The sequence below is a fragment of the Gastrolobium bilobum genome, unplaced genomic scaffold (genome assembly GCF_033153095.1).
Source record: "Gastrolobium bilobum isolate Gb01-03AN ecotype WA unplaced genomic scaffold, APGP_CSIRO_Gbil_v1 utg5821, whole genome shotgun sequence".
NCBI lineage: Eukaryota > Viridiplantae > Streptophyta > Magnoliopsida > Fabales > Fabaceae > Gastrolobium > Gastrolobium bilobum.
Genome location: NW_026898670.1, coordinates 363,620 through 435,708, shown reverse-complemented (window position 1 = coordinate 435,708; position 72,089 = coordinate 363,620). Strand labels below are relative to the sequence as shown.

The 72,089-nt window shown below is 35.0% G+C and overlaps 3 protein-coding genes across 7 annotated transcripts; 2 read left to right on the top strand and 1 right to left on the bottom strand.

Moving 5' to 3' along the window:
- Nucleotides 1–5,720: 5,720 nt before the first annotated feature.
- On the top strand, nt 5,721–24,263 carry LOC133318161 (probable manganese-transporting ATPase PDR2). The gene is made up of 22 exons (XM_061520138.1): nt 5,721–5,856; nt 5,946–6,211; nt 6,312–6,404; nt 9,155–9,357; nt 10,136–10,208; nt 10,296–10,468; nt 10,556–10,727; nt 12,362–12,466; nt 12,558–12,668; nt 12,769–12,855; nt 12,948–13,130; nt 13,247–13,297; nt 13,379–13,504; nt 14,306–14,385; nt 14,773–14,881; nt 16,106–16,234; nt 16,671–16,736; nt 16,828–16,899; nt 21,399–21,550; nt 21,813–21,924; nt 22,009–22,125; nt 22,573–24,263. The coding sequence occupies exons 2-22, from the start codon at nt 5,963–5,965 to the stop codon at nt 23,683–23,685; spliced, it is 3,576 nt and encodes a 1,191-aa protein (XP_061376122.1). The 5' UTR covers nt 5,721–5,856; nt 5,946–5,962; the 3' UTR covers nt 23,686–24,263.
- A 17,834-nt stretch (nt 24,264–42,097) lies between these two features.
- On the top strand, nt 42,098–45,733 carry LOC133318157 (protein DYAD). Of its 4 annotated transcripts, none has more exons than XM_061520132.1 (8): nt 42,098–42,243; nt 43,200–43,572; nt 43,655–44,038; nt 44,120–44,174; nt 44,259–44,342; nt 44,486–44,781; nt 44,927–45,029; nt 45,139–45,733. In XM_061520132.1, exons 2-8 carry the CDS (start codon nt 43,295–43,297, stop codon nt 45,232–45,234), a joined length of 1,296 nt encoding a protein of 431 aa, XP_061376116.1. In that variant the 5' UTR covers nt 42,098–42,243; nt 43,200–43,294; the 3' UTR covers nt 45,235–45,733. The 4 variants fall into 4 exon arrangements, with proteins under 4 accessions (XP_061376116.1, XP_061376114.1, XP_061376117.1 ...); XM_061520130.1 differs by having other exon boundaries at nt 44,927–45,041; nt 45,139–45,732; XM_061520133.1 differs by having other exon boundaries at nt 44,120–44,180; nt 44,262–44,342; nt 44,927–45,041; nt 45,139–45,732.
- Nucleotides 45,734–48,531: 2,798 nt separating this feature from the next.
- On the bottom strand, nt 48,532–70,418 carry LOC133318158 (uncharacterized). 2 transcript variants are annotated; one of them, XM_061520135.1, is made up of 21 exons: nt 69,959–70,418; nt 69,727–69,865; nt 69,339–69,646; nt 60,141–60,222; nt 59,741–60,068; nt 58,546–58,604; nt 58,281–58,370; nt 57,654–57,745; nt 57,373–57,471; nt 57,204–57,281; nt 56,557–56,641; nt 56,388–56,446; nt 56,175–56,244; nt 55,594–55,685; nt 54,655–54,717; nt 54,427–54,493; nt 52,507–52,779; nt 52,126–52,248; nt 49,243–49,395; nt 48,981–49,089; nt 48,532–48,896 (listed from the first exon to the last, which is right to left on the bottom strand). In XM_061520135.1, the coding sequence occupies exons 1-20, from the start codon at nt 70,351–70,353 to the stop codon at nt 49,012–49,014; spliced, it is 2,733 nt and encodes a 910-aa protein (XP_061376119.1). In that variant the 5' UTR covers nt 70,354–70,418; the 3' UTR covers nt 48,532–48,896; nt 48,981–49,011. The 2 variants fall into 2 exon arrangements, with proteins under 2 accessions (XP_061376119.1, XP_061376118.1); XM_061520134.1 differs by having other exon boundaries at nt 48,532–49,089.
- Nucleotides 70,419–72,089: the final 1,671 nt, after the last annotated feature.

Genomic DNA, 72,089 nt, shown 5'->3' with positions numbered 1-72,089 from the left:
AGGCTTACAACCAAATCACACCTGTAAAAAAAACACAAAAAAGAATGGTATTAGTCTTCCCTTCACTTGTGTAAAACAGTCTCATTACTTTCAAGAATAAAATATAGTAATATTTGAAAAGTTTCACCTATTGGTATGCAAGAAAGTAGCCCGCAACCAAAACTGTTGTCATAAACCTGTTATCTTGATTTTCAATGTGCTACAAATACTTAGTTACTTCTTATTTACCTACTTTTTTTGTGAGATGTTTTACAGCTGACCTTGAAGTCTCAAGTTGAATTGTATTGTGTAGGCCCTAGTTTCCCTTTAAAAAGAAAGACTTAGCAATAAAGTTGATCGTTTGCACAAACACTAAATCAGTCGAAATCAATTCAAAGTAAATCCCGATGAACAATTTAATGCCAACAAAAAAGGACAGCAATGCTAAGATGTATGATCATCCATTAGAGGGAGGTAAACCTAAAAGGTTTGGGATAAGGGAGGGAGAACAAAAAGTACAATCTGAAAACAGTGAAGTGAGGGAATTCATAAACCATTAGCTTAGAAAAATAATGTGACACGGTTACTTACCATTACATGTATTATGAAGAATAATGCAGATGAGAATAGAAGTGAATTATGATGATTCAAGTAAAGTAAGAGCAGGAAATATTTTTCAATATAGTCAAGCAAAATCCAAGAGAATCAGTGGTGGCAAATTGTCTAAAACTCAAATAAAATAAAATAAAAATAAAATAAAATAGTATTATTTGGTTTCTTCTATTTTATGCTTGAACACATTTATTTTCTTCTTCTGGGACGTTTAGGCTCTCCTTTGGTGGAAAAGTTCAGGGTGCTATGCTTTGGATCACTTTCAAGCGATTCATCTCCTTTGGCCAAACTATTCATGTAATGCACATAGCTAGAAATTAATATTTGGTTCGAGTTGACATATGGTAGTAGAACTTCAACAGTCATTTCCCATAAACAAGGTGATTCCATTATGAATAAGACAGTCAACTGAAACAGAAAGTCAACATTGATTGTCATCAAGGTCTAGTATGTACCATTCATAACAAAAATAAATATCAATTAACTTATAATTTTGTTTCCCCTGTAAGGTTTTCCAAGTTAGTTACAAGAATGTGATAATAGAACCTGGGATCAGGATTCGTAGCCAAGAATTTATCCAGAAAGTCAACAACTTCCAAGCTGGTGATATGAAACAACTGAAATGAAACAAAAATCTCTTTTATCCTCCCTTCCAATATTGTTAGGAGTATAATTGTATTAAAGAAATCAAACTACATCAAACTGGAAAAAAGAAAAATATCCAAATTATCAATCTCTGACTACAAGGCCAGCAATTACCATGCAAGGATACTCAATTTAAAATGGCAATACAGTAAAGGCAGACTAATCGGAAATAATAGTAGACATGATCACATAGACTGATAGACCACAAACAAAATGTAAGAGAGTAGTTTTCCGACTGAGCAGATGAAAGAAAGAGAAGTTGACCCGTGAAGATTTGGATGTTATTTGTATCTCACTTTAATAATTAGATAAAATAAAAAAGTGAAAAAGGAGGATTTTAATAGAATAATGTGGGGAAGGTTTGGGCAGGGATTTTGATTAGACACTAATTCTTTTAAGTTAAACCTTGTGGCTTTGAATTGAGTTTGAGGTGTGATTTTATTTTTTTACCTTGAACTAAGCATAACAGAGACCATTAATACCATATTAATGACTCATTACACTGTCCGTTGGCTATATATTTGGGGCAATCCGACAATCATTTATTTATTTATTTAAGGTGTGCATGATAATTAGTATCAATTGTACACCACCAACCATACTAGTAAACATAGAAACAATAGGGGTGAAAACTATCAAACTATCAATGGGTGAAAACTCCTGCACACAAATTAATGGCATCTCAAATTAGAGAAATTGAAATGATGGTTAGGTACCAGTATCATAGCCGAGGAGAAGACCACCAATGCCGGCGGCAAAAGTGATTCCGACGATGTAAGAGTTCTGGATTGAAAGACATCACAGAAAATTGAATCTTTAATTCAGTTTTCATCATAAACTACTTGCTGTAATAGAAAGTATAGAAGCTATTTCAAGCCAAAGTTTAAAATATTTACTTCTCGATAATTTTCAAAACCAACTATTAAGACATCAAGCACATAATAAAACAGTTCAAAGTTTATACCTTTGTCTCTCCAACAACCTTAGAGACTTCAGCTTCATGCTTCTCATTCTCTGATATCTTCATACCAGTCTACTTCTCAAGCTTCTTCAATTCCTCATTATTGGGGTCCAACTGAAGACCCTTTCGGCAATGGTCTTGTGCTTCAGCCAGCAAATTTAGTGCAAGAGATGCTTTGGCAGCTCTATAAATTGCCTAATCATAGTTGCCATACTTTCATACACCAAACCAATGAATTGCAAGAAGCAAACAAAAAACCCCAACACACATAAAGTAAGCACCTTTATATTAGAGGGGCACAACTTGAGTGCCTCCAGAGAATCAGTGATGATTTCTTATCCTATAGGGAGAGCTGAGTTAGGATTCAACAGGATAGGATACCAATATTGGATACCCAATATATGCTGACGCTATCCAATATATTCCCACGCTACCCAATATATTCTCACGCTACCCAATATATTTGTATTTATTGCATTATATTTTGTTTTTTCTTTCTCCTTTCTCCTTCTACATAATCTTATTAGATTGTTAATCAGGTGCTCATCAAACATAAGATATGATATAGGCTTATCAGCTTTATATCATATCCTACCCTTATCAACCCCATATCATATCCTACCCTTATCCTATCCTGTGCACCAAACGAGCTCTAAGAACTCTACCCCTAATGCTGAAAGCAGATTCTGAAGAAACTGTAGATACTGGCATAGCCAATACATCTTTAGCTACTAGACCAAGAGTAGGATATTTGCTAGAATTCACCTTCCACCAATTCAAGATATCAAATTTTTTAGTTCCTTTCTCTAGTGGTTCCATGAGATACAGGTCCACCTCATTTTTATTCAAGCTCTCACTCACAGTTATGTCCCTCTCAAATTCACTAGCAAATGAAGAGTTATCAAATGCTGCCAAATCAGAGTCTTCTACCTCATGATGATCTTTGGTGGACAATCGAGAAAGATTATTTCCATGAAAATCTTTATAACTGTGAAACATCTTGTTTAAAGTCTCCTTAACTCTTAACACTTAAAAATTATGCATCCTCCCTTTCATAAAGCTTCTCAAAACTCCATTCCACAAATCGTAATTTATATGGGGGATCAAGTATCACATCAATAAAAATCATCATGTTGATATTTCTAATGTTTCCCCAATATTTGTCATGCTTAGCTTTCATTTTTTTAGCCATGGGCCCAAGTAATAGATCCATACTCCTACTCCATGTCTTTAAGTTATTCAATATCATGTAAAACTCATGAAAATATTAAGAAGTCACATATAAAGAACCAAACACTTTTTCAGTGACATCGTGAAAATTTTTCAAAAATCTCACAAACACTCGTGCATTATCCCAATTCTCAATATTTGGAATTCCACCTTGCATCATTGCATATTCAGCAACACACTCTCCTAACCTTTTAAATGCCTTTTGAAACTTTAATGCACTTTCAAGCATAATATAAGTAGAGTTTCATCTAGTAAGAACATTTAATTGCACTATGCCACCCTCTTGTATCCTACAATCTTTTATACAAGTCTTGAATCTATCCATATGACTAGGGGAAGCACGCACACATCTAACAACATTTCTTATTTTAGTAATTGAAGCATGCAACTCTTTCAATCCATCATTGACAACAAGATTTAAAATATGAGCACAACATCTGACATGCAAATATTCACCTTTCAACGAATGTGCATTCCAATCCTCCATTCTAGCTTTCAAGTAAGCAATAATAAGATCATTTGAGCTCACTTTGTCAACAGTAATATTGAAAACTTTTGAAATTCCCCAACCTAGAAGACATTTCTCAATTTTTCTTCCAATAGTCTCACCCTTATGATTCTTGATCAAACAAAAATTCAATATTCTTTTATGCAATTTCCAATCATTATCAATGAAATGAGCAGTAAGACACAAATAATTGAGATTTTGCACAGAACTCCAGCAATCAGTTGTAAGACACACACTTTGACTCGGAACACTAAAAATAGATTACAATTTTTTCTTCTCGTTTAAATAGAGATTCCAACAATCTCTAGCAACAGTAATCCTTCCAAGAATATCCAACTTAGGTTGCACAACACTTACAAAATGTCGGAATCCCTCCCCCTCTACAAACTTAAATGACAACTCATCAACAATAATCATTCTAGCAAGAGCTTGCCTACAATCTTCAACACCAAAGGATACACCAACAAAAGCTTTACCAATTCATTTCCCATCTTCTTTTTTAAATTGTTGGAGACTATGAATTGATTGACTAGAATCGTTTGAATCTCTTGGAAACTTTTTACATTGAGCCAACAAATGATGTTTCAAATTAGTTGCGCCATTTTTATGTGTATCACATGCATAAGTAGCCCTACACCATTTATATTTATTTAAAATCCTGATTGAATACCACCGGATTTGAAGGACTTTAAAATAATCTTTTAAATTCTTAATCAAATACCATGTGATTTTTTTTTTCAATACTTAAAAATCCTAATTGAATAACAATGAATTTGAATTTTTTTGATAAAAAACAATCTATTAAAATTTCAATCCAATATGTCCCCCAAGTTAAATAACTTGGGTGAACTTTCATGGTTGTATAATTATGGGACATATAATGTTTTGAGGGGCTGAAATGGGTAATAAAATGTATAAAAAAATCTCTTTGAGAATTAGTATAAGAGAAAAATATTGATCCTTTTAAATGATATAACTTTGTGTCATTTTAGATCCTAACCGATGATTTCCGTCAATCAAATGTTAGGATTTATTGGATTTTATTGCGAATTACTAATTAATTAATAAGTTTGACCCAATAAATCCTACTTGTTGATTGACGGAAATCAACGATTAAAATCTAAAATGACACAAAATTATATCCTTTAAAAGGATAAATAATTTTTCTTTTAGTATAATTATGGAAAATATAACATAAGTGTACCTGAATAACACAATAGGTTTTATAAGAGTTATGTTGTAGGAAAAGTGATTGTGTAATGTTATAGAGATTCGTTTTGCGTGCCGTAATTTTCTTTCTTTTTCTTCAAAAAGTGTGGCCCCACAAAATGTTGTGTGTGCAGAAAAGTTTGTTGTGTCATGTTAAATGACAAATGCAAACCCCTAACACAATAGATTTTGCTTCTTCTTTTTTATTATTATAAAAGAGTTCAAAACCAAATCAATCTAATTAAAATTAAAAAAAGGAAAAATATTGTCATTTTAAATGACATAAAGTTATATCATTTTAAGAGAGATAGACACAAAATAATATATTTTTATTTAAAATTTAAATTAAAAAAACCACCCACTTTCACCCTCATGATTTCTATTTCTTGTGTCTATCTCTTTTTAAGATAACATAACTTATGTCATTTAAAATGACAAACATCAAATCCAATTAAAAAAAAATAAAACAAAAACATAAAAGAAGTCGAATAAATAAAAAAATAAATTGAATATTTGATCCAAACTATTTTTATACTTAAGGGGATGATAAAGATTATTTTAAAGCTAAATGGGGAAGTAATTAGGAGGGTAAAGAGTAGAGAGTGTGCAAAATTGCAGCAATCAACAAGTTGGGAATCGTCGCAGACGAAAGACACCGAATCGTTGCGAGTGGCGAGGTGTTCAACTCAGCCGCTCTCATCAACATCTAAAGGTAACAAACATTTTCATCAGATCTCAGATCCAAAACCCTAATTCTTATGCTTCCGTTCTCTTATTGATCAACGATTTCACTATTATCAGCCGAAGCCAAAGCCGAAATGTCAAGTTTTCACGTTGGTGGGAAGGTGGTGGACAGAGTTGATTTGCTGAGGAAGAAGCAATTGCCGTGGCGCGTGGACGTTTGGCCTTTCGCTATTATATACGGCGCGTGGGTATCGGTGATTCTTCCCAGCTTGGACTTCGTTGATGCTGCAATTGTTTTGGGTGCGCTCGTTGCTCTTCACATCCTCGTTTGGCTCTTCACGGGTTGGTCCATTGATTTCAAGTGTTTTGCACATTATAGCAAGGTATTTATTTATTTAATTAATTTTATCTGCATTTTATGGCGGTTGCTTGGTAGTTTGAGTGGAATTTTTAGAAGCTTTGATTTGGTGGGTTTGCGTGCAGGCTAAGAATATTCAGCAAGCCGATTCTTGCAAGATAACTCCGGCTAAGTTTTCAGGTTCTAAAGAAGTCGTGCCGCTTCGTTTTCGGAAAATAGTAAGTATATGACAGGATTTCAGAGGAGAAAACTGTATTGAATTTTCAGTGATGTTCAATTTATGCATGAAAAGAACTAGATAAAACTATTAGATGTTTACAGCTCAATAGAATGAAAATTGGAAGGAAGTGTAAAAGTGTTTTTGGGTTACTAATCCTTCCTTTTACATGGACGTATGTATCTTGAATCTTGATGATATATGACACAAGTTTGAAGAGAGTGAATTTAAAAGAAAGTGTGAATGTTCTAAATTGACAATTTATGAACCTTTTATGAACGCAAGCGCATTGTGTAATTCAAAAGATGTTGTTAAATTGTGACCTTTAAATTCATGGGGTTTATTTCTTTTGTTGGAGTGGAGTGTCTATTTTTGTTCCTCTTAATTCATCTTGATTTTTTTTATGGTTACTTTATTTGGGGATATGTATCAATGGCTACAAAATAATGGACTTCGGAATTTGGATAGTAGTGTGTGTGTATGTATCATACTTGTGAATAGCCCCGCTTTAGCGCGCTATAGCGGAGTTGTGTTGCGGTGCAGTGACCGGCTGCCACATATCGCGCCGCGACGGTCAGGCGAAGTGTAGAGGATGTAGCGGTCGCTATTGCGGCTGAATCATGGCACAAGTTTCTGCAAAAGTGTTCTTGTCGTAGAAGGAAGAGATTTACAACTTAGATACAAGTGAAAGTGAAGATGAAGATTTGGATGTTCATGATGTCAAATATGATTAGTTCCTTAAGTTCTTTGATTTTGACATTTCACTTAAGTGGCAGTTTGAATTTTGACTATTTTTGCCATTTTATTTTGTTGTTTTACATTATTTGGGACTTTAATTCCTTCAATTTGCTTATGATTTGAATTTTAATGTTTGAAATCATTTATGTTTGAGTTTGAGTTTGAGATCCTTCAAATTTGTTTTTATGTCACATTTTCATATTTTAAGTTTTATATTTGTGGAGTACAATTTAATGTATCACCTAGGTACACTTTGCACAGTAGCGTTGTAGCGCTACCCGCTATAGCGCTATAGCAGTTTGGAGGGTCAGGCGCTACGCGCCGCTATCTGACATTAATAAGAGCCTGTTTGGATCCTCTTATTTTTAAGCTAGAAGCTACTTATAAACTACAGCTAAAAAAAGAACTTAAAAAAAGAAGCTAAAGCTGTTTGGTAATTACATAAAAAATTTAGCTTGAAAATTACTTAAAAGCACATGTTTCAAGAAATTACCTCTCTCTATCTTTATACCTCTTCGTTTTAAAAAAAAGCACACAATTCAAGAAAAACGTATAAGAGCTTAAAAAAAGCTCCTCCTAGGAGATTTTAGTTTTCAGCTTTTTTTTTCATTATAAAAAAAAGAGCTTTTCATTATAAGAGCTTTTCCCAAAACCTGTTTGGCCTAGTTTATACTTATAAGTAGCTTCTAGCTTAAAAAAGAGAGGATCCAAACAGGCACTAAGTATGGTATGTATATATATATGCAGATTGAATTATTTCCTTGGTTTTATCAGTCATACAATATTATTTTGTAGAAAATGCTAGTGAGGTGTCTCACCTAGCTCCTTGGTTATCTGTTTTTCTCTGATTTGGAGGGGGAATGAGTGGTGGAGTTTTTGTGCGCGACAATTTGTATTTGTCCAGAGATATTGGAGCACTCTTCATCTGACATTTTCGAGGTTTTGAGAGGATTAAATAAGACAAGGTTCTTTGGCAGTATGCAATGTATTATGTATGCATAGACTGGGTGCTCATGGTTTGAAGAGGAAAGCCAGAATTTTCAAGGATATTTTTTTTTTGTTGCTACCTTTTTTATTGGATTAAGTGATATTCTTAGATTCTTTATGATTCTAAGATAGCAGCTATTTTAGAAGAGTTTCTTTATTGAATTTGGTATATGGGAAGATTGGCAGCTTCACTAACTTCATGTGTTTGTTCTTGTTTATTCTGGTTTTTGCATTTTCGTGGTTTTTTAGGAGGATAGCTTTTCAGGCTGGGAAAGAAAAGCAGACATGTCTTATATGAATAATCTTTGCTTAGTTTTATGTTTGAAATGTACGTTTTTGTTAGGGATGAGACTCAGTATTGGGGGAAGAGATTGGAGTGTATACTAGAGAGAATTAAGAGAAGCTCAGGTTATTTAGGGAAGTCAGGATGACAGGTTTGGAAGTTACGGAGGCAGTTAGTAATTAGGATGAGAAGTAGGTTGTTAGGTGGATATATAGCATAAATAGTATCGAAGATAGGCATTCGAGAATTTAGATGTGAGAATTGTGAAAGAGGAAACTCTTTGTGAAGGGCAAATCCTTGGGGGTAGAATTGTCTCCTTATGTGTTTGTGTTGCAGTCATCAATAAGAATTGTTTCTTTTTTCTTTCTATCTTCCATACATTTCCTCCACTCGTATTTCTGGGTTCATAACAGTTTAGATCTCATATTCTTATTCATTAATACTTATTTTGCTCAACTCTAATGCATTACTCCGATATTTTCAAAATAGATGTAAAGTAAAGTGCACTGTGAATATGTAATGTTCATTGTATCTTTTTGCTTGATACTGTTCACCTGCTTGCTGCATGGTAGCTCTGCTTACTAATTTTGAACCGTGCATTTTTTGAATCCAGCTACCTCTTTGTTTACATTGTTGATTCCTGGTTTTACAGTTTATGTTTTGTTGAGCAAATTTCTTTCTCTTTCTTCCTCTTTTGAAAGCTATTGCACGGTTGTTTACCATGTTTGTGTACTTGTGTGCAGTCTGCAAGTTCTTCATCAGCGGCGGATTTGGAAGAGATTTACTTTGATTTTAGAAAACAATGTTTTGTCTATTCAAAGGAGAAGGGGACTTTTTGCAAACTTTCATACCCTACAAAGGAAACATTTGGATATTATCTCAAGAGTAGTGGACATGGCTCTGAAGCCAAAGTTTTTGCTGCTACTGAGAAATGGGGGCGGAATGTGTGGGTTTCCTATTTCTTTGACCTTTTTATATTTTATATTTTTTATATGCATCTACTGCCGTTCAGAGCACAAGTTTTTGTATTGCCAGTATAGATATGTTTTTGTGGTTGGAATTGTATGCTTATGCATTGTTAGAGAAATATAATATAAAATATAAAACCATTAATGTGTCTTCACCTAATAGTTTAAACTTTTGGGTTGAATTGACACTTAATATGGTATCAAAGCATTTGTGACCATGTGGTTTTGAGTTTGATCCTCTCCTCAGTCCCTTGTAAACCAAAAAATGAGTGTGTTAAAGACATAATATATAAAACCATTAATGTGCTTAAACTTTGAATTGAATTGGTTCTTTACAAGATATTAGAGTCTATGATCAAGTGGTCTAGATTTCGATCCTCATTGCCCCTTATTCTATTAATAAATAATTAAATATTGTGGATTTTCTTAGCACATGTAAATGGATCTTGTATTGTCCATTCTTCAAGTCCAATGAGCTCTTCTGTGAGGGGGCGTGTTAGAGAAATACAATATAAAATATAAAACCATTAATGTGCATTAACCTAACAGTTTAAGCTTTTGGGTTGAATTTGTTGTTTACATACATCAATATTTATGAATTAGACACATCTTATATGCAGTTTACCTACTTTGGTATTATTGGTGATTGTTGATTCCTTCCCTTGTTGTCAAGGAGTTATGTGTCTTCTCATTTGATCTCTGAGCATTATGCTGTATTAGTTTTCTCTCTAATGTTTCTGCTGGTTGATCTTCTAGATTTGATTATCCTCAGCCAACATTTCAGAAATTGATGAAAGAGCACTGTATGGAGCCATTTTTTGTATTTCAGGTATTATTTCTTTAATGTTCTTTTCCTCTTTTTTGTCTTCAATCTTCTTGCTAACTATTACCTGGTTCTTGCTTATATTATGATCAGGTTTTCTGTGTGGGTCTCTGGTGTTTGGATGAATACTGGTATTATAGCTTGTTCACTCTATTTATGCTGTTCATGTTTGAGTCAACCATGGCAAAAAGTCGGTTGAAGACTCTAACTGAGTTAAGACGTGTTAGAGTGGATAGCCAGATCCTAATGGTACATCGCTGTGGCAAGTATGTTATCTCAATTGTTAATAAGATCATATTTGGGTTTATTGGAGTAAAATGTTGATGCTTGCTTGTATATTATGTGGATTATAGGTGGGTAAAACTCTCTGGTACAGACCTTTTGCCTGGGGATGTTGTCTCTATTGGTCGCTCTTCTGGTCAGAATGGAGAGGAGAAGTCTGTACCTGCAGACATGCTTATATTGGCTGGAAGTGTGATTGTGAATGAAGCTATTCTCACAGGCGAGTCTACTCCTCAATGGAAGGTGTTTCTCTTTTCCGAAATACTCCCTAATGTACTTGTCTAATCACTAATAGATATATGATACTTAAAAGGTAAAATTACTTCTGTCAGGGAGCAGATTATATTTTTCTTAACTTTGAATAGATGATTCCTTGTCTGATTGCCAAACTTACGCCACTATTTGTTTGCTGGTTTGAGCATTGTTGGTAGTAGTTGCTTGTTGAGTTTTTGGCTATCACTTCTATGCTGGTTACATGTCTTGAATGTCTAAATCTAAGGGGGTGTTTGGTATGAGTATTTGGTATAGAATGATGGTAAAGCGGGGTGGAGAATATTTATTTACCATGTTTGGTATGAGTATTGTGAACAAAATGCCAGCAAATTTTTTTACCCAGTATTTTCCTTTTGAACTACACAAAGGAGGATTTTTTTCCCACTTACCTTTGGTATTTTTTTTTCCTTGGTCTTGGATTCTCAAAAAGTAACATTTGATTCACTTTTCCCCAAAAAAAGCAACATTTGATGATGACTCACTTGGCATATTCAAAAAATTAAGGGTATTTTGATAATTTCATTCACATTCCCATCAATATTTTACCATCAATCAAACATAGCATCAGTAAAATTAACCCAACTTTCCCTGCAAAATTTTGGCTAACCAAACACTTTTTTGTAACTTACCCGGGATAAAAAAATTCTTACCAAGTGCCTGTTTGGATCCTCTTTTTTTTAAGCTAGAAGCTACTTATAAGCATAAGTTAGGCCAAACAGGTTTTGGGAAAAGCTCTTATAATGAAAAGCTCTTTTTTCTATAATGAAGAAAAAAGCTGAAAATTTAAAGCTCCTTGGAGGAGCTTTTTTTTAAGCTCTTATCTGTTTTTCTTGAATTGTGTGCTTTTTTTTAAATGAAAAGTGATAAAGATAGAGAGAGAGATAATTTTCTTGAAATATGTGCTTTTAAGTAAATTTTAAGCTAAAATTTTCATGTAATTTCCAAACAGCTTTTAGCTTCTTTTTTTAAGCTCTTTTTTTTAGCTTTCGCTTATAAGTAGCTTCTAGCTTAAAAATAAGAGGATCCAAACAGGCTCCAAATCCCTAACAATCTTTTTTTCTCAGTAAAAAAAATATCTCTCATACCAAACGCCCCCTAAGGATATTGTTTTTTACCCAGGAAAGCTGGGCAACTTTTTTAGACAGATATTACTGATATGATGTAACATTTTGCTTAATATTTGGTTTGTCCTTTTCCCATCGCTGAGATATAATTGTGTTACACTTTGTTTTGCCTCCTGTCTGTCTTTATTTTACCATATGCCCCTATTGTAATGATGATTCTATTTACTTTATGATTTACATAAAACATTTAATATTGATGTCAGTTTGTTCTTTCCAAAAAATTTAAATTGCTGTGCATGTCCATGTTTACTTGTCATGTTTACTTGTGTATGTAATTATGTATCGGATCGTGTGAGTTCATTATTGTCCTTGGCCCCCCTTTCCCATGAAAAATAAACAAGGTTTGAATAGGACATCTTTTACCTTTCTCACGGTTGGCTGCTACATCTAAATGCATATCATAAGCCTATGGGTGCAAGAGCTTTTTTATGTCATGATGTTCTCTTAATGATTCTCATTTAGATTTGACCATCATTTTAGGTTTCAATTGCGGGTAGGGGGGTTGAGGAGAAGTTGTCTGCCAGGCGAGACAAAAGCCATGTTTTATTTGGTGGAACTAAAATATTGCAGCACACTCCAGACAAGGTTATTTCAGGCTGAGAAATTATGTATTTTCATTAAATGTTGAGCTGTTGTTCATGGTTCTCATCCCTTTTAACAATCTTGTTGGAGCCAGACCTTTCCTCTGAAAACACCTGATGGTGGCTGCTTGGCTGTTGTCCTGAGAACGGGGTTTGAGACAAGTCAAGGGAAGTTGATGCGGACAATCTTATTCTCTACAGAAAGGGTAAATTGATATAAACCTCGTTAAGCCCTAGTATGCAATTTCATTGTCATTTTGATGAAATTGTTTTTCTATTTCTGCTTTCTAAATTGACATATTATAGGTGACTGCTAATAGCTGGGAAAGTGGATTGTTCATTTTATTCTTGGTTGTATTTGCTCTGATTGCTGCTGGTTATGTGCTCATTAAGGTAATGCTTCCCTACAGATGAATAGTAAATATTGATATGGCTTGGTCTTAATGGTAAGTTGTGATATGACTTGGTAAATTGTAATGCCGCAGGGGCTAGAAGATCCCTTGAGGAGCAAGTATAAACTTATACTAAGTTGTTCACTTATTGTTACCTCTGTGATACCTCCCGAGTTACCAATGGAATTATCGATAGCTGTTAATACTTCTCTGATTGCACTGGCACGACGTGGAATTTTTTGCACAGAACCTTTTCGAATACCATTTGCTGGGAAGGTACCTGGAGGCCTACTACTATGTTTCTGCTCTTGTGCGTCCTTTACTTTGTTAGATATAGATCATATATTGACATTGGTGTTTATTGAACTTCCTGTACATTCCTTGCCCTATAGGTTGATATATGTTGTTTTGACAAGACTGGGACACTTACATCTGATGACATGGTATGCCCATATCAGATCACAATATTTATTTATCATTTTAGACCATATTTTGTGCTATAACTTTTTATTCCCACTTTACAGGAGTTTTCTGGAGTTGTTGGGTTGACAGGAACTACAGATTTAGAATCTGATATGAGCAAAGTGCCTGTGCGAACAGTAGAAATCCTGGCTTCTTGCCATGCATTGGTATTTGTTGAGAATAAGCTGGTATGCCTCTCCTCTCTCTGTAGGTGGTTAAATTCAGTCTTAGTTTTTAGACTTTGTTATAATGTTGAATAGAATGAAGTAGCACGTCACAGTTCAATATTTTTCTTTAAACCTTATTTTACCCCCCCCCCCCCCCCCCTCCCCCCCTCCTAATGCATTTTTCTTCAATTTTATAGTTTATGTAATGTATATTTTTTTAAAGGAAACTTAAATGAGTCTTAAATCACTCCATTGCTTTAAGATTGAGTTTAATCACGTCTTGTAAGGAAGGAAGTATGACACCCATGCCCCTGCATTTGATTTTTTTTTTTTTTTTTTGGGGGTGGTGGTAGTGGGATGGTGTCGCAATTGTTGCATCGGAAATAATATGGGAATGCTTCATTACTTGCATTACCCGTTAAGCACTTTTAGGAACAGTTCCTGAAAGTCAAGTTTGTGCCCTGTGTTATCAAGTTTTCCTTTTTATTTGATTGATTGATCCACTATTAGAAGTTTCTTTACTTTGGATGTCATGCTAAATCAATTTTGTAGATGGTAGTAGCCATCTTTTCAGGGAATCAAAATAAAACTTTTCCTATCTCTAGACTTTTGGAAAGCAATCATTTCTTACCTTGTTTCCACAATTCTTTGTCACTTCAAGTCCTAAGTTTCCCAGGTTACAAATATTTTTCTTGTTTTCTGCTAGATAACTATCAAGCTTGAGCAATAGGTCTTCATGATTCTTGCTTTTTTATGTTTCCCCCTTTATCTGTGCTATTATTTGTTGATACTATATCTTATAATTTCCTTAATATCCCACAGGTTGGTGATCCTCTTGAGAAGGCTGCACTTAAGGGAATAGATTGGAGTTATAAATCTGATGAGAAGGCTGTTCCAAAAAAGTAAGTAAATCTAAATCTGATGAGGAGTTATAAATCCATTGATTCAGCTAACAAGTTGATTGTCTTTTTAATCCATGTGAGATGGAGATTTTATTTTACATGGAAATTTTTGGCGTTTGGGCAATTGGGCTCATTTAATTTGGTTGTTGCCAATCATGTTCAATAAATCGGTTTACATTTCATTATTCCTGTTGCTAGAACAAGGAAATATAGTGATTAAGAAAGCAAAGAATATGCGACGTCTGCAGATGTGTTATTACATATATTGTCTATGATGTTCGTGGTTTGAATGCTTCGTTCTTGATTATGATGTCCCTCTCTTTTGTACTTTTTAACAGTTCTTTCTATGTCATCTTTGTTTTATCCTGATTTGTTATCAAATTTCAGGGGAAATGGCAATCCCGTCCAAATTGTTCAGCGGTACCATTTTGCATCTCACTTAAAACGAATGGCAGTTGTTGTGCGCATTCAGGAGGAATTTTTTGCCTTTGTGAAGGTTTGTTGGTTGCTCAGTGTCCTGTTTATAAATATGCAATTTTGGATGCATGCATGTTACCCACTCAGGTCCATCCTGATTTAAGCTGCTTCTTTATAAGCTTAAGTTGCGCACCTTATTTTTTGGGTATCCTATACTTTGACCTGTAGTTTAATAAAACTATGACCTAGGGATTTAGGCTGCCAAAGTATAACATTCTGTAGTAGCTTTTATTTTTTGGAGGGATATGGAATGGTCTATAATTCACGTCCTAGTTGGCGAGTAAGGAAGATAGACTGTGTAAAATAGTCATGTGGATTAACTAATCATTGAAGAATATGACACTAATATATTTCATGTTGTTAACTTTTTTTTTTTTGTCATTACCAATGACCTTTGGAAAGCTGATTGTTTTTTTATTAGAATGTGTTGCACACCATCTGAGTTCTTCAAGAGCTTTTCCATTTAACTTTCCGTGTTCACTCTTCTGCTTGTTTTTTCTTTCTTATTTTACATGCTTCTAGGATAGGATGATATGTACCCATTGGGGTGTGTGTGTGTGAGGAGCTAAGCTTGACTATACAACCATACATGGCTGGTCAAGATTAGCTCTTCTTCCACTCTCACTCTCTTACTCCCTCTATATGTATATGTATATATTATAAACAATTTACATAGTATAATTTATGTAATTTTATTATCTTTATTTAGTATAGATGGCTGCCTCTCTATTTGTTAATCTTTTTTTAAATGTATCAGGATACAAATACGAATTAGAAAAAAAGACTGATAAAAGTCCATAGAATTTGCTTCAATAGAATAAAATGAAAACAAAGTTTTATTTCTAAAATTTGCAAACAATAATTCTTGTCATATTGCTATTTTTTGTTTACATTTGTTTTGGGGTACTTGGATTGGCAGTTGGTTCTGTTGATGTTGACTGACCAATACACTTTTTTCATTTTCCGAGAGCATTTATAAATATGACGTTCTGCAATTAAATGTCTGTGAGTGGACTGGTTTCAGTGCTACCTTAAATGCCCAAATCTTTTAGATTCTGACTTCTTGAATTCTTCTTTATTTTTTTTCTCGTATTCTCTATTACTTTGTTGAGCAGCAGTGGACGTTAACATACATGCATCTTTTATGTTTTAAAAAACTTCAAAACATAGTAACTTGAGAGTTACCATGGTATTTTCCTTTATTTAATCCCTCTTAGCAATTCTTTATGACCTCTTATTTCAGGGTGCCCCAGAAATTATTCAAGAGAGGCTCATTGATATACCCCCATCATATGTTGAAAACTACAAAAAATATACACGTCAGGGGTCTCGTGTTCTTGCTCTGGCTTACAAGTCTCTTTCTGACATGACAGTAAGAATATTTTGGGTTTTACATTCTGTTTCATGACCCTTTAATCCACCATATATTCAATTACATGGGGGGAACAAAAATGATCATTGAAGTTTTCTGCCTTGTCATTTGAGTTATTTAAATTATTCAAAGTGGATAAACTTTGTTCACTGGAAAACATTTTTAATGTGTTTCTATTTTGGCTTTCATTTCTAATGACACTTTTTTAGTGTAGTTCTTTTGACATATCAAGTTAAATTTCCCTTTTGTATGATTTCAATCAATTTGTATCCTAAGTGGAATTGAGGACTTTGTTTATCTATTTATTTATTTATTTTTCCTCTTCACTCCTGACAAATGCTTGGTTTACTTCCTCCCCTATCATTTGTTACATCATTAATTACTTTCAACATTTGCATGTTTGAGCTGTTGCATATAATCTGTTAAATGCTTGAAGGTCAGTGAAGCTAGAAGCTTGGATAGGGATATGGTGGAGAATGGGCTTACTTTTGCTGGTTTTGTGGTAATCAAACATCTTCTTCCTCATACAATCTCAATTCAAAATAATTTCCCTCCATTGATTTAATGTTGAAAGTTGGTATTGTTATTTTCAGGTATTTAATTGTCCCATAAGAACAGATTCAGCCACTGTCTTATCTGAATTGAAAGGATCTTCACATGACTTGGTAAGTGTGGCATTTGAATTAGCTTCTCTTGCAAAAACGAGAGTACTTTTTGTTGTGAGAGAATTTCTCTTGGAAGAGTTAAAAACTCCAGTCTCTAGGGGGAAATGAATTGAAAACAGCGTCTTTTGTTCTACTTTCAGGAGCTGAATTTTATAAGGTTTTGTTTATTTTTTTTATTTTTATTTTTTTAATTCACTATTTTGTTTCACTGTAATAGAAGTGTTTTTGATTAATATTTATATGTTCAAGCACTTTGGAGCTGAGCACAATGGCATATAGAATCCATGAGGTCAACTTTTCTTTGTGGGGCTTGGTTAGCATGAACGAAAGCTGAATGTCATAGAAATGAGTATTTCACAATGCGTGGGCATACAGGATGGATAGGAATCATAAGGTTAGGAATAAGATCATAAGGGAGAAGGTTGGAGTCAAGGCAGTCAAAATTGTGTTAGATCATAGAATCTTATGCCTCCACGATTTTTTCTTGCTGCTCTTATCATGATCATCCTCAAAAACACGTTTCGGCGAGATCGTCTGCTATAACCATGATTGATTGTGAGACTGGAGGGGTTGGATGATCCCATCATGCTGGCCTAGTCATCTATATCATCCATTTCTGAAAAATAAAACCCAAGCCCACCCAAAATCTTAGAACGTCAAACCCTACAAAACCTTCTGTAAACCCTTTCCTGCTACCTGTTCACACTCCTTGGGCTTTGAACAGTGGCTGCTAGCGGTTGTGGCTTGTGGGGGACGTGGCTTGTGTGGGACCGTCGAGAAAGAGAGGGCGGGTGGTGGTTCGGGTTGAGAGATAGGCTGCTGGTGGTTTGACCTCTTCCTTGCTACTTGTTTGTGCTTTGATCTGCATCTCCTCCCGGTTGGGGTGGTGCTTGGCTGCTTGCTGATTTGTTATTTGCTTGTGTGCTCTGTTTTGTTTTTTGCTCTAATAGTTTCTAGGCTCTGTTTTGTGTGTCTGATTATGCTATGGTAATATCCAGATATTTAGTAGTTGTTCTTGTTAGTGTTATAGCTTTGTTGTAAAAAATGTCTTATATTATGAATTGTATCCTGTGAAGCACGAACGCTTGAAAAAACCTGGAGTGTCAGTGTCGGACTCTCCGACACACTCTCGACACGTGGTCAACATTTCCAACATGCAAATTTGAACGTGTCCGGCACGGTCAAGGGCATTTTAGTTATAAAATTACAATTTTAAAAAAATTAAAACACATTAATAAAATTATAATTTTGGAAAAACTAAAATGCATTTAATAAAAACTTAAAAAAGTGTTATTCTAGATTAAAATGATCCATAAATGTAGTCTAATAATTTATGGTTTTCTATGGATATTCTATTATTTTTGCTTTAAATCAATGTAATGGAATTATGGAAATAATTTTTTTTCTTTGAATCTTTTTTGGTTAAATTGATGGATATTATTAGTTTTGTTTCGTTTTTTTTGGTAAGTTATTGAATATGAAATGTAGTATACACCATACTTGTGAATAGCCCCGCTTTAGCGGAGTTGCGTTGCGGTGCAGCGGCCGGCTGCCGGCTGCCACAGGCCGCGCCGCGACAGTCAGGCGAAGTGTAGCGGATGTAGCTGCCGCTATTGCGGCTGAATCGCGGCACAAGTTTCTGCAAAAGTGTTCTCATTGTAGAAGGAAGAGATTTACAACTTAGATACAAGTGAAAGTGAAAATGAAGATTTGGATGTTCATGATTTCAATTATAATTAGTTCCTTAAGTTCTTTGATTTTGACATTTCACTTAAGTGGCAGTTTGAATTTTGACTATTTTTGCCACTTTATTTTGTTGTGTTACATTATTTGAGACTTTATTTCCTTCAATTTGTTTATGATTTGAATTTTAATGTTTGAAATCATTTATGTTTGAGTTTGAGATCCTTCAAATTTGTTTTTTATGTAACATTTTCATATTTCAAGTTTTATATTTGTGGAGTACAATTTAATGTATCACTTAGGTACACTTTGCCACAGTAGCGTTGTAGTGCTACCGGCTATAGCGCTATAGCAGTTTGGAGGGTCAGGCGCTACACTCCGCTATCTGAGATTAATAAGTATGATATACACTATATATATTAAAAATATTATTTAATATTAAAACGTGTTCCAACATGTCAAAATCTAAATTTTTTTAGAATTAACGTGTCGGAGTATCCTACGGTATCGTGTCACGTATATAGATTGTACCTTTAACTTAAGTTGTGGCTTGTGGCCTTGTGCATTTGTATTTAGAGTTTAATAAGCTAGTTGTAGGGTTTAAGTTATTATGCTTATCTATGTTGTTTAATATGTATACGTGTGTGTGTGAATATAATTTTATATTTTAGTAGGATCTTATGATCCGTGTTACAATCTCATGTTTCACATGTTTAACTCCCGATCCTGGGTAGGATCTTGATGTTGACTACCTTGATTGGAGTGGCTCTTATAGTAAAAATGATGGAAAAATGTTTAAAGATGATTTGGTAATGCCAGACTGTTCCTACAGAGGCTTCAGTATGATGTGGTATTACAGATGATGCTCCTTTAATGACGGGTAGAGGGAGACCAATAAAGACATGGTGGGGGACTATTAATAAGGATTTGGCATATGTGGGATTCATGAATCGTAGTTGACCCCTTTGTTTGGAATAAGTCTTGGTTATTAATGCTGCTGTTGTTCTCTCATGATTTGGTAATGTTAGACTGTTCTACAAGCCCCTGTAAGATGTTAAATTATTATTACAAAAAAAAAGATGTTAAATTACATATAACTAAATTGCTCTTGATCTTCTTCTTTTTCTTTTCCTTTTTCCTCTGATTCTTCTTCGATTTCTTCCGTAGCTTCAATTTCTTTTTCTTTTGCTTCTGATTTTCGATCCTCTTTTGCATGTCTTTCTATCTCTGTTTGCTTCTGCACCAGGTTCTTTTCTTGTTCTTCTTTAATCTCTGTTCGTTCTTTTTTGTCCTCCCCTTCTCCTCAACCCTCTGCTCCAGACGCATCATCTGCTCTAAATTATCTGAACAATGGACTTTGATTTCTGCATGAATTTCTTCTTTCAGCCCCGTCGGAAATGCAGCTTGTACCATGTCTTCATCAGCTTCTTCTTCATCAATTTCTTTTTCTTCTTCTGCACTGTTGTCATCTTCTTCTATTTTCTGATCCGTGTCTTCGTTGTTTGCTTCTTCAGCTTTTATTTCCTTTGTTTCTTTTTGTTCAGCTTCTTCTTCTACATTCTTTGCACTTTTTTTTCCCCTTCTTTTCTGTTCTTTGATCCTGCTACATCTTCCTTCTCTCTTTCTTCTTCTTTAATTTCTTCTTTTTCAATTTTCTGTTCGTGTTTTGCTTCTTCTTTCATTAGAGTTTCTCGCTTTTCTTCCCAAGCATCCATGATCCTTATCATCTTCCCATCAATTCCATGACATCCTTCGTGCTGGCCTTCTCCAATGCTTCAAGATATCTGTTGGTTTTGTTCTCCATTTTTTTTCTAGATCTGGACCAGAAGCAACCCTAGACCGGAAGTTCTCTGATATCAAATTGATGGAACCCAGAAAAATATATCACTAATTTCATTAACAATGGAGGCATAGCCTCTTTTTACATACACTGATACAAAGATAAAATGCCAAAGATAAATTTCAAGAGACCTCAACTCCCAGAGATCCCCGATTTTCCCTACTAACCAATTTTGAATTCATGCATAGCCTCACACTCCCACACTCCCCTCCTTATATCCTACTATTTGAGAATATTCTAGAATAACTCCCTATTAACTACTAATTATCTTAAGCCCATCAGAGACCAATACAGACATGGTGGGAGACTATTAATAAGGATTTGGTATATGTGGGATTCATGAATCGTAGTTGACCCCTTTATTTGGAATAAGTCTTGGTTATTAATGCTGCTGTTGTTCTCTCATGATTTGGTAATGTTAGACTGTTCTACACAAGCCCCTGTAAGATGTGAAATTACATATAATGCCCCTCTAATGAGGAGTAGAGGGAGATCAAGAAAGACATGGTGGGACACTATCAATAAGGATTTGACATTCGTGAATCGTAGCTGACCGTTTAAGTGGGGGAATAAGTCTTGGTTATTGTTGCTGTTGTTCAAGCATCTTGAATGATCATTACATTTTTTGTCGTGTGATCTATTGGAGAATAATAGTAATTTGAACTTCCAATTCGTGGTTAAGAAGTTTGATGATTAGAGTTGATCCGTAAATCTCATTGAATATCTGGCTATACAATGACTTATCTATCTAGCAATCAAATATTTGGGTAGCTTGCCTCCTGCTTTTTAAGACTGAAAATTTGATTGATAAGCAATATCTAACCCTTTTGTATTCTTTTGGTGTATATTAATTCTTAACCACTTTACCTAACCCATTTTTTTTGGATGGATGTGGGGGCAGGGATGGGAGTTTTTGGGATCCGTACTTAACTAGTAACAACTAACTGATCAGCATCTTTCTGGACTATATTGATAGGTGATGATTACTGGTGACCAAGCTTTGACAGCTTGTCATGTTGCTAGCCAAGTTCATATTATATCAAAACCTGCATTAATCCTTGGCCCAGCAAGTAACGGTGAAGGATATAATTGGATGTCCCCTGATGAGACTGAAAATATTCGCTACAGGTAGTTTTAACTTTTTGTTTTGCTTTGTTTTATTTTAATTTTTATTTTCTGGTTGTATTATCTTGTGTATGTGACTGATTACCTGTTCTTTATTTGCTGAATGTAAGATTTCTTTATTTGAGTTTTTTCTTCTTTTTATTACGTTCTCTGAGAAAGCATTTTTGTCCCCCGCCCGCGTTTGCTTCCAAACTCGTTTCTGCTGTCATTTGTTATTTTTCTTATTTCACTTTTTAGACTGATCTGTCCTAAAAATTGGTTTCAGTGATAAAGAGGTTGAATCTTTATCAGAGACTCATGATCTTTGTGTTGGAGGTGATTGCATTGAGATGTTGCAACAGACATCAGCTCATCTTCTGGTCATTCCTCGTGTGAAGGTTCTGATCTATGCTAAATGACTAAACATTGTAACTGGGTCTTTGGTACTGTCTTCATCAATGACAGTTATATTTTTGTCTCAGGTTTTTGCTCGAGTTGCCCCTGAGCAAAAAGAATTTATCATGACCACTTTCAAAACAGTGGGACGGTTGACTTTGATGTGTGGGGATGGAACCAATGATGTTGGAGCTTTGAAGCAGGTAATGTGTGGTTGCTAATAATCGATAGAATTTTTTCCTGAATATTGCACTTGTAGTTGCCAGTGGAAAATAAAAAATTTAGTCTGTTCGCAAATTACAACCTCCATACACCAAAAAGCCACCATATTAAGGAACCTTACTGGTAGAGTTTTTTTACTGACGTCTAAAGGAGAATACTTTTTCTGAGTGATAGTGGCCCAATTGCATCAAGATGATCTGTCGGTGACAGTTTTAATTATATAGCCATGTTATGTCAGTCTCCTGTAAATTTTTCATTTTTGCAATTAAAAATATTTTTATCCGGTATTTTTTTTCATTGGTATTAACTTGTGAAGCTGTGAGTCTTACATCATAAATTGGCATTATTTTATTGGTGTTTAGTATCTTGCATGTGTCTTTTACCAAGAATAAAGGCTGCAAGACTCAATGCTAACTTCTCTGATTTAGGCCCATGTAGGAGTTGCTCTTCTTAATGCATTGCCTCCAACTCAAAGTGGAAACTCCTCTTCAGATTCGCCTGGGGAAGGTTCAAAATCTGTCAAGCCAAAGAAATCTAAGCCTGCCCTGGAAGCATCTGGAAAGACTGTTAGCCCAATTGGAGAAGGCTCTTCAAAAGCGAAAGTTGCTTCAAAATCAGATTCCACCAGCCACTCACCTGCTAACCGTCATCAGGCAGCTGTCGATATGCAACGACAGAAGCTTAAGAAGATGATGGATGAGCTTAATGAGGAAGGAGATGGCCGTGCACCCGTTGTCAAGCTTGGTGATGCCTCAATGGCATCCCCATTCACTGCAAAGCATGCGTCTGTTGCTCCCACCACTGACATAATTCGTCAAGGCCGGAGTACCCTAGTGACAACCCTCCAGATGTTTAAAATTCTGGGCCTCAACTGCCTTGCTACTGCATATGTGTTGAGTGTTATGTATCTGGATGGTGTCAAGCTAGGTGATGTACAAGCCACAATAAGTGGTGTCTTCACTGCTGCATTTTTCCTCTTTATCTCACATGCACGCCCTCTTCCCGGTCTTTCATCTGAACGTCCCCACCCCAACATCTTCTGTGCTTACGTCTTCCTTTCCCTCTTGGGACAATTTTCTGTTCACCTGTTTTTTCTGATTTCATCTGTGAGAGAAGCTGAGAAATACATGCCAGATGAATGCATTGAACCAGATGCAGATTTTCATCCCAACCTGGTGAATACTGTTTCCTACATGGTGAGCATGATGCTTCAGGTGGCCACATTCGCCGTGAACTATATGGGCCATCCCTTCAACCAGAGTATTCCTGAAAACAAGCCATTCCTGTACGCTCTTGTTGCTGCTGTTGGTTTCTTTACTGTGATTACATCTGATCTCTTCAGGGGCTTAAATGATTGGTTGAAGTTGGTGCCACTGCCAACGGGATTAAGGGATAAATTATTGATTTGGGCATTTCTGATGTTTTTGGTATGCTATTCATGGGAGAGACTATTGAGGTGGGCCTTCCCGGGCAAGATCCCAGCTTGGAAGAAGCGACAACGGCATGCTGTATCTAACTTAGAAAAGAAGAAACAGGTCTAAGTAGTTGAAGACGAGATGTGATGAAGAAAAGTACTGTCGATGGGCAATGCAGTGATGACTATGCCAGAGATGGACATGTGACTTTCAATTTGTGAACCAATTAACTGAGACATATGGCATGAAGAATTTTGTTATAGGCTATTGTCTTTCTAGTTCTTTTCCCATTGTTGGATGGGGAATTTATCCGATGTCAAATTATTATTGGGGGAAGGTATGAATTTTAGCACACGTGCCCTCCCAATTATCTGAGATGTTTTTCTTAGAACAGGAGTTTTTAATTATTTAGATGTTTACGATTCATTCTACTCAACATCTTAGCTTATAAACTAAGTAAAATGAAAAATTTCTTTAGCTACTTGGGTTATCTGAGTACGCATTTGTTACATTATTCTACATGTAAGCAGCAGGACCTACCCAACATCTGAACTCTTAAACTGCAAGTTAGATACTTTCTATACCTGCTTGTTGGGTGATCAGAGCAAAAGTTTACTACACTAGGAACGTTACATGAAAGCAACCGAATGCACTTCCTCTAAAATCTGTAAGTGTAATGTGATTAGAACTTCATAAACATTGAATGATAATTCTGTAATGGATGAGAGTCATACGTGCATATATTTCATATATGAAAAAATTCTGTTTGGTTGCAAGTTGCAACATAGAATGAGTTATAATGTGTTTTGGAACTGAATGGTCCTAGTTCAGCTAATTACTGTTAGGGAAATATTATTCTATGAGAGAAATTTCATGCACTTACAAATCAAGTGTGAACCTCACTTTATATTTTTTTTTCCTCCTCATTTCTCCTTTTTGTTGTGATTAATATTTCCTTTTTACTTTATAACTTAGCTCGTCAAACATGTTAAACAGTTAAAAGGGAGAAGATAATTGCTGTTAGTTTATAGAATAATAATTATATGAACAATATTCCATACAGATAACTATTGTGTAGAATTATTAGGTTGAATACAAATTTCGTTTGAAAATCTTGACAAGATTTAAATAAGTTGATAATCAATGGTGTAAAAATATGAGATTTTTTAACGTATAAGTTAGCATCACTTCGATAAAGGGATTTTTTTTTTCTTAGGCCTATTTACTGTAAATAGAACTTCATGTAGAAAAGCCTTTCATTTGATGTCGTTGCAGACCGAAAAAGAAAGAGGCGTCGTTATGTAATTATTTTTTAATGATAATATAGGCCGTGTTTAAATACTGTTTTTAAAAATAATTTTTTGGTTTCTAGAACAAAAAAAAAATCTGTTTCTATTTGTTTTGTAATTTTTTTTTTAAATTGTAATTGTTTTTTTTAAATCAAATTTAAAGAATATATTTGAATTTTTTTTATTTTATGTTTTGACTTTTAATTTTTAAAATAAAAAGAAACACTAAAAATATCTGTTTTTATAACTATTTTGTAAAATAGTTTTTATTTTAAAAAAATGAGAATACAACCAAACATGTCCATAGTTACTAGGTGTGAAAATTGAAGCGGCTAGTCACAAAGATGTTGTCCCTACCTTGTCAGGTGTAATTTAATAAGTTATTTAATTTGATGAGAGAGAAAATACTGGGATAAAGAATAATAAAAAAATACCCTTAATTTGTTCATAAATAATTAAAATCTTCTCAAAAGACATAATCAAATAACATATATTTTCGGATCCTTTTTTTTTCTCATGTTGCTGCGAAATTTTTTTTCTTCTGTCATCCTTTATAACTAACTATATATTATAAGGAATATATAATTATCATATTAAAGTAATGTTTTCTCTCTCCACGTTAGCTAATAATATCTGATAAAAAAGAAAAAAAATTAATACTATAATTATATATTTATCAAAATACATAATTATAAAAGAGTGGCAAACATATATTTTTTTTGCAGCAACAACATGACACTTTCCATAAATATAACGCTATATAATCCACCTTTGTTTGAAGGATACATAACGCTTTATGATAGTGATAAACTGATAGAGTTGTACCTACGAGGCTACGAGCAGTGGAACTAATTTGTGGAGTTTGTTAATGGGTGCATGATTGCTCATTGTTCACACACGTGTTGCTTTAATACGCGACATGTCCTAAACTATTTTGGGATAAGGAGATATAATTTCTTACCATAAACACAACATGTACTATACTTAAAAAGAAAAGAAAATAGAGGCTCAAATTTTTATAGGTGTGTGGCATGAAGAATATTTTCTCATGTAACATAATAAAAGTATTGTCCATATATTTTACTCGTACCTTTTGTTTTTTCTTTATCAGTCTAATCAAGGAAGGAGATTCTGATCTGTTTAATTTGTTAAAAATAAAATAAAATAAAAAATTCTATTTTGTTTTAAATAATATAAGTATTATAAAAAAAATTAAAAGACATCAAAAAACTCTGAATTTTTTTCACTCACTAAACTATGTTACAAAATTTTATTCATAATACAAAAAGAGAGAAACACATAAGTTGTGTGCATTTATTTTCTCAACTTTATTGTGAACAAAATAATACATAACACAGAATGTGCTATAGCAATTTTACATTTTATCCAATATTTATGCGTACTAAGCAGAGATCACTAAATGTTTAATCTTGTGAATTAGTTATTAAATAATTAACAACATAAAAAATTAGCATGTGACTTAACTACTTGTGTTATAGTGTATTTATTTTATCCCTCACACATCCTATCAATAAACATCTTTCCACTTGTGTATTATGTTTTTGTTTTTGTACTCACGCTGAAACAATAACATGACAAACGCGATTTGTTTTTGGTATTGATTTACAACATAAATCATTTCCGCTTCCTACGAAATCGAGTATCATTGGAGGGAGTTGTAGAAATTATGAATAATTAAGGTGAGAAATATGTACATTCTCAACAACAAAACGAGAGATAATGGCTATCTTTTTAATTTCATAAAAGCACATTAGATCACCAATGTCAAGAGTAATATCAAATATGTAATTACCGTGTTGTCAGCTGAAGCAAGATGAGGTTCTTCAAGTAAGATATTAGTAATTAAGGTATATCGTTTGAGTTCTTCTCCCACGTAAACAGTTATTTGCCCCTTTGGTGCTCTTCTTGTGTCTTCTTTACCTTGATACTTTGGTGGCATTTTTTCAAAGTAAAGACTGAAAGGGATGGCAACAAACGTTGCAATCAATAAGTGTAGCGATTAGCTACCAGCTTTAGAGACAGAGATGTGAATATTAGAAGAAGAATGAAGGGAAAACAGAGAGAGAAAAGGAGATACAGGGAGAGAAGAGATTTGGCAATTTTCTCATGTATATCTTCTTAATAATCCGTTCCCTACATATACCCATGGAGTTTGTGATAACAACAACCTGATGGAAAATAAAAAAATTCAGTAAGGAGGAAAATTAACTAAGCGCTGGTGTATGTAGCTATGGTGGGTCTCCTAAGTAAATTGGATCTCAGCCAATTATCTTGCTTCTAGATCAAGGGTGATCCGTTACAATAAGCTTAACGGAATGAATACAAATATTTTTGGATGGTTGTCATAACCATTATGTCTTTAGGACTTGTCCCGTATATGTTATGATGTAACTATTAAAAAAAAAAACTTATGAGCTGAACTCACATAAATGATTTTTTATCTAACAAATCTTCTCTTGCAAGAGTTATTTAAGTTTGAGGTGTGAAGAATAACACTTATTAACCGGGAAACTTAACTCTTAGAAAAGAAAGTAATAAAAAGTTTTATTGTAGACAAAGATGACATAAGATTTTTTTTATCAAGATTTTCTATATCACTTTATGTACACCTTTAAGATTTCTATGTCCATCATTTACATCCATGGAGTTACTTTGACAAATATTAACTTAAGGGTTTAATGTTTATCATTTAAAAGGATGGTCCTTTTAGATGAATGAAATGTATTTTTTTAAATTTTAAATTACAAAATTTTCTCTCCACTTTCTCTCCCCATAACTTGTTCCTTTATCTCTCTTAAAAGGATATAAGTGTGTGTCCTTTTAAATGACACACACTTTTCCCATGATAATTTAGAAAAAAGTAGGGGAAATTTGTGAAAATATTATAAAACTCTATTATCTTTCTCTTAAGTATGAAAGCCACATTCCTATGAGAAACATCATGTAGAAATGAATCAACATCAAAATCTCCCTCCGCGTCAGTACCCAACGAATTACCAAGTAGAATTAAAGCTTCATTTTCTTCCTCATCATTATTATCCATCTTTAAGGTATCTTCATCGTATTCTTCCCCAAAAATGATCTGACTTAAAATTGGTGGAGGTGTAGACTAAGATACATATATATATATATATATATATCTTCGTTACCAAAATACGGTTTCATATTCACATTCATTAACTAAATCAGTAATGAAGAAAGCTCGCTACAGTTGATTTCTGCAAATAGCGTAATGTATCTCCTCTGAGACTAACTAAAAAATGCATCAATCATACACGTCACATCTTCATCGTCAACATCAGTACCCAAGTAATCCCTATTTTGAGCATCATATCTAGCTGCTAAATGAGAAACATATTTGTTGTCTTATAGCTCCAATTTTTAATGAATTTTCTTCCTCACATTATTGTAGCCAGTGTTGCTTTTGATTTGCACTATTTTTTTTTTTGACCTTCAAAAGTTAGACAATTACGACTTTAAGTTTTCTACCATTTTGGTAGACAACTGCAACAAATGTTTGAGAACTTGAACTCATCTTTGACACCCCATGATCTTTTATACAAGACACCCCATGAGAACTTGAACTCATCTTTTACCTAAAGGTCTTTGGGTGTTTATCCTATGCATCCACTCTAACTAACCAACTTACAAAGTTTTCCCCCAGACTTGAAAATCATTATTCCTTGGGTATAAAGAAAGTGTCAAGGGATATTTATTATTCGATTTTTTTTTACGTAGTACCTTTGTTTCTCGCAGTGTAATTTTCTTTGAGTCAACATTTCCCTTTTCCAATGAACTCTTGCATCACCTTCAAATCATTGAAACTCCATTCATTCATCCCATTATACTTCAGCCGACTAATGCCATATATGATACCACCCCGACTTCCATTGTACCATATGCTTATATTCCCGTATCTACTTCACCACCCATCACTTAAGCTCAGAATAAAACAACTCCATTAATATCATCTTCACCTAGACAATCTACTAGACCCAGATCAACTCCACACTACTTAGCCGACTTCCATTATGACCTTTCAGTTGCTACTGTTACTACCCCATATAATCCAAACACAACATCTCATTTATCTCATATTCCGTATCCACTTTCCTCTATTCTTTCCTATGAACGATGCTCACCATCTTATTCCAATTTTTCCTTGAATATTGTCCCTCACATTAAACCTAGATGTTATTCACAAGCCGCTAAATTTTCTTGCTGGAACAAACCATGCGTGAAGACTTTTTTCCATTTTAACAAAACTCTATATGGTCTCTTTTTGATCTACCTCATGGAAAGCAACTAATTGACTGCAGATGGGTACATAAGATCAAACACAAAGTTAATGGATCAATTAAACTTTATAAAGCTCGTTTGTGGCAAAGGGTTATAATGAAATGGAAGGTGTCAATTAATTTGACATATTCAATCCAGCAACAAAGATTACAATAGTGAGAGTACTCCTTTCGATTGTAGTAGTGAAATAATGGATCCTCGGCCAGCTTGACGTGAATAATATAACACCTCATAGATTTGAAACACATAATTATACTTAAAATGAGGATTAAAGGGTACGATTAGTGAAAATCCTGAGTTCTGGGTCAAAATACACAAAAAGGGTAAAACAGTAATTTGACAAATACGTAACCCTAAACAGTAAAATGATAGTAGAAGGTCTCAAATTGGAAAAATAACCCTGGAAATGGATTCAAAACGAAAAATTGTGTGGTTAGGCAAGTTTCTGAAAAATTGATGAATAATATTTTTACCGGATAAAAATACAGTGGTACAGTTGCACCGAAAAACATGTCGAGTGAAATTTGTGCTCTAGGTTTGAAAATATTTTGGAAAAGGTACTTAGGACCAAGAAATATGATTATTGATGAAATTTGATGGGTTTTTGGGAAAACGTGCCAATAGTGCACATATCAGGCTAAAACAATGATTTCACCAAATTACCGGAAAACTACGGATTCATCTATTCAAGGGTAATTAAAGGACTTTGGTGAAAGTTAAATTTTGGATTTAATGGATAGTTTATGAATTAATTGAAGATTAGAGGGTTAAATGAGTAAGTTTAAGTGGAGGTGACACTTGTGGGGGGCCCCTCACTTAAGTGGGATATAAGAGAACATGTCTAATTGAAAAAATGCATCTTCTTCCTCCTTGTTGCAGCCCCAAAACGGATTGCACCATTAGAAGACCTTAGGAAAGCTTGATTTTTATCTCGAGTTCAAGACATCTTTAGGAGAAAGTCCAAATATCAAAGTTCATCCAAAAGATCTAGTGAACAACATTCATGTTGTGGGTTTTTCTTGAAAACCACTACATCTTGAGATATCCCTCCAACAAGGTTACGAAATTTTGAGCAAATTGAGGCCATTGGAGCTTGTTTGGCTTGGATGAATGCTTGAATACATTCCTAGGGAGCTTGGGAGTTCATTTATGGTAAGTATTCCCAATCCCATTGAGTTTTATTGATGATTTGAAAATGGGTATAAAATTTGAATATGTGTGAGTTGGTTGAGGTAGTTGGAGACCTCAAATTGAATTTGTGCATTAGACAAATGTTGCTTATAATGATGAATTAGAGTGATTGAGCTCATAAAAATTATTGCGAAAAAGTTTAGTAACTTGGTTAATTTTTGGATGGATGAGCATGATTTTGAGAAATTGGATTGTTGGATGCTTGTGAAATTGAGTTGTGGATTAGTTATAATGGTTAATTACATGATGTGTGGTGCATTGGTTGTGTGAAAAATCAATTGGAAATCCATTGGTCCAAGGTTGCACGAATTCGGCCACTTAGGGAAAATAAGCAAAGTTGTGCAAAATTGTGTGATTAGACTTAGTGATGATTTGATTCAATTATAAATGGATTGTATGAGTGTATGATGCATGTTATTTGAGAGAAAAATCTCTTGGCTTGGGAGGAGAATGGATTTGGCCATATATAGTGTTTGGTGTGAAAATGTGCAATTGGATGTTTGGATTGAGGAATTGAGTTAGTAGGTATTTGAATGAACTAGTGTAGGCCTAAATGAGTGCCTTGAACCTTGATAATGTAAGAAAAATCCATATCCCCTTAGGTGACAACTATTCGACCATATTGGGAATTCTTGGAGAAAAGCATGCTAAGTGTGAATTGATACAATTGTGGGATGTTATGGTAATGTGATTGGCTAAGGAAACCATTGCGATGGTTGTATAAAATTAACAACATGATTAAGGTATTTTGCCACAATGGCCGAAGCATAAACATTGGTGGGAAGTAATGCATTGTTTTGAATTATAACTTGTGTAACAAGTGGATTGATGATCATGTATTGTGATCATTATAGGTTGCCTCCCACGGACAAAATCCTAGAAGATTGAAGCTTGGAGCTTGTGGATTGCCTTTGGTCCTTGACCAAAAGGATATTGGCATTTCTTTGTTGAAGAAAATTATGAGGTAACTTGTGATTGAAGCAACCTAGCTTGGGAGCTTCAAAAAGGTAATCTCTTGGTACTGGGATTAATCTCCGTGTGTGCTCCACCATGTCCATTGTGGTAGTGGTTGGAAGTTGTTTGATACAATAGTGTAAGTTATAACATGATCAAGCATGTGATGTTGAATAGGTGGGTACATGTGAGTTGTACTGTATCTCTAGCTAGTACATAGTTGTCGTATGTCGTAGGGAACTTCCACTAGAGAGGCCTCCGTAGGGAGTTCCAGTTGGCCTGGGGCCATAGAGTTATGATCCGTTGAGGAGCACTCTAGGAATGTCTCAAGAGTTATAGTTGTGGGTGCCTTGAATGATATCACGGGGATACATTCTTGGATGAGAGCCCGATTGATATGTCGTATGTCATAGGCCATTGGTCCGTGTCGTTTTGTATGATATGTGTATAGTTTTATCATTGTCATTTTACATTTGAGTGAGTCATTCGGCGGATTGATCCTCCAGAATCTTTGGATTACTGAAATATATTCGTATATCTCACCTCGTGTTATGGGGCTATGTTTCAGGTGGATGTAGCGGTGCAGGAGTCTTGGGCAAGAGGCCAACTGGTTGAGGATGATGAGCAGCTCATGTGGAGTGCATGATGATAGCATGCCATTTTGCATTTTGGGATTATTTGATAGGCTAGACTTAGTACATGAACAATTTGTATTGCATGAGTTATGTATACCATGCATGTTGTTGTTCATGTAATATTATTTTGGCTAAGTCTAGCATTGATGTAACTATTGTCATTTGGAGCATTTGATTAGTAGTTATATTTGTTATTGGATATATGTAATTAAAGAATGATGGATCTTGTGTAAAGTAATGATGTATGTATGTGATGGAAGAACCATAAGCCTATTTTAGGTTATGATATTGTCCAATTATGTCAAATGCATATAATTGAATTATGTGATTGAAATGAGTAATAAGTTGTAAATGGATTTAAGTAATTGATTATAAAGTGAATGAGAAATGATGTAAATATGTTGTGGGTTGTAATAGCACCAAGGTTTGTTGATCCTTGTGTGCCACCCTTGTCCATTAGGTACAATTTGATGGTTTAGAACACACTTTGGTAAAGTGGGATTAGTTAATAAAACAAAGAAGATATCGTCGAATTTTCTAAGAATTGATCAGTTTTTAGGCAAACTTTGGGAGATCATATCTCCCTCCACAGATGTCCAATTGGGACGTGTCATACACCATTTTAAAGCCTCAGATGTCATCTATGTTTTCTCAAAATTTGGTACCATTTAAAGTTGTGTAGAATCCTGTAGGACGAATAGAACACAGACTGCCCAAACTGGACAAATGCAGAGGCTGTTTCGGGTCCCTGTTTCCAAAAAACATGTCTCCCTAAATTCGTATTAAAATTAGGCTTATTACATATCAAATTGAAGATAAATATGTCTAGTATTCTGTATACAAATTTGAGAGCATTTAGTTGTGTAAATCATTGGGAATTGCAGAAATGGTGAGGGAGGTTTGGTGCTTTGTTTGTAGTTGGTTGGCAGCTTTGCTTGTCCAACTTCAAATGGTTATAACTGGAGCTAGAGAACTTCAAATAAGGCGTGTATACCTTGTTGGAAAGGTAAAAGAGTCTAGTTTAACATATTAAAAGATGAGAAATTAATGATAAGTGTGTCACGCACAATATTGAGAAAACAGAATCATGTTATGTGTTAGGAAAAGTGAAAAAGTGAGTTTTATGCTAAGTTGGTTTATGAAAACCTCTTAGCAACTTAAAATAAGTATTGTATGATAGTTAAGCAAGTATAATATTAATTTCGTATTTAATTTCTGTTATGATCACAATTTGTATCATTACGCTTTATATTGTATTCAAATACTTACGTAATAAAAAGAAAAAGTTTACTCGTATTTTTAAATAAACTGTTGTGATTGTAACTGCGCTTAATATCATAATCAATGTTAACAATACCAATGTACAACAGGCTGTTAGAAATAATGTGTTTTTTCACGGAGAAGTGCATAAAAGGCCTATATGAGCCTCCCTATTGAGTTCGAAAGTCCTCATCCAAATCAAGTGTGCAAGTTTCATAAATCTCTATATGACATGAAGTAGGCCAGTAGATAATGGAACACCAGACTCACCTTTGTGCTGACCAATCTCTTTTTGTTCTCCTGGGTTCTTAATCTTTCTCAGCCTTATTAGTTTATGTAGACGGCATTATTCTTGCCAGAAACTCGATGTTCAAAATCTAGCATGTCAAATGGAGCTTAGGTGATTAGTTACGTATTAAAGATCTTGGAAGCTTGCGTTACTTTTTTGGGACTTGAATTGGCTCGTTCAAAAGCTAGTCAACCAATGTAAGTATGTGTTGGAGCTCCTTTCAGACACAGAAGTACTTGTTGCGAAGCTAGCCACCACCCTTTTGGACCCTGCATTCAAGCTACAACATTATCAAGGTTCACCCAATAATGATCTTTCTGGATATAGACGACTAGTGGGAAGAATCTTTTATTTAACCACTACCTATTGAGACATATCCATTGTAGTATAACAATTGAGTCAATTTATGGCCAAACCAATGGACATACATTTCCAAGCTGCTCTTCGTGTCCTTCGATACTTGACGAGCTCACCTTCAAAAGGACTCTTTTTTCGTATTAGCAATAACCTCATTCTCTATGGCTTTGTTGGTTCCAGTTGGGGTTGTTGTTTAGATACCCATAAATTGGTTATTGGCTTTTGTATTTTCATGGGCTCATCACTCATTTAAGGGAAAACTAAGAAACAGTTCATCGTTTCTCATTTTTCATTTGAAGTAGACTATAAAGTATTAGCCACTTTGACCTTTGAATTACAGTGGTTGGCATATCCTCTTAATGGCTTCCACGTTCATATATCCAAGCCAATATTTGTGTACCACTACTAGAAAAATCCTATATAGCGAGGGAATTGCTATGCAAATTCCGTCGCTAATTTCATCCTCGCTACTACTTTCCCTCGCAAAATTGTTTGCGAGGGAATTTGCAAGGGAAAGTAGTAGCGAGGATGAAATTAGCGACGAAATTTTCATAGCAATTCCCTCGCTATACAGGATTTTTCTAGTAGTGTACCAAGACAACCAATTTGCGGTGTATCTCTCTCACAACCCAACTTTTCATGAAAAGAACAAATATATCGAGATTGACTATGATAATTCTCTGAAAGAGAGTTATTTTTAGGCTTAAATATGATGTTTTGGTACCATGAATATGCATAATTCTCTTGATTTTATGATTAATGCATGAATTATATGTTTTCATGAGAAATATGTTAAGTATGAACATGTGAAGATAATTTGAGTATTGAAACCATTTAATGCATTTGTTATTTGTGTTGTAGCATCGAAAAGCAATGTTGTAGCAGTATAGATGAGGTCAACAGTGTATATGGTTGACATCATCACCAGCAAGCTATGGATCCAAGCCTAAATTAATGGAGGAAGTTTCTGAACACGCAAACAGAGACCTGATCTGGATACGTACTCAAGGATCTTCAAGAATCCTAATCAAATATCCCACAAATCAGCGCGCACAAACCCAACTCAAATCTGAATTATATATTTGGAAAGATTTAGAGAAAATATGCAGCAATATGCTCTGTCATTGGAGCAGCATTACAGCAAAACAGAGTCATATCTTCAATCAATCACAAGGCATATTCGAATGAGATTTGCAATGAATATGAAGAGCTGATTGAAGCCCAAAGCATCAGAATCTATAAAAGGAGGAAACTTACACACATCAAGCAGGCTGGGACGGTTCTTGACACACATTTGAAGGCAAATTTTAGATAGGGAAAGTGAGGGAAACACTTGGAGGGAATTTGAAGGTTTGTTGAGAGAGATCCAACAAATCAAAGGAAGAAGCTATGGTTCAATAGAGAAATCATTGAACCCAGTGACTTCCTGCACTATTCTGACGGCTGAGACAAGATTGGTGGTGGTGGAGCTCACGGTTGCTGCGAGAGCAGTGCTACAGCAACGTACCTGTTTTTCTTATCTTAGATCTATGGAATCTTATTCTTTCTTTGTTATTTCTTTCCACTCAAGTATGAGCTAAATTGTTAGGATTGGGTGATAGAGTACCCTTATTGTGATGTAATCAGTATTGCCTAAATTTTGTTGTATGATTTTCCTTTCAGTTGTTTAATAGAGTGTTAAATTGTCTCTAATCTTGTTGATTCATCGAGAGAGAATTGCAAGGTACTTAGGATTTAAGCTATAGAGATATAGGTGAATCCTGAAAGTTATTAAACATTGTGGTTTAACTAAGTAAAATTGGTTAATTGTGGGTAGAGAGATCATTCACACCACAAAATCATATGGAACTTGAACTTAATGAATTCATAACTTTGTTGGCCATAGAGATGTGAGACTTAGTATACATGTATTGTTGGTGAGAGTCCTTGCATGCATTAGTATTCTGATTACTGAATGGATGATTGTTGTAGCATTGTGACTGCATTCTGGTGAACTTGCAATAATAGGGGAATTGATCCCAATTTATCTTTGAATACTTGGAAAAACTTATTTTTTTACTGCATTCTCATACTTAATCATTAGTCTTAGTATTTTATCTCTTAATTGTTAAATTAGTCATTAACTTATCACAAATTATTATTGTTACCTTGATTGCTTCACTTAGAGCTGTAGCTTTACTTAATCTCTATGGGAACGATATCTGGACTCACACATCCACTTTATTACTTGTTGATACGTGCACTTGCGTATTTGTGTGATTTATATAATTGATTTCAAAATTGCACAACATGTTTTTGGCGTCGTTGCCGTGGATTATTATAAAGCTATTATTTTTTTGTGAAGTAATATTTAATCCTTTCTTCTTTCTGTCCTATCAGTTATTCCAGCTAGTTTATGAACATCCCTCCTAACCAGCCAGAAGTTGCATTTGATCCAGAGATTGAAAGAACTTTTCTAGCAAGGAGAAGGAGGCAGAAACAGAACAGAGCTGTAGCAATACCCAGAACTGCAGACATAGAAGTAGAAGGATCTGTTAATGGGGATGAACGAGCCGAGATGCCTATTAGAGCACATGGAGTCCCCACACTCAATAATATTCACTCGGGGATTGTACAACCTGATGTTTCAGCAACAAATTTTGACCTTGAAACCAGCGATGTTCAGCATGCTGCAAACAATTGGCCAGTTCAATGGAATGCCAAGTGAAGATCCACATATACACTTGAAGAACTTCATGGACATGACAGGTAGCTTCAAGATGCAAGGAGTTACATCTTGTGCATTAAAGCTGAGCTTTTCCCTTATTCATTAGCCAGCAGGGCTAAGACTTGGTTGATAACCCTTAATTCAATCAGAAGATGGGATGATTTGGCTGAGAAATTCTTAGTCAAGTTCATCCCTCCAGTCAAGGCAGCTCAACTAAGGAATTGGGTCACATCTTTCCAGCAGAAAGAAGGAGAATCATTATATGAAAGCTGGGATAGATTTAAAGAATTGCTTCTGAAATGCCCCAACCATGGCATACCTGAATGGCTTCAGATGGAAACCTTCTACAATGGGATGAATAAGCAAACCCGTGGAATAATAGATGCATCATCTGGAGGATCCTTCTTGGACAAGACATTTACAGAAGCTTACCAGATTCTAGAGAGGATGACAATCAATAATTATCAATGGCCATCTGAGAGGACAATTGCACAGCAGAAGGCTGCATGCGTGCTGGAGCTGGATGCTATATCATCACTGGCAGCACATATATCCTCTTTGACGAATACTATTAAAACTCTAAATCTGAACACTGATGCTAAACCACAGCCACAACAAGCACATGAAATTTCTAATATTTCTAATGTTGTAACATGTGTTTTCTATAATGGTCCTAATATCTATAATGATTGCCTTCAAAATCCTCAATCTGTCTTTTTTGTAGGAAAATATAACAGGAACAATCAATATTCAAATTCCTACAATCAAGGATGGAGGAATGGTAATAAATTTCCTTATTCTCAAGGGCAACAACAAGGGTCAGGCTATGTTCCAGCACAAAGATGCAAAGGCCACCATTCCAGCAACATAAACAACAATTCCAACAGCCCAGACAGCAAGCTGACAACTCTAGCTCGTTGGAGAATATGCTGAAGGAATTCATGACAAGGAATGATGCCATTGTTCAGAGTCAGTCGGCATCAATAAAGAACTTGGAGAATCAAGTAGGGCAGTTAGCTGATGCCATGAGGAGCAGACCCATGGGCACACAGCCTAGCAACACTGAAAATCCAAGAAGAGAAGGAAACGAGTAGATCAAGGCTATAACACTGAGGAGTGGGAAAGCTGTAGATGAACCAGATCATATAAAAGACTACCACAAGATGAAGGAGTAAGAAGGCCAGAATGCAGGAGAGAAAGTTACAGTGGAAGAAGACATTGGAGAACAACAGGTTAAAACTCAAGGCAAAGGTCCAGAACAGAATACTACAGCAAAGAAAAAGCATAGTCAGCATGTTAAAAAAACATGTAGACCACCACCTTCTTTTCTTTAGAGGCTTCATAAGCAACAGGATCATAAGCAATTCAAGAGACTCATGGATGTGCTGAAGCAATTGCATATCAATGTTCCATTAGTGGAGGCTCTTGAGCAAATGCCTAGCTATGCAAAGTTCATGAAAGACATCTTGTCTAAAAAAAGGGAGTCAAAGAGTATGAGACAGTTGCTCTCACCCAAGAAAGTAACAAATTCTTGAAAAAATTGCCACATAAATTGAAAGATCCAAGGATTTTCACAATCCCTTGTTCCATTGGCAACACCTACATTGGTCAAGCATTATGTGATCTTGGTGCATCCATAAACTAATATCATTCATAGTAGTACCAAATGGTGATAGCTTAGTTGGTGTATATGAGCTGAGTAGGTGGTGAGAAGACCTAGGTTCAATCCCCACCAATACCACCTTTGGGAGGGGTATAAGATTTGTACCAATCTCTATCCTAGCATCAGAATCAACTAGTACTGGAGGAAGAGTTATTGATGCTTATCATTCTAGCTTGGCTGAAAATACCATCCAAGGTTTAGTATGTGGTGGAGATTGGCTACATAATAAGTATGGCTTGAAGAAAAAACAAAAGACATAAATTTAAACAAATGATATAATTTTATAATTTAATTATATTTGATTACATTTTAATAGAAATCTAACTTTATTTCTCATGTAGGAGAAACCAACATCTCAGCATGTGAGATTGCCTATATGAATATATTAAAAAGTTTTTTGTTTCTTAGTCTTTGTTTTTTCTTTCTATTCTTTAATCTTGTTTTTTGTTTTCTACATTTACAAATTGTTTGCCAACTTATGTAACCTTGTAATTTTATTTGCATGGGAAAGAAGATGATGAGAAGATACTATGTAAATTAAAAATAACTACATGAATCCAACAAACACATCATATTGCTTGGATGTGTTTGAGTATTTTGTAAAGTTGATTCATGGTTCTGCTTGGAAAATAAAATTAACAGGCCAATGAACCAGACCATTTATTTTTTTTATAAATGGAAGAAGCCAGGCTAACAATTAGATTTGCACTATACTATCGAGCCAAGCCAAATTGAAATTTTTTGGCTTAGACTTAAGCTTTTCGGGACAAAGCTCGGTCCAGCCCAGCCCATTTTCTGCCCTACCTACAACACTTGAGTCAGGCTAGTTAACTATTTATGTATTTCCTTAATATACATGTATGTATGTAGTGCTTCTCCCTTTTGGTATTATGTTCTAGTTCATTTGTTTTTCTATTTAGGTAAGTAGTTTATTTTCCCACGCTTTTCATTTGTACCAATTTGATATAAATCAACAACTCTTATATTAGTTGAGTGGAATCATTTTCTTCCATAGGTAAGAAGGAGAATAGAATATAAACAATGATTAAAAGAGATAAATAGATTAATGAAAAGACAAAGTGAAAGGGCATGCCTATTGAGAAATTTTAGATTAAAAAGGACAAATAAAATATAAAGAAATAAAGAATGACGAAGCATAAGACATAATACCATTACGTGATAAAAATATATATACATGAAAACTAATTAGGTGAGAATCACGAACAAAGAAAAAACCATAACCTAATCAAGTCAACGTGACTTGAGTCGTCTCATCCCGTTACAATCCATTTCTTATATGGAACAAATTTAACATATTAAGGACATGTTTGGTGCAAAGTATAAGATAAGTTCGGATAGTATAAGGTTTAATTATATAAAATCAGATTAAATTTTAATACTATTTAGCGTTTGACATGGTATTGTAAAGATAATATATTATAAAAAGATAATATCATTTAGTGTTTGAGAATGAACTATATAATATTAGATAGGATAAAAATAAATATTTTTGACAAAATTACCCTTTAATAAAGAATTTATATAATTCTTCCAAATATGTCATATGATATTAATTTTTATAAAAATCTATTGATCAGTGTGTCCAAAAAATATATTAGTTTTATAAAAATAAAATATCCAATATTTTTAAAATTAATATATTGAAAAATTACTTTTTATTTTATTATATTAATATTAAAATAATATATTAATTCTTGAGAATTGCACAGATTAACGATGTTAATACATCAATCCCTTATCAGGCCTAATCTCACATTCTTAAGCTTGATTAAGTTATACATCATTTTGATGTATTAAGAGATTCTGCTGTATAAGCTTATACAACACGATGATCATACCAAAAAACTAGGGCATGTTTGGTATATCAGTATAGGATAAGGCCTGATAGTATAATATCTGATTATATAAGGTCTAATTGTATAAGATCTGATTAAATTTTAATACTATCTATTGTTTGGCATGGTATTGTATAAGACATTGTATTATACAAGATAATATCATATAGTATTTGGTAATGCACTAAATAATAATAGATAGAATAAAAATAAATATTTTTGAAAAAAATTCTCTTTAATAAATAATTTATATAATCCCTCCAAATATGTCATATGATATTAATTTGGGTTCATTTTTTTTGTAGTCAATCTAGATAAATTATTTGCATTGAATCTAAAACGATGTTTTTTGGGGTGAAAATCAAGATATTTTTATAATTATAATTTATTTCAAAGTTATTTTTTGGACAATTGATTTCAAAGTTATAATAATCTTTATCATTATAATTTTTTAATCTTTTAACGCAAAACGACGTCATTTTGGGAGTAAATATAGATAACTTATCTGCATTACTATGGAAACATTAAAGCCTATTAATTTTTTATAAAAATCTATTGATCAGTGTGTCCAAAAAATATATTAATTTTATAAAAATAAAAATCTCTACTATTTTAAAACTTAATATATTGAAAAATTGTTATTTTTTGAATATATTAATATTAAAATATATTTATTCTTGAAAATTGCATTAGTGAGCGATGTTAATACATCAACTCCTTATCAGGTCTAATCCCACCCTTAGGGCATATTTGGTGCGTAATATAAGATAAGACCTGAGGGTCTGTTTGGTGTGACGTATAAGGCATGATAGTATAAGCTTATACTATACGTTATGACATTTTCAGTTGTTTGGTGTGACCATCGTATAGTATAAGCTTATACAGCATAATCCCTTAATACATCAAAACGATGTATAACTTAATCCGGCCTAAGGGTGAGGGATAAGACCTGATAAGATATTGATGTATTAACATCGTTGACCAATGTAATTCTCAAAAATTAATATATTATTTTAATATTAATCTATTAAAATAAAAATTAATTTTTAAAATATTGAATATTTTTATTTTTATAAAAAATAATTTATATTTTGGAACACTGATTAATAAATTTTTATAAAAATTAATATCATGTGACATTTTTTGAAGAATTATATAAATTCTTTATTAAAGGATAGTTTTATTAAAAATATTTATTTTTATCATATATAGTATTATACAATGCATTACCAAATACTAGATGCTATTATCTTATACAATATATTATTTTATACAATACCGTGCCAAACGCTGGATAGTATTAAAATTCAATCAGGTCTTATACCATCAGGCCTTATCTTATATTATGCACCAAACATGACCTATAAGACCTGATAGTAGAAGGCCTGATTGTATAAGATCTGATTAAATTTTAATACTATCTAGCATTTGGCATGATATTGTATATGCTAATGTATTGTATAAGATAATATCATCTAGTATTTGATAATGCACTGTATAATACTAGATACGATATATTTTTGAAAAATATCCTTTAATAAAAAATTTATACAATTGCGTACCAAAAAAAAAATTTATATATATATAATTCTTCAAAATATAAATTTATACTATCAAGCCTTATACATCACACCAAACAGGCCACTAAAAATGTCATAACCTATAATATATGTTTATACTATCATATCTTATACATCTCACTAAACAGCCTAAGAGTTAATTATTATAATTCAACCCATCAAATATAAGAATTAAATAGGCTAACTACCAAATAATAGGCTAACTCAACTCTTAAACCCATTTTACCATGGTTACGTACTACTTCGAGGCAAGATAAATAGGAAGGAAAAAAAATGGAGCGCAAGATTATAATTAAAATCAATTATTTTATTATTAGTGATTAATGATTTGAGGGTTTTTTGGGTGGGGGGGTTTTGGCGGTTAGGGTTTAGTTTCGGCATTTAAAAGAGAGAGAAAGTAAAAAAAATAAAAATAATAATAACAACAAAAGGGTATACGTTTTCTAGTAACGTTATTTGGAGCAGCAGCTACGACTTTCGGGTCGCTCCTTCTTTCGTTTCGTCACACACTGTGTTGTCGGCCGCTCTCTCTCTCTCTCTCCTCTTTTCTTTGCGCTTCAACGTTTCGTTTATGCACCGATTGGTAGGTTTCCCTTTTCCAATTTCTTCTCTCTTTTTTCAATTTCTTGGTTCCTTTTCGCACGTTCGGTTGTTAGGTTTTTCGTTGAGGTATTTCCTAATTGCTTTCTCGATTGGGGGTTTGGGTGTTCCGTTGCCCTAATCTCATTGCATTGTGTGTGAATCGGATGAATTTTTCCAAATCTATCTGGGGTTTCGTGTGGATTTTGCGTTCTCAGATTTGCTTCCGATGCTAGTGTGTTTTGGTGAGATTAAACCTTTTTTTAACCTTCGAAATTAGTTGTTGTGGTAGGGTTTCACTGAGCCTTTTACTGTTTGATTTGATTGTTGGGAATACTGGAGACGGTGATAGGGTGAGAGATCTTGATTTAGGGTTTGTATTTTGCCTATTTTTTGTCCTTTTGGGTATGTAATATAACAGTTAGATATATGCTGTTTGGGCACTCCTAGGTGCCAAGGAATCTGGTGTTCTTCCCCAGTAGGTATGTAATTTTGGGCATGAGCTTTTGGGTATACTTAACTTTCCTACTCTGTTCATTATAATGGACTTTGTTTTGTGAACATAACTTGTATTGGTAGTCAAGAAATCATTCTGGGTCTGGTTCACATTATGGAGATTTAGTGGTTCTTTCACATGAAAGGTCTTTTTGAGGCAAAACTCCTCTGATTTTACTGACCTGTTTTAAAAAATATGTGAGTTATAATTTTGGAACGTGGGATTTCGGTGTTTAATTTACTAGAATAGCCTTTGTGATGAGAATTGTATGGGGAACAATATTTGAAAGCGTTCTAATGACTACAGTATCTTAATGTTCCGAGTTACAGGTGTATGTTGCAGCATTGTAGGATGTTGAATTCATATCATGTCAGAATGTTTGCCTAAATTAACATTTGTCAACCAGTGGATTTCTCACCAGGATTTTAGTCTATTTGTTAATTGTTATTGCGTTGCTTATGCAGCTGACTGTTCTCAAGATCCGAATGTGCATCTGCAGTGTACTGAAGTTGTGAGGGACCAACAGAGCACTTCAAATTGTTTAGCTTACAGCTGTGGGATGGAACAGTGGGGTGGTCATCATCGAGTCTTGTTCATTGGTCAGCGGGAGGAAGATGGAAGTCAAGTTCCTTCTGATATTTCTAAAGAAGAGGAATCAAACGATGAAGAAGAAAAAATCATTAAAACTGAACCTGTCTTTACACCAGAAATTAAGAAAAGGAAGCGCCTTAGCCTTAGTCAGCTTAGAGAGGTGAAAGAGGAGTCATGTGAGAGGCAAAGCATTAGCAAGCTCAAGACAAAGAAACATGAAAGTAGGGACAGATGGTCAATGGAGAGGTAAAAGAAAATCAAATATTCTTTCAGTTGTTATCGTCTTTATTTGTACCATATATTAAATTGAGGCAATCATGTACTGTAGGTATAAGTTGGCTGAGAAAAACATGTGGGAGGTCTTAAAAGCTGAAGGTGCAACTTTTGAAAACCCAATAACCCGACCTGCATTAAGAAATGCTGCCCGTAAACACATTGGTGATACTGGACTTTTAGATCACTTACTGAAGCACATTGATGGTAAGGTGGCACCTGGAGGAAACGAGCGTTTCCGAAGATGGTTCAACACCAATGGAATCATGGAGTATTGGTTGGAGAATGCTGACTTGGAAAAGGTCCGTCAAGAGGCAGGGGTGCAGGACCCTTACTGGATACCACCACCTGCATTTAGGGCAGGCAGTGGCCCCTCTCAGAATACTGATTCTTCTGGTGAATTGAAACTGCTTAAAATAGAAATGGCCCAAATGAAGAAGTATTGAACTTGGAAACTGAATCTCAATAATTTTGTATGGTTGCTATTTTATTTTCTTTAATGATTTTATTTGCATAGCAGAGATATGCAGGAGCTCATTGCCAAGAAACAAGAGAAAAATGAAATTAGTCTGAAGGTGAATGTTGAATAATTTATTAATTGAATGGTTTGCTGTCTCTTATAGCACTTCGTGATGTTTTGTGTTGAGTTTCAATGGCAGCAGTCTCACAAGGAATTTGTTAAGTGGAAAGCTATGACTGAATGTCGCCTAACTGAAATCATGGCTTCTTTGAATGGTGTGCAGGTATTTAAGCAGTATACTGCCACCATTTTTTCAGCCTTTAAGATTTAATGGGATTCAAGTTATGTTGAATGTGTTTTCTTTTAATTAATTAATTTGTCCCCTTGTGTGATTTCTGGCTTACTATAGTTTTTTTATATTGACAGGGCAAGTATGGTGAATTTGTGACTTGGAAAACTAGAGTTGAGGAACAGCTTGTGGAAATAACAAATAAATTGAGTGATCTCCAAGCATCAAGGGAATGCACCACTTTTAGTCCTCCTTCAGAAAGATGGAAAGATTGGATAGAAAGCACCAACCTAGACAATATTCAGGAAGATGAATTTGCAACTTGGATTGGGAGTTCAGAGTTACTTAATGTTCCCCAAGAGGCTGTGCTTAAAGACCCCAACTCAGCCATACCAACTCAGCTACTTAATGAAGAACTGACTAACAAGAAGAGGTAAAGCGTGTAAAGTCAAATTCTTTAATCCCGCCTCCCCAAAATAATAAATAACCTGTGCGCCTCCTTTGAGAGGAAAAAAAACCAAGGAAATTTTTTTTACTTATGATCTAGTTATTGCTCATTTTTCCCCTCAAAATAATAGTGATGTGTTGGCGTTGGTGCCCACGAGACAAAAAGATCAACCTAATGTTACCCCAGATTCTTCTGCAACCGTGAATTCAAAGTCAGACCTTGATAGCTCATTGGTAATGTTTCAGGTGATGTTGATAGTGTGTACATGCCACTTATATAATATTTTCTAAGTTTTTATTCTTTCATCATAATGTATTCATTATTCATACTCTTTTCTTGCAGGAGATGTTTATGGATATATTCAAATGGAAAGAAAAAATGGAGCAGCAGCTGTTGGACATATCAAATACTGTATATGGTATGCTGGCAATGAAGTAGATATCACTTTGAAGTATCAAGCCTAGGATAGGATTATAATTTATAACCACCCTTTCGTTCACAAGTTTTTCTTTGTTACTCTTAAAACTGGTAGAGTTTAGATATTGTACAGCATTAACAATCTGATCCTGAAAATCTTTGCCAAACACTGAGTTCATGGAAGAGTGTCTGAGTCTCACTTGCGTATTGAGCTGCAAATTGTTGATATGTTTGACTGGCCCTTTTACAGCGAAGTTGGTTATGATTCAAAGTAGGTCGTCAGTGGGAATGTTATTGATTGTAATCTTGACTTGTTGGTTAAGATTATGTGAGTTCCTTTAGTATAGATCTTTAGGTAGGTTTTACCCGTATTTATCGTATTAGCTAGTGCTCTCTCTTTAAGAACTTTTACTTAACCTATTTGGGGGACGAGGTTCCATATTTATATATAGAATTTCTACATCATATGTCGTTTAGCATATCTTTTGGGATGCCTTACCATTGTTAATTACATAATGTAATCAATCCAGTAGTTAATATGGGATCGCGCTTTCATTGAGGTGTTTACTCTTTACGTGTTCGTTCATTTATCTTTTGCTTTTCCACCACACAACATAGCAGGGACCACTTAAATCATTAGGGTTATAGGTAGTTTAGTATTGTATTTTGGCCAGAAATTTTGTCAAATGAGTTGGCATTTGTTACTGATGACCATTCAAAACTCACTTTGAATTATTTTTAAGTAACATCTAATTTTGGCCAATTGAATTGTATTAAATTTCTAGGAAATTATTTTAAATTATGATCAAATCAAACATGTTTTTTTTTTTTTTACTATAGCAATTGCATTCTTTTAGGGTGGCATAGTAAAATCCCTGCAAAATAATTCAAATCTGTACCAACTAGCCTAATTCTACTTTTATTCTCTTCTTCCTATCCTTTAAAAAATGCTTCTGAATTCATGTTGTATCTCATTCAAAATTATAATCCATTTTAAGATTCTACAGAGGATGCAACTATGGGTGTTAACGGGCCGAGCCGAGCTTTGGTCTTAAAATGTTAAGTCTGTGTTTAAATGTGTTGGTCTTACCAAGCCTGTCATCTGTTATAAATATAATTATCGGCTTGTAGCCTGTCTTATTTATAAAAAATAAAAGCCTGATTTAGCCTCTTAAAAAAAATAAGACAACAAAAATTTAGTCAAACAGAATATACAATCAACAATACTAGTAATTTCATAAATATTCATAAATTCAATATATATCGAAACAACATAATATAGAACAAAATTATTCAAAAAGTCTGTTTAACTAATAAAATAGGGGTGAAATGAATTGAGGAGAGAGAGAGCTATTACAAATAGTATAAAAAAATAAATAAAAATAAAAATTAATATACTAGGCCAGCTTGAGAGGCTCCACGGCCGAGCTTTTGAATTGAAGCCTGAGACATTTTTACTAAATGAACTTTTATAAAAGTCTAAGTCTGGTTCTAACAACCAACATTAGGCATCTAAACTCAGGCCTTTACGAGTCGAGTCAGAAGCCCCTGGTTCGTTTATCACTCCAATTCATTCAACTTGGAATTATTATACTTATACAAGAAAGTGTTGACTATAAAATCTGCAATAAGCGTCTTCAATTGAGCTGTTATGTTGCAACTAACGTGGCCGAATAATCAAACCGCTGTCATATATAAATTTTGGATAAACTTTCGAGTAACATTTTAGAAGTTATGTCATACATATAAATTTTCATATACATAGCTTCTGAATAAACTTCACTTGAGCAGAGTTGTCATTGAATAACGTTTCAGATGCACAAATTGTAGAACCAAAATTTCTATATACCCTGGCTGTATCAGAGTACTTCACTAACTCCTGAATTTAATACTTAATTTATTTTCTTCAAGAAACTGAAAAAAAAATTATTGATTTGATTTGATTTGCAATTTTTTCGTATAGCTATGAAAACCACTCAAATTTCAAGGGCTGGGGTGAAATTGTAACGAAGATATAACGTTTATTCTTCCCATTAAAAAGTAGCACAAGGTCACATAAAATTCACACTAATAAAAAAAACCATTGGAATTATCAAACCAAAAGATTTTATTCTTTGTAAATTTTTTTGATTGGATACCTTATACAAAAATCTTAATAGTCCTGATTAAATACTAAATGACTTTTTTAATACTAATAAATTTTTTATTCAAAATAATCTTTTAAAAACTTAATTCAATATATCCCCCTAAATAAATGACTTACTGAAATTATTTGGAGCTAATTAAGTCATCTGTACTGATAAATTATATTTTCAACATTTTAAACAAGTTTTAATTTTTAAATTAATTCAATTTTTTATAATAGTTCTAAACGAGTTAATTAAATAAAATAAAATTAATCAATCTTATTCAATTCATGGAAATCAGCTGATCCACGGGAGACAAAGAGGGGTGGTTTCACAAAAATTGTGTTTTCCTTAAGGGTGTGTTTGGTTGAAGGATTATATTGAGATAGATGAGTATTTGAGAAGTGGGATTGTTAGGTGACCTTGTTTGGTTTAAATGTTTTTAACATTTGTCTACCTAAATCGTTTTGCCAGCCAACCAGTTTGCATGTGTTTTGGATCAAAATTGCCGACGAAATATACCCACTTGAGATGTGGTATTTCATCTTATCTAGCTAAATGATCAGATTAGGGAAAAAGGAGATGACGAGCGTACCCTCGCTGCCACCATTCTGTTTCACGCACAAGAGAGCGACTTCTTCCAAAACGACACGGCCGAGAAGGAGATTGTGTCGTTGGTGCGCGCTGCCAAGGCGAAGAAGGAATCCAGAGCCGCCGAGGAGAGGGCGGCCACCGATAAAAAGTTGAAGGAAGCGGAGATGGCGGCAACTGCGACGAAGAAAGAGAAGGAATTGGAAGCAAAGGAGTAGGAGGAGAAGAAGGACGAGGAGTCTCGTTCAAGTGACTTAATAGCTAAGAGAATTAAAAAAAAATCAATTTTTACTTCAATTTTGGATTGATACTGTGATTGATACTATAAGAATAATTAATTACCATTCTGTTTCACGGGTTTTAGCTTTTTTATTTGTGTCCGCATTATAATTTACAATTAGTTACATTGGAGATAGGATCGAAGCTGAGAGAAGGGCAAACACTTGAAAATGCTGTGAAGATTGATGCAGAGACTAAAATCATGTCGTTACGGAGGCGAGGAGAGGGTGAGAAGGAAGAAATAAAAGTGAGAACTGAAGTGAAGGTGTTTGAGAATGAGAGAAGCAGAGGTTATTTTTGTAATTGTAACTTATTTTCCCATCTATATTTTACCTCAAACCAAACATAGACTTTATAAATCTTCCCTAATTTATCCGGAATTTTTTTTTTCAACCAAACAACTTTTTTTACATTTTCCTACTAAACTTACTTTCCCACCATTTTTCTATCAATTACATTTCCCTAGTATTTCAAAAATTTCTCCTCAACCAAACGTCCCCTAAGAGAATGTTACATATTAGTACACAACATCCACTCTAGTTTTAAGTAAAAGGAACGTCCTTTAAAGGGATAAACATTTATCCCTTTGTAATATTGCCAATTTCAGGATTCTGGAAGCAACCTTTTAACGTTCTCTGTCGATGGAAATGGGGAAGCTACATGCACGGCCATTCTTAGTATATGCCTCTGCAGATTCGTGGGATCACCTCCAATCAGATCACGGCAGGTCAAACCTTTAGGTTATAACTTACATAACAAATCGAATAATACCTTCGACAAGATTTTAACTAGGCATTGAATTCTATTGGAGTTTAATTTTCACTTCATCATGACAAGCTTGAAGATTCCTGAACTCTTCTGTATCGGAGAAGCTCTGAGCCTGAGAATACAAGAAACAAATTAGAAAATCTTTACCAGATAGGCAAGACAAGCTAACAAAGCAGATTTAAACATGAGTAAAACAAGCAAAGAACACATTGTTTCTTGACTTTTTTCGACCCTCAAACATCAGAAACTTTAGATTTTATCTTGCCTGTCTAATGATGTTCTTCAAGTGCATCTCAGCTGTAAACAATGGTTTAATACTGGCAGTAGATGAGGAAATTTCCACGTACACCTTGCAAAGTTCCAAAGATGCTTTTGCAAACCTTTTGAAGCGATCTCGGTCATTATAAGTATCAGAACCCTGAAAGAATACAATCGCACGATAGTAAAATAAAATAATTACAATGAGTTGGCTGCGAACAATTATCATCAAGACAATAAACGTATAAGAGATTTCAGAGAGCTACCAAATAAGTAAAAAATCAAAGATATCAAAGATACTTAACATGACAAAGGCAGGGATCATTGCTCTTGATAATCAAAAGATAAAACATTACTATGTCCCCAATGTTGTTGAACCTCTTTTAGAGAAAAGAACACATAAAAGAACAAAAACATTGCATGTATTCACCAAAAAGAAAAAACACTGTATGCAATGCTTATTTTGTAAATCTGTAAGGTTTAGTGATGTAACTGCACAGATTCTTGGATATGGAGCATAGGTTTATAGCTCTTGTTTTTGTTGTATATCTGCATGTAATCTATAATAACCCTCACTAGTAGTTGTGGATTTAATATTGAAGAATAATTAGAAGTAAAAGAAATAAAACCACCTTTGGTGAAAAATGAGTTAAAATGACAATTAAGGAGTAAAAATGTGTGTAAACAAAGTTACCCAAAAAGTGAAAGTAAAGTTAGAAACATGACTAGAAAAAGATTCTAGTCCATTGGGTAAAGTTTGGTAATGAATGGAGATGTGTAGATAGATAAGCTTATACCCGCTGGTATAATGAACTCACTTAAGTGACTAAGGAGTCACTATTTCCTACTCATTTTGAGTCTTCTTCCACGGCAGAGACAGAGCACGAAAAGGAAAGAAAAATAGGAGATTTTGATGGAAAATCTTCCAAAATTCATAACTTGAGCTAGAGACCTCCAAATCACTCCGTTCCAAAACCAAACTTGTAAGAAATTTCGAGAAGAATCCATTGGTACCAGTATTTCTGGGTGGGGTTCACTGTAGAGATAGATCTTCTTCCTCTAAGATTTCGAATTTCATGGAAAATAGGGGTTTTGATGGAGCTTGAAGCTATGGGAGCTTGAAGTAAGCTTTCTCCTTCATTCTAGGTAAGTTTATGTTAAGAAATCCTAGTTTTCGTTGAGTTTTGAGGAAGATTGAATTTAGGTTTCTATTTTGAAAGTTTGGTTTGATTGAGCATGTTAGAGCTTGATTGAGGCTTAGCTCATGTTGAGAAAAGTGTTTAGATGGGGATTTTAACGGTGAAAATATATTCGGAAAAATTAAAGATACCATATTTTTGAATAGTGTCGTATACATGAATAGTGACGTATACGTAAATAGTACTGAAGAAATGAACAGTACCGTATATATGAAATTTTGATAGATAATGATGTAAATGTGTTCATTGGTTATAGTGTGAGACCAAATGGACTTATGAAGTAAGAGCATGGACTAGAGCAAGATATGGACACTGAGCGAGGCTCTTGATTATTTGAGATTGAGGTAAGTATCAAACAATGGTTGGATGTGAAACTTATATGAAATGGATATATGTTTAATTGTGATAAATTCACCATGGAAGGTGTTTTAGTCATTTGTTGAGCATTTTGTTGGCTTGTGGACCCTTTGACTTGGAAGAGGCTAGTAAAAGCGCTATTCCAGGTAAGCTTTCGGTCCTTGGGGTAAATCCCCCGTTTGTTCCACTAGACTCCGAGGGAGGATAGTAGTTTGATATGGTATGTGAAAATAATATTATATGTTGCATGTATATGTATGTATGTTTGTGTGCCACATAAGACAGTGTTTCCTTGTGTGAGGCATAAGACAATGTTTCCTTATGCATAGTATGAGACAGTGTTTCCTCATACAGTACGTTGCAAGACGGTGTTTCCTTGAGTAATGCATACTTGTTATATTCTCTTGCCAGTAGGATTACATTATTGCACACTGCATTGTCATACATATTCTGATGCATGCATGGATTTTTATACTGTGTTTATACCAGAAGTGAGCTAAGGGGGTGGAGGAGCCCTCCAAGGATCCCTAGCTTACTGAGATAATTATATTATCACACCCCGCATTATGGGGATTACCATTTCAGGTACAGGAGCTAATGGTGCTGAGGCATAGCATGGCAAGAAGCCAGACGAGAGGTATTACCTGACCTAATAGTCAGGATTAGCTTGTTATGCTGATACGTATTTGGCATTGTTTTATTTTGGATGTATCTATATGCCATGTCATTATTTTGAGAGCATAGGAGATGTCTATGCCATGTTGATAGTTTAGCTATTTTGTCAGTTATGTCTATATATGTCTATGTTACTTATTTGATTACATCTCTTTTAGTTGGTTGATGTAATCATGTAGGTAACTCTATGGATATTATTTTGAGACCTGTTATGATTATGAGATAGCCTACGCCATGGATGGCTAGGTAATATGGCTTATGCTTGGATTATATTAAACTGCCAATCAGGTTGAAATTGTCTTGGTGGGAATTATCCCCAGTGGTCCAAAATACAGAGGAAATGTTGTCTGTTTTATTTTGGCCATGGAAGTGAAAAAGTTTGCAATACATAAGGAAAAAGAGAAAATTTATTCAGTTAGCTTCCGCATTCATTAAGTTCAGCATGCTGCGCACACTATCATATGTATGTTAATACACCGGGTGCACACGGGGTGTTACATAATCCAAATGAAAACCAATTTTTATAATTATGTTATATTTCTAAAATAAAATGTAAAAAAAATTCATGAAAGAAACAATGTACAATGCAATAAAAGTTATGTGTAATATTTTTTAGATAAAAATGATATCTTAGATGTGCTGAACCTTATGAGAAATACCTGGAGTGATCTAACTTGCTTTAAGAGGGCTTCAGAACACATCATGAGATCTCCATTAATCCTGTGCCATTTGGCATATAAGCCCCATACATCGGGTCCACATCCATTCCCATTTTTAACTATCTGTAATAGAGTATTAAATATTAAAACTGGACATCTGAAACATGCATTTGCCACATATCTTTGGCTTAACCTTTATTTAACTTGCAGAGCAGACATTATTGAGTCGCACTGCCACAGGCAGTCTGATGAAGTTTGATGCTATTTACAATTAAGAAGAGAATCCACTTTGGCCATGCTGCCAGGGGTTGGGGGGTGTGGGTTGTTCACACATCACATCATTAAGAAGGAATCTATACAAAACATAATAGAATTGTGTACCTGCTGTAAAACTTTTCCAAGTAACAGAATTAAATGCTCAGTTTCACGTGATCTTCCAGCAACAGATACACCGGATATTTTCTCTTGAAGTTCTGATCCAGAATCAACAATGCAGAATTGATCTGTATTAGGCTTATTATCAGTTCTCACAGGAGCCACAGAATTACTTGTTGAAAGCCGCTTTTCCACCTCCCTTGTGATTCTTTCCAATAATTCAGTATCAACTCGTTTATTATTGGTCATGTCCAAAACCATCTGGGCACCTTCCAGTGCCTAAAAGGATTTATCAAACTAGATGAGCAACAAAGAATCAACAAAAGTAAGGCCTTTAGTAAAGAACTATTTCTTAGTAATACGCCCATGTTGCATTTTATGCTGTGGTGAAATTTTAAAATAATTGTTAAACTAGAAAAGCCTTTAAATTTGTTTATTTTTTTTATCATATAACAGTTTCAACTTTACAATTGCACTGAAGAATTAAGAACTGAAAGTTAAGTACTATATATTTGTAATGTTATTTAAAAAAAAAATCATTTCAGGTGCTGACTGAGTATTAAAGGAAAGTATTGGGACAAATTAGGAGGGTTAGTTGGTTTAATAGCATAAATTGTATTAAAGGATTAAAATCAAGCACGATGATGTAATGTAAATCTGAAAACCTCCAGAGGAGAATACCACTCTCTGCATCTTATTTTCCTTGAGTCTTATCATGCTACCTCTAAAGCCTTAACTTTCCTTGAGGGAGGGTAGTGGTTCTCACATAAAACTTTGGGAAGACCTATGGGTAACACTGTAACATATGTCCCTTTTAGTTGAGCCTTTACATGCCTTTATCGTCTTTCTTCTGTACATGATTCTCCTATCCACCATTATTTTTAGCGTCCAAGATTTTTTTTAATATGGAATATCCACTTTCTTCATAATTTAAATGACACACAATTTACTGAATTGGAGTCTTTTGGGGGCCCTTGACTGTATTCATCTATCTTCTCACCCAGCATTTTCAGTGAATATTGGGTGTATCCTGGATCCTTGGACCAATTCATGATGATTAGCTTTCATGGTTTTCATAGAAATGAAGCCAAATTTTTGTGACAATATGCAGTCTACGCTACAATTTGGTGCATGTGGTACAATTAAGGTTTCTTTGGTTCGTCACTTGATTGGGGACGAGAATCGGCACTTGGTGTCTATTTTGATGTAAAACGCATGGCCTATTTAATGGGGTTTCACTAACATATGTTGAGGGATTCAGAAATTTGTTACATTGGTTTTCCTTTTTCTAAGTTGTTTTCTGTTTTGATCTTTTGTTTAGGAGATTTCTTATCCTCCTTTCTTTGTAATTTTATTTTTTGTCTCAATAAATTTCTTTTTCTTGTAAAAATAAAATTATATTAAACTAGAAGTTATTTAATAAAGCAATTCCTCCAAAGCAGAATTATATACCAGTAATCATCTAGAAGGATTTCTCATGTGTAAAGAAACATTAAGGATGAGGGCACACAAGATATGAAACAACATGGAAAACATGTTTTCTCTTTTATTGTAAAGAACCAATTCAACCCAAAAGCTTAAGTTGTTGGGTGAGGCTACATTAATGGTTTTATATATCTCAATACGCACCCTCACACGAGAGCCCACTGGACTTGAAGGGTGGACGATGCACAGGCCCACCTACCTGTGCAAAGAAAAAAAATTCACTAGAGAAAGTGGGGGGCGGCGAGGATCGAACCCGGGATACGAGGCTCTGATACCATGTAAAGAACCAATTCAACCCAAAAGCTTAAGCTGTTAAGTGAAGCTACATTAATGATTTTATATATCTCAATACATATAATTACTTCAAGCCACATAGAAACCCTTATGTATCATATACTAAGACTTGTTTTGATCAACAAAAGAAGAAAAACAAAAAAATACCTGACTGATATTGCCAACATCAACAGCAACATGGCTGTAGTTCTCCCAGAGTTGCCAGCTGTTTCGTCTGTCACCATGTACCATGGTGTTACTATATATTGTAGATGGCTAAATTCGCAATGATTATGAACCAATACACATGTTCTATGTACGTGTGCATCTAAGCATGCAAGCACATGCCCATAATATGACAAAAAGGAAGTTTAATAAAAAGATTAAGTACGAAACTTGAACTTCAAGGCTTCTTTAAATGCAATGAAGGCCTCCTTGCTCTTTTTCTTGATCAAATGCCTGCACATTAGGTTAAACATGCAATAAGTAAAACTAGAAGCCAAAATTTAAGAACCCGTAACCAAAATTTAATAACCCATTACAACTGAACTTTTATTACTAATTTGGACTAGGAGTGTGCAAAAGAATCAAAAAACTAAACTGAACTGTGAACTGAACCAAACTGCACTTAAAATAACCAATTTTTGAAAACTAGTTCATGAACCGAACTAGTTTTTAAAGAACCAGTTCAAGAACCGAACTGAACCGGTTTCAAACGAACCCAACCGTTTTACTACTTTATTTCTGTAATTTTTTTTAATTTTTTTCCTCTTCTTTTCTTTTCAGAATAGGTCCGACTCGAACCGGTTTCAGAACTGTTTTCAAACCGATCCGAATTGGTTTTCAACCATACCGAACTGAACCAAACTGTTTAAACCAATTCGATTCAGTTCTTCAAAAAATTCAGTTCAATTCGACCCATGCACACCCTTAATTTGGACTGGATATAATAAGCTCTATACTTCTATTTATTGAGCTCATAACTGTGATACCAAGGTTAAAGGGAGAGCTTGCCAAATGAATAATTAGAATGTCAAACTCTGGGTGAAGCCATTTAGATTCAGTCTCTAGAAAGGTATAAAGATACAATTGTAGCCCTAAGGAGACACCTTAATGGTTAAGCAGCAAATACTCTAAGCTGGAGATATCAAATTCAAACCTAACTGGGAGTGATTGGGTAAAATATGAGGGAAGGGGATGGCTTTCTCCCTATTAGGTAGCCCAAAATCTGACGGACCAAAAAAAATGAGAAAAGAATAATTTATTCACCGAAACAAACTAAGCTATTTTCCACGTTTGATTTTTTAATACAAAAAGAAAGTTAGAACTTTATACAAGCAAGCAATGTTATTCCAAGCTTCCCCATTTTCAGGATCAAGTTGAACAGCACGAGTAAATGCATCCAAAGCCTTCTCAATATCCCGGGCCTGAAAAACTTTCATGGTTAGTTTGAAGTACTAATGAAAACAAAATTGAGAAATACAAAAAAAGGAGGGACAAGTCTGCATTAGCCATTGTAAAAAAATGGGCATTGGTGCCCATCCTGTCAAACCAATCAGGTGATGCCACATATATATAAAGGCATGCACAACTGTACACAGCTGCATAAGTGGCAATCTAGGCCTAATTGCAAAAGTGGCTCACAGAAATTAACTGTCTGCATTTAAATCTTTTTTATATTAAACATGCCTGCAGCTACCTGTCCAATTCACCAAAATTGGCCCAATATTAATGTATTGTTGCCGCATGTCAAAGCAGCAAGAGCCACTTTGACTTCCCCCTGCAAGAAGACATTGTACTTTTTTTTGGGGGGGTGGGGGGAATCCGATAAGAGTAATTGTACATTTTATTGCAAATCTATGATGTAGAAGTGAATAAATAATAAGCGAGCACAGTGTGGACATCACACAATTTACCTTCAATGCAGCGGCCCCAAGAGCAAACCAACCATCTGGATACATAGAGTTCATTGACATTGCAGACTCCCTGAAATTAATGAACAAAATTTACTATATTTAACATATCTAACCAAATAACAATTTTAATAATCAAAACAACATAAGTTACAAGTATAGTAATGACAAAGACAATGATGATGAAAGTGAAATGCTTCAGGATACAATACACACCACAAAATTTTAGATGTCTCATAGTCTCCTCTATTGTATGCGCTGCGAGCCAGAGAACGCTGTCAATCAGAGAAAACAATTCCATTAAGTAAAAAAATGTTAGTTTAAAATTTTTGTGATATTGTAGAAGCAAATACAAAGACACACACACATCTATACACAGGCGCACCTTAGCTCTAGCAGACTTATTGTTTGAAACTTCCAGGGCCTTTTCATAGCACGCGTCATTAATGGTAGTGTCACCCAGGGAGCACCTAGTAAATTATTAGCATGAGTGAAATAGATTGTTAGAATATATTATATATTTATTAGCCTTTGGTACCATGTCATGAACTAACTCTCCTAAAACTTTGAGCTGTTAAGTGAAGACATAACAATGGTTTATATTACATCTCTAACAAATCTATTATATCAACACTTATGCACAAAAATTCAGAAGATCACCTATACCCAATCCTAATTGAAAGTTCCATTTTGTAGTTATCATTGCTAAAATTTCCCCTAACTTTCTCTCTTAAGCTAAAACAATTATGATAGATGCAGCAACAAAATAAAATTCTTCAAAAGCATAGCCCCCTAGAAGAATCAGATAAAAACAAAAAATAAGCAACAATAATAAGTGTTCGATATTTTTTGATAGAAAAATATAATATATTAAAGTGCTAAAAGATTTGGAGAGCCTTTCCCCATGTTCACTAGTTGTTATACCTGTACATATGCTACATTGCAACTTATCAGAGATATAGTCAGAGTAGCTGATTTCATAAGCAATCACAATCTAATTAAGGAAACACTTAATATAGCCAATTAACATACCATAACCTGGGGTCATTTGGTCTTTCTGAAAGACATTTCCTGATGAGTTCAACAGCTGAGGCTTTCTTCTCCAACAGGCTGTTTTCCAAACCAAATATCAAACTCATTGCTAAAGAAGGGTGAAAAAAAAAAAATTCATTTGGTTTATTCGTCTCAGGTGCTATCATACCTGTAGCAGTATATAAGGTTATCCCATAATTCTAAATCTTCAAACACCTTCACTGCCTCCCCTATCAAACCACAGCGCACCAAAAGTTCACCATGCTCCCTGAAATTGGAAGGAAAGTAACAAGAGAATTAAAGAGTCATCTGATTTGTGAAGCTAAAATACAAAAAAGTTTGAAAATTTTAACATTTCCTTTTTTTTTTTGGGAGAAAAGAGGAAGGTGGGGCGGGGGGGGGGCGGCATTATCATTATAAAGTCTAGAATATACAGAGCAAAGTTTATACTTCTTTAATGCGGGAATGCAAGGCAAATAAACACCATAACTAAAAGGAATTCTTTCTGCTACTGCTGGAGAAGATTCATCAATGCGCTGCACCTGCAAAAGGTTTAGTATGTTTTTATCAGGTGCTGCAGCAATAACAATCTCCAGTAAACAAATCAATACAACTCCAGTGTTGCAGACAGCAGAATGATAAAAATAAATAAATAAATTAAAAAAAAAAATTATAGGTAAAAAGATTAAAAAAAACTTAAATGTATTATATTAAAAGTTAAACATAGTTAACCTCATTCACTCAAAAAATGATTAAATGGAATGAAATATGTAGTAGAACAAATAAGGAACACCAATCGCTTTAAGAAAAATGGCATCTACTGAGGATTTTTAGTTCAGTATAATACACACTGATTTTGATCCATATTTGGTCAGCATAAACAATAATGAATAAAAAACATTTAAATCAAGTTGATAGCGAAGTATCTTTTTTTGCTGAGAAGTTTAATATCTAAATTTTTGTTATTAAGAAATTATAACAACCTTTCATTATAACAGGCATACAGGAATATGATGTGCCAAAAAACTTCATACTTTAAAAATCTCAAGCTAACATGTAAACCAAAACAACTCATACCAATTTTTCCATTGTCAGTAAAGCACGCTCCTTTGTTCGATTACGGGATGACTCCCACCGAATACGCAAGATATCACAGAAACACCGTATCTAAAGCAGGAAAGAGAAAATTATCAAATGCAGAAAATAGTTTACAAACAATACAAATAAAGTAAAACATTGAATAAAGGAATGTAAACACCATGAGCAATGACAAAATTTCCTTTATGGTACACAGAAGCCTCATTTTCAAACAAATATAAGTTGTAGATTTTTGTCAACTTACAATAAAAAAAGACAAATGCTGGGAATCAATTGCCTCAATGTAAGGGGCCATATCCCATCCTGAAATCAAGTTACATGCCAGCAATTAATAATATGATTAGTTTAGATGCCATCAAATGCAAACAGAAAAAACATGCATTACAAGGCACGAAAATCAAAAAAGAGAAATTTTCTTTTGGCTAAACAGCTGTTTGATGGCCTTGAAAATCTGAAACAAACATAGCACAAGTGAACAACTAGCTGGCTCAAAGCCATTTTGTTTTTTCCGCTTTTCAGGAAAATTAGTGTGTTTTAAATTAAAACAGAAACATAAATAGCTCTAAAAGGAGAAAAAGAACGGGAAATAGACCCATAAACAGTAGATCCCTTAGTGTTGGTTCTTGTATGAAGGAGAAGGCTAAGATTAGTTATTAGCACAGTAAACCAGTTGGTGAGGAGATGAAATCATCTTTTTTTGGTGCATAAAAAGTTCAGGTAGAGGGGAGGCTTCTCCATTCCAAGGTCAGCTCATGAACAAGCCTCAAAGAGGGCTTACAGTGGTACTTATAGATGACCTACCAGTGAAAGACAACCTCGGGGAACTGAAGGAAAAGATACCAGCTAACTACTATACTAGTTAACTACAAACATGCCAGTACCACCTGGCTGAGCATTATACACTAACATTGTCCCAATTTTGATCAAGCGAACAGCACAAATTTAAGGAACTTGCTTCTTTAATATTTAATTGGACACGGGATCAACTTTAAAAAACACACAAGACGACTGAAATTGATCTTTTACTTCAGAGGAAGCTCTCCTCTCATCGGACACAACAAACATAGCTATGTTGCAATTGACCTCCTTCCACTTTGACCCCCAGTAGTTCCAGTTTTGGCAATTAACCCACTCACTTAAAATATGAGACAAATAAACCCTTCAAACTAAAGTAGTATAAATTTACAAACATTAATCGAAAATTAAACGTTCAGAGTTACAACAGTAACCTAGGAGAACAGCTGCTGAGTCAAGGTAAACCAAAATTTATACTCAATTGATCCAAACTCCAAACTTCCTTTCACTTCTTAAGCCTTAGCTGGACAACACAAATTGGCTAGAAGACCACTATATCACATATCAGAGATAGTTTCAAATTAAAAGATTAAAAAACTTAAGGCATAATATCATGGATGCATGCACAAATTAAGGCAACTTACGTTGCAATTCATCATGTCGGGAGCTCTTCTCAATTAGAAGGCAGTATGCTAGAATTACAGCCTGTTGCATCGCTGTCAAACTGGTAGTAGCATGAGAACCATTTTCCATGCCTTCTGGCCTAGTTTTAGAGTCATCATCATTTTCTAACAACTTTGGTATTAGGAGCACGCCAGATGTTTCAGAGGTATCATGCTGATGCAAATGCAAGTTATCTTCACCAGTGCTGGAATCACGTGTTTGGATGCCAGTACCCATTAAAGGGCAGTTATCCACATTATTTAATGAACTTGTGTTAGTAACGAGTACCATTTGTGCCTTTGGTTCTACCTATGTCCAAAAATTACATATTAAAAGGCAAGTTCCATTAAACATGCTGGTCACGCAATTTACTATGTTTACCTGATATACAGTACGAAAACCAAGTACCCCAGTAACTGAAAGCTGAAGCCCAGCTGCCATCTCAGCTGACTCAAAATGTGTCCTGATACGATAAGGTACTTTGTCATAAAAGGACACCACACAAGAATCAAAAGTATGAAGTATTATTTCAACATTCAAATAGTATTCTCCAGGAAAATTTTACAACATATGTATCTTCTAACATTATAAAAAGTGTAGTTACTTTTGGAACTTTTGAAAATCACGTTTCCAAACATGTTTGAAGCATTCAAGGTGGGTTCTTACATATTAGTAATGTGCAAGAGCCATTGAGAAAGGAAGATAAAGTTTGGGAAACGAGAGAAAAGGAAAAACTGTGAAAGACTCATTATATTCTGAGTTGTGTAAAAATGAAATGCTAACTTTAGAAGTTCTGATACAAGGACTATTTATAAGAAACGCTGATGACCGTTGATGACTCAGCAGTCACAGCTATCTAACTAACACAACAGATCAACAACAAACTGATAGAAGAGAAAGGAATCTGATACAACAGAACCACGATACAACAAGAACTATAATCTGATACAACAAGAGTTATAAAATAATGACTACGCTAATATTCCCCCGCAAACTCATCAGGGCTGGGGTTGCAAGGTAGAGTCCAGAACTATGAGTTTGGCACGAAATTGAGCAAAAGTTTCAAGGGAGAGAGGCTTAGTAAGAGTGTCCGCAAGTTGATCAGATGCAAGAACATGGACAACAGAAATCTGCTTGAGCAATACTTTCTCTGGAACAAAACGAAGATCCAGCTCTAGATGCTTTGTCCGAGCATGAAGGACAAGGTTATGAGCAATGGTCACTACACTAAGGTTATTACAAGAAATGCGGGGAACAACCAGAGGCAAATTTAGTTCCTAGAAAAGTGATTGAAGCCACAAGAGTTCAGAGCAGACAAGGGCCATACTGCGATACTCAGCTTCAGCTGTGGATCTAGCTATAAGTGGTTGTTTCTTAGACCACCAAGAGACCAAATTTGGACCAAGAAAAATACAAGCACCAGATGTGGACCTCCTGTTATCAGGATGACTACCCCAATTAGCATCACAAAAGGCAGTCAGAGCAAAGAGAGGAGCAGACGGGTGAGCTGTAGCTACAGAGAGGGAAAGACCAAAAGAGATAGTACCCTGAAGATATCTGGGAATACATTTGACTATCTTCCAATGATCCACAAGAGGTTGGCACATAAATTGATAAACTTTATTCACTGAAAAACTAATTTTTGGTCTTGTAATGGTGGCATATTGGAGTGCCCCAACAATTGATCTATACAAAGCAGGGTCATCAAAGTAGTTGGAACCAGCTTGCAGCTGGAAGGCATGGGAGTAGAGATAGACTTAGCTTCAGTCATATTAGTTTTATGAAGAAGATCTCGAATATACTTTGTCTGAGTGAGAATCAGAGAACCATGGGACTGTCTTCTAACTTCAATCCCTAAGAAATAGTCCAAATCACCCAAATCTTTAAGAGAGAACTTAGAGTGGAGCTGAGAGATCAAAGACTGTATGAAGGGAGCATCACTGCCATTAATTATAATGTCATCAACATAGACTAACATAAAAATTCTCATAGGGCCAGATCTGTAAATGAAGAGAGAAGGATCACATCTACTAGCTTGGAAGCCAAAGGAAAGCAGTGTTTCTTTAAGTCCGTCAAACCAAGCCCTTGGGGCTTGTTTGAGACCATAGAAGGACTTGTGTAGTCTACAAACTAAGGACTTGTCCTCACTCTCAAAACCTGGAGGTTGTTGCATGTAGACTTCTTCTTGTAGATTGGCCATTTAGGAAGGCATTGTTGATGTCTAGTTGCCTTAGAGTCCAACCATAAGTAAGGGCAATGGTAAGCATAGTCCGAACTGTCATGGGCTTGATAACAGGTGAAAAGGTCTATTATAATCTAGACCAGCTCTTTCTTGGAATCCCTTAGCAACTAACCTTGCTTCATACTTGTTGATGCTGCCATCGGGATTTTCTCTGACCTTGAAAACCCATTTACAGCCAACAACATCCCTGCCTGCAGGTAAGGGAACAAGAGACCAAGCTTTGTTAGATTGTATAGCAGCAAACTCTAATTCCATAGCCTGAAGATAGTGAGGGCTTGCTTCACTGATGTAGGTTCAGTGTGAGTGAGAAGAGCCAAGTTTCTAGCCATAGTTTTGGAATTAGTGGAAGATGGTGGACTTAATGATGCTGACGGAGCATATTATGACTGAGAGGATGAGGAGCAGGATGGACTGGAAACCTGAACATCAGTGGTATGAGAAGAGTTCTGATAAATATCAGTGGAATGTCTGGAAGAGCCAGAACCAGAATTATTGGGAACCTGAGGAGAAACGAAATAGCAGGAGCCTGAGCTTCAATAGGAGGACAAGGACTGTGATTGACATCAGTGGATTGAGCAGCAAAATTGAAATTATTAGAGTTGTCAAGCTGAGAAATGTCATTAGAAATGTCATCTTGTTGCACAGGTAAGGAGGTGTGAGAGGTAAAGGGAGAGGTAAATTTGATGACTTAATGAATAGAGGAATAGAAATAGGAGTAGATAGTGGATAAGGAGATGAGTTATTAGTGCTCCATAAAGTATAGGGAAATCTATATTCATTGAATAAGACATCTTTAGACATATAGATTCTCTCATCTGAACTTAGACATAAATATCCTTTGTGATTTGGAGAATAGCCAAGAAATACACACTCTTTTGACTTATATTCTAGCTTATGTTTGTTGTAAGGCCGAAGGAAGGGAAAACATGCACAATCAAAGACTTTTAGGAATTTATAGTCTGGATTTTGACCAAACAATTTAGTGAATGAGACAACAAACTCAATGGCAGATGAAGGCGGTCTATTAATGAGATAGGTAGCAGTGGTAAAGGCATAGTCCCAATAGTGCATAGGAAGAGAAGAGTGAGCTAAGAGAGCAAGGCCAGTTTCAACAATGTTTTTATGCTTTCTCTCTACAACACATTTTGGTGGTGAGTATGTGGACAAGTGACTCTATGATCAATTCCATGAAGTTTTAGGTATTGAGTGAAGACTCTAAATTCCCCACCCCAATCTGTCTGTAGAGATTTTAGGGGCTATTGAAATTGAATTGTAACCATTGCATGGAATTGTTTAAACAGAAGAATAGCATCAGATTTCTGTTTAATTGGATAGATCCAAGTATATCTTGTATAAACATCAACAAAGGATATATAGTAGGTATTGCCAAAAGTAGATTTAATGGGTGCAGGTCCCCATAGATCATTGTAGACAAGTTCAAAAGGAGATTTATAATGAGAAGTGAAAGGTGATGAAGGAAGTCTATGAGCTTTTGCAATGCAACAAGAAGGACAAAGTTCTCCAGCCATTTTATTACTGAAAGAAATATTACAAGTTTTCAGTACATTTTTTAGACAATCATAGTGTGGATGTCCTAGACGATAATGCCACAAAGAGTAAGAAGAACTACCATAAGTGTTGGTACTATTATCAGCATTGACAACATTATTATTACAGTGAACATTACTGGAATTACAAACATTATGAGTGTTACTTGTCATTAAAGATACACTGGGACAAGGATTATTATCCATTGAAGTAGTCCTTGGAGTAAATTGAATATCAGAGAAGCGATAAAGTCCATCAGCTCCCACAACACCTTGGAGTAACACTTTACAAGAAACCTGAGATTTGACATAACAGACATTAGGATGAAACTCAAAGAAAACTGAATTGCCTTTGGCAAATTGATTCACTAATAAGATTTTTGGTAATAGATGGGGAAAAAAGTAAATTATTTAGGTATAAGTAAGTAGTAGAATCAAAGGGAGAAAGGAAAGAAGAGGAACCTATGGCTGTGATAGGCAAACCTTGGCCGTTTCCCATTAGAACCTGATCTGAACCATTTAGTTGCTGGCTTTGTGTGATGTTTTGTGCTCTTCCTGTAACATGACTAGAAGCACCAGAATCTGACAGCCATTCCATCAGTGGTATTGAGCTTGGTGTAGGAAATAAGCCACGCTGTGCAGCAACAAAGACTTGTTGCTGATTTGAGGGTCTGATATATTGAAAGAAGCGTGAGCTTTGAGGTTGCTGCTGTTGAAAGAACTGAGGTTATGGCACATTTTGTGGAGGTGGCAAGCTATGTACAAAATTTTCATCAAAACGGTGCCAACATGTAGTGACATCATGGCCATATTTGAAACAGAGTTGGCCGTGAACATTGACTTTGTTTCCACGTCTTCTTCCTCGATTGGAGCGTGTAACAAAATGCCCACGTCCTTTGTTTTGCCTAGTGTAAGCATTGGAAGAGGGAAAACTTGGCTGTTGAAATTGCCCTGTTCGACTCTGTTTTCTGGCTTCAGAAACAAAGTCGTCCTTCATCTGTAACTTCCTGGTGTGAGCTTGGAGGACGCTGGTTGAGGTTTACAGTTACTCCTTCTGACAACATATTGTCGTTTTGCTTGACTAAGAGTTGTTCATGAGCCATTAACTCCACTGTCAGATCTGCAACAGAGCAATCTTGCTCTTGTCCACGTATCATCATAACAAATGAAGTATGTTCTGATGGTAAGCCTTCGAGAATAGTCGTAGTGTGCTCCTAAATTGAGATAGGTTTTCCAATCGATTTCAATGAATCACACAAAGTTTTAATGCGTGCTAGGCATGGTTGTCAAACTCGAGATTCTATGCAAACTCGGAAGGGTGAACCAAAATCGTAAATCGCAGAATCGTAACACGTATCATAGACTCGTAACACAAGATACAAATTATATTTATATATATTTATATGCATATAAAGTAATATAATAAGCAAATTTAATTCAACCAACTAGCAAAATAATGTCATACAATAGTCATAATCACATAATGTCTCAAACACATAAAGTCACAACACAAAAGATCAAAATCCAAAACAATATATCAATCAAATCTCAAAGGAGTGAGATGGAATGTCATAAAAAATTAACAAAAAATAATAAAAAATTAACCACAATTTAATTGATCCAGCAAGCAAAAATTAAGAGAACAAAAACAACTTACCACAACTCAAGTGAAATTAATTTATACTAATTTTATTTGGATTAATTTTATTTTTTCCAATGAATGTAAAATCAAACAGAGGCAAACATAAGGAAAAAAATAATAATTTGATTTATCAAATAAATCTGATTTGATTTACGGTTTACCATTGGACACAGAGCCAAGCAAAATTAATTTTGCTTTACAAAATAAAATGGTTTTGCTTTATAAAATAAAATAAAATGATTTATAAATGAAATGAAATAAAGTACTCAGTAAAGCACTAACAGAGGCGAGAAGAGATTGAGACAAAAAAACCGAAGAAGAGATTGAGACACGACGGCGAAGTAGAAGCACGATGGTGATGGACGTGGAGAAGCTGCGAACGGAAGAGGGCAAGACGACGAAGCAGTAGCATGCAAGCAAGGGACGACCGGAGAAGACGGTGGCTTTAAGCGTCATCGTGAGTCGCGTGACGTCGTCTCCCACAATCTGCAATGGTGGTGACTGAAACAAACCAGGTGCTTTAGGATTTTTTTTTTTCTAAAAAAAAACCCATTTATGTACTGGTTTTTCGGGTCAAAAATTTGGGTCAAACGGGTATTTTTTTCTGGTTAAATCGTTGAACTCGTACGATTGTACGAGTTTGCCAAAAAACTCAACGCTTCTACAAAATAAGAGCCAAAAGCGATTAAATGCAGAAACGGGATCGTATAGGGGTTGCTGAAGCGTAAACTCGTACGATTTTACGAGTAAACTTGCGAGTTTGACAACCATGGTGCTAGGTATTCCTTAATGGATTTCGAGTCTTTCTTCATGGTCTTCAACTCAGATCTGAGCTGACGAGCGCGAGATTTCATGACTCCATGAAAGAGCTTATGAATATTATCCCAGGCCTTAAAGCAATGTTTAACTGGTAAAATATCATCGACAATAGATTCAGAAATCGTCGAAAAAAGCCATGAAAGTAGCATCTGATCTTGATTAAGCCATTCGACATATGCTGAGCTCAGTTAATCAATCTCTCGATCTTTGTCTAAGTCAAATTTGAGAGGAAATTTTGGATTAACAACAAAGCGATGCAAATGATGCGAAGTAATCACCGGTTCGATGATTTGATTCCAAAAAAGATAGTTATCTTCAGTAAGTTTGGCAGATATCTGAAGATTAAAGAGAGAAGCTGTCTTGATTTTCATTTAATGGATTTTCAAGTAATCATCGGATGCGTTGGAATCAGAGTCGGAAGCAAAAGACATAGTGGAGATCTAACTGAATCAGGCCATTAGAGAGAGGGAGCTCTGATACCATATTAGTAATGTGCAAGAACCATTGAGAAAGGGAGAAAGTTTAGGAAAACGAGAGAAAAGGAAAAATTGTGAAAGACTCATTATATTCTAAGTTGTGTAAAAATGAAATGCTAACTTTGAAAATTCTGATACAAGGACTATTTATAAGATGACTCAGCAATGAGTCACAGCTATCTAACTAACACAATAGATCAACAACAAACTTATAGAAGAGAAAGGAATATGATACAACAGAACAACGATACAACAAGAACTATAATCTGATACAACAAGAGTTATAATATAATGACTACGCTAATATTACATTACAACTTATTGAATGAGGAGGAAACAAGGGGAGATTGGATGAATTCGGTGTGTTTTAACTACACAACCAAGTCTTCATTTTATGACCAAAAAAGGAGCAACATACAATGAACATAGAAAAGTAATGAATGAACCTAGACAATAAATCAATCTCTGTACAAGTAAATCCATGGTTTTCAACACTACCCCTCCAACCAGAGCGTATAAATCATATACACCAAGCTTGTTACATATATAACTTATTTCAGAACCCCTAAAAGCCTAAGTGAAGACATCGAGCAGCCAATCTTTGAATTGATAAAACGAGTGACGATATCTCTAGATAAGATCATCTTTTTATGAAATGACAATCTACTCAATGTGTTTTGGTCCTCTCATGAGATGCTAGATTAGATGCAATATGCAGTGCAACTTGGTTATCACAAACTAGGGTCATTTGCGTAACCTCTTCATATTAAAGCTTTCTAAGTAGTTATTTTAGCCAAATGAGTTTGCCATTAACTAAGGCTATGGCTCAATACTCTATTTTGGCACTTGATATTGTGACCACATCTTGCTTCTTATTTTTCTTAGATTTCAAATTATCCCCTGTGAATATACAATAACCAAAAGTGGAACTTCTATCAATAGAAGAACTTGCCCAATTGGCATATGAATATCCAACAATTTGAGTGTGACATTCTTCTTCGTAGATAGTGCATTTCCCCAAAGTACCTTTGACATATTTTAAGATGGAAAACATGGCACCCAATGTTTAGTGCAAGGTGAATTGAGGAACTAACTTACCACATTGACAACAAATTCTGAGATAGTTCAATTTCTCAACTAACCTATATTGTCCTATATTTGAAAGTGACTCCCTCTGATTTGATAGGAGTTTAGTGTTTGGAATCGTAGGAGTATCAACCAGCTTTGCATTCAACACTAAATTCTTCAAATAGCATTTCCTTTGTGAAATTACAATACCATCCTTCAATTGAGGCTACCTTTACCCCAAAGGTCGGAGTTCACTAAAGCAAATCAAGACAAGCTCGACTAAAGGTTCGATCAAGAAACAAACTATGAGCATGTTTCCTCAGCTAACAAAACTCGCATGGTAAACTTGATGCCTTGGACGGGCTTGGCACCAATCTCTGCAATTTGTCAAGACTCAAAAGACCTAACTAGGCATGAATAGTGAGAGGGGAAACCGTGAAAAAGCAAACACGAGATGGGTTAGAAAGTTGGTAAAGGCCATGAGACTCACATAAGGCACCAATCATCCATCTCGAACTCCGGTCTTGTAAAAAGGCAAAAATATTTGTGAAAGATACAACATTGTCAAGATAATGGGTCAAATGGCTATCAGAGAGCATGTTCACTGGAAAATCAGGAACATAGAGAACGAAATCAACAAAAATAGAAGGGAGAGGGTCAACCCCATTGAATTGTGTTTTAGAACCATTAGCTAAGGTGTTAGTGGGCAAATTACCAAAGATAGATATGTCAAAGAAAAGAGATTTCTCACCAGAGACATGATCAATAGCACTTGAGTCTAAGAACAAAGTCCCAAGGGTGACGAATGGGATAGACAAGCAAAGAAATTACCAATCAACACAACACAGGCAACAAAACCAAAGGCTTGACATTCCTAGAACCATTTCGAAAAGTTGGCATAGGTGATCATAGATGGTGTTGTGTGTTTAATAGACATAGGGGGTTCACACAAAGAGTACTGGCAAGATTGGCAGTACAAGGAGGGCGGCTATGAAGGGCCAACACTTATCAATGGTAGGCCCAACTTGTGGCAATGGTTACATAGAACACGAGATTTGATGGACTTATGAACTCAGATAGAAATCTTGAATGCAAGCACAAAGGAATCAACAAGAGAAGGAGGCATGTCGGGTTCAAAGGATTGCTTGTTCGTGATTCGGAGTAAGGAGGATCAAGTTGTGTTTAGAGGGGGGACAATAGGTGAACCCAAAATCTAATCACAGTTGGTAGAATATTCTGGAGGCAAACCATAAACGGCTAACAAAATGAAAAATATACTTCGTTGCTCAAGTTCCTATGTTGGTGTCTCTATTAGGGGCAATAGCTCAATTAAGTCATGGAGAGCCCAATGAATCTTCCCCAAAATGACACTCATAAGGTTATGGCAAACACTATAAAGAACCTTAGCCTGCTGCTAGAAGACTCGCAAGTGACATGGGCCGGAAGATTTGTTTCAAAGATGGATGAATAGTAGACTTTATGACATTGCACAAACGGGCATCAATCTTAATCCACCTAGGGCGTTCAACAGTAGGAACAGATTCAGCCTTGGTGTTGAGATGTCTTCCTAGTCTTGCCCATTAAGCCAAAGTTTAATATCTAAGGCCCACGTGTCATAGTTATTGCCACCCAACTTGTCTTTAGTAAAAGAAAAAAATGAACCTCATAAGTAACACATACTAAAGTAGACCTTCCATTCCCATTGCAAACAAAATTATACTACTAAAATTCCTAAGAAACCAAAAAGGAAACACGAATATCCAAGAGTAACTGAACTGAACTGACCTGCAAGAGTCAACTCGTCCATAGGCATATTCCATAATTCCAGCCTCTAATTGAAGCATGGAGACAATTGCTAAGCTCTCTCCATCACGTAAACCAACATCCCAATAACCCTTAACTAGTTCCGAAGTGCCAAATTGTCGTAAAGCTTCGCCCATATAGACATGCAAGAGATCACACAAGGAAGAAGAGCGCTCATCCAAAATCCTCTGTTGAAGAAGCAAAACCCTCACAAGCCACCAAGAAAGGCTTCCAATCTCAAATGACAAATCTTTCATCCGCATGAGCAACACCTTAGCAAAAACTATATACTACAAAAGAACATCAACATCACGAATAAATTACTCAAGTTGAGTCGTTAATCGTTAAATGCATGCATTGGTTAAGTTACCTGAAGATTCGAGAACTTTCCAAGCAAGTCAGAGCCAGCGGACATAAGCTGATTCCGCGCCCAATTGTCCCACTCCAAATGTTCATCATCACCATCAAGAGGCAGAGGGCATCTCGGTAACCCCTTCTCCTTCAAAGGCCTATAATTCAATACAACCACTTCACATTAACAAATAGAAACGATTTGTGATAAAAAAACAAACAAACAGTAACTAGCATTTCAAATTTTTTACCCGGTGAAGTTACATTGTGTGAACCCTAGAAATGCAGCGACGGCGATGCACATCACGAGTATGACCCTGCGAGACTGTTCGGCGGCGCTAGCGGCGGCGTCTCTGATAAATAACTCGGCGCGGTCCACCAACTCGGAGTAGAGGCGGTCGGCGGAGTCCAGTTGCAGTGAGTCATGGCCGAGTTGGAAGACGAGCCTCCACGGTTGGGAGTTGAGTGCTTCAACATAGTTTCCACACTCGATGGAATTCAAGAGGTGCTTGATGAGGCTATCGGAATCGGACGATTCACATTGAGGCAGTAGTGGATCCGACGTCGGTGAAGGACTCAGGGTGCAACGAATGAGGCGGAGCTCGTAGCCACGAATGGTCACAAACTCAGGTTCAAGGTTAGACATGTCCTACGCCCTGCAACGATTCCAACCACGTGCACCTTTCCTGCTTCAGGGTTTAGGGCTTAAGATTGTATAACTAGAAACAGAAAAATACAATTGAACAATTGAAAAGACAATAAAAAAAAACGTTTTTTGAAATTTGAGAGAGAGATAATGAAAGCAACTCAAATTCTAATTTATTTATTTTTTTTAATCTAATGATCACTTCAATGAGCCATACCTCAAAGCCAAGGTTTGTATGTACCTCTTGGGATGAATCCCGAAGAGAAATCCATACAATGTTCCATTGACCAAATAACTAAACAATTAATTTAGCATTCAATTGTATGTGAGTCCGTACACTAACTATACAATTTAGCCTATAATGCTTATGCATTGGTCCGTACACCAATACATAACCATAACTTCAAATAAGCATGATGGAACAAAAAGGATAAATTTCAAGGTCCAAGAATTTACCTCTTGAAGAATCCTTTGTCTTTTTCCAATAAATTGCTAATTACTCCACAAGTATTAACACAACCTATACCAAAGGTGTATATCCAATCAACAACACATATAGTACATATATACAACAACTCAAACCACCATATTGATATCATCAAAATCATGGTTAGAAACTTACCTCAAAGCTCTCCAAATGTACGGATAAAGCCCTATTCCTCCAAAGGCTCCAATGGTGATTTCAACACACAACCACCACTAGGTTCAACACACATATACCAAAGGCACACATAATGCCCATCAATTTCAACATATAACAACATATCTCAAAAATGACTTAGCTCTAATTTAGGCTTTTCATTTAACTAACCGATAATTACACTCTAATCTCTAATTAGTGTAATTCAGTCATTTGGATTATTATAATAATGATGATAATTCTTTTGGTGGCACGTGGTGGATATATGTATATTTTTGACACTTGATGCAGTGCTGCACATGATGCTTTGAATTTTCTTCAAGGGTTGGCCAATAGAATCTCATTTGTATGAGCTTGTTGGATAATGATTTCTCTCCCATATGATGTCCATTTATTTTTTCTGTCAAGGCATATTGTGCTTCAACAGGGTTTAAGCCTTTGAGCAAATGAGTAGAAAAATATTTTCAATAGCACTAATTATTGATGATGTTGTAATTAGAAGGTGCTCTAATCAACTTTTTGGTTGCTTGCTTATCCTAAGACAATGTTCTTTGTCCAATGTTTGTTCTTTGGACGATTCATTATTATCTTTCTTCTTGTCTTCTTCCAAAGGTGTAGTGATATTTGAAGAAACAACCTTTCTTTTCGAGATAGTCATTACTATATTGGGGAGTGAGATGTTTTGTTGAATTACAAATCAATTATTTCGTTGAGTTTTGGTGCTAGCCAGTTTTGAGAATGTTAGCCCTTGCATTCTTCTCTTTATAGGATGTGTTCAAATTTGACTTGTTCAAATCTCAACATGAGATTAGTCACCTTCTATGGGTATTTAACCATCAATACCTTGGTAAGTTACTTGGATCTGCGAGATGACTAATTATGAATCACTTTTGATGATGACTTTCGTAACTCCCATATCCTTAGCCATAGCTAATCCCACAACAATTGCTTCGTACTCTGCCTGATTGTTAGAAGCTTTAAATTAAAATTGGATCGAATGTTCAACGATGATACCTTGTGTATTTTCTACTATGAAGCCTACTCCACCGCCCTTAGTGTTAGAGGAACCATCCACGTATACGATCTAGTGGTCACT

Coding starts and splice junctions, on each gene's coding strand:
- LOC133318161 (XM_061520138.1), top strand. CDS start 5,963: ATGTCAAGTTTTCACGTTGGTGGGAAGGTGGTGGACAGAGTTGATTTG. Junction 10,728..12,361: donor AGTCTACTCCTCAATGGAAG/GTGTTTCTCTTT, acceptor CCATCATTTTAG/GTTTCAATTGCGGGTAGGGG. Junction 12,856..12,947: donor CTGGTTATGTGCTCATTAAG/GTAATGCTTCCC, acceptor GTAATGCCGCAG/GGGCTAGAAGATCCCTTGAG.
- LOC133318157 (XM_061520133.1), top strand. CDS start 43,295: ATGGAACAGTGGGGTGGTCATCATCGAGTCTTGTTCATTGGTCAGCGG. Junction 43,573..43,654: donor GACAGATGGTCAATGGAGAG/GTAAAAGAAAAT, acceptor CATGTACTGTAG/GTATAAGTTGGCTGAGAAAA. Junction 44,039..44,119: donor GAAATGGCCCAAATGAAGAA/GTATTGAACTTG, acceptor TTTGCATAGCAG/AGATATGCAGGAGCTCATTG.
- LOC133318158 (XM_061520134.1), bottom strand. CDS start 70,353: ATGTCTAACCTTGAACCTGAGTTTGTGACCATTCGTGGCTACGAGCTC. Junction 56,642..57,203: donor CCAAATGACCCCAGGTTATG/GTATGTTAATTG, acceptor ATAATTTACTAG/GTGCTCCCTGGGTGACACTA. Junction 54,494..54,654: donor AAAGAAGCCTTGAAGTTCAA/GTTTCGTACTTA, acceptor ACATGGTGACAG/ACGAAACAGCTGGCAACTCT.